Source organism: Populus alba, chromosome 13, assembly GCF_005239225.2.
Source record: "Populus alba chromosome 13, ASM523922v2, whole genome shotgun sequence".
Lineage (NCBI taxonomy): Eukaryota > Viridiplantae > Streptophyta > Magnoliopsida > Malpighiales > Salicaceae > Populus > Populus alba.
In genome coordinates, this window is record NC_133296.1 from 915,792 (window position 1) to 984,094 (window position 68,303).

At 34.8% G+C, this 68,303-nt stretch overlaps 9 protein-coding genes, 1 long non-coding RNA gene and 1 pseudogene across 23 annotated transcripts; 2 read left to right on the forward strand and 9 right to left on the reverse strand.

Moving 5' to 3' along the window:
• Positions 1-607: 607 nt before the first annotated feature.
• Positions 608-2,549, reverse strand: LOC118060989 (dormancy-associated protein homolog 3). Of its 4 annotated transcripts, none has more exons than XM_035074328.2 (3): positions 2,333-2,549; positions 1,954-2,136; positions 608-928 (listed from the first exon to the last, which is right to left on the reverse strand). In XM_035074328.2, the coding sequence occupies exons 1-3, from the start codon at positions 2,445-2,447 to the stop codon at positions 825-827; spliced, it is 402 nt and encodes a 133-aa protein (XP_034930219.1). In that variant the 5' UTR covers positions 2,448-2,549; the 3' UTR covers positions 608-824. The 4 variants fall into 4 exon arrangements, with proteins under 4 accessions (XP_034930219.1, XP_034930217.1, XP_034930218.1 ...); XM_035074326.2 differs by having other exon boundaries at positions 608-931; XM_035074327.2 differs by having other exon boundaries at positions 608-935.
• A 5,667-nt stretch (positions 2,550-8,216) lies between these two features.
• On the forward strand, positions 8,217-12,682 carry LOC118060991 (uncharacterized). Of its 4 annotated transcripts, XM_035074331.2 has the most exons (7): positions 8,217-8,372; positions 8,839-8,983; positions 10,006-10,046; positions 10,613-10,675; positions 10,763-10,819; positions 10,913-11,033; positions 12,336-12,682. In XM_035074331.2, exons 2-6 carry the CDS (start codon positions 8,866-8,868, stop codon positions 10,985-10,987), a joined length of 354 nt encoding a protein of 117 aa, XP_034930222.1. In that variant the 5' UTR covers positions 8,217-8,372; positions 8,839-8,865; the 3' UTR covers positions 10,988-11,033; positions 12,336-12,682. The 4 variants fall into 4 exon arrangements, with proteins under 4 accessions (XP_034930222.1, XP_034930223.1, XP_034930224.1 ...); XM_035074332.2 differs by lacking the exon at positions 12,336-12,682 and having other exon boundaries at positions 10,913-11,382; XM_035074333.2 differs by lacking the exon at positions 12,336-12,682 and having other exon boundaries at positions 8,241-8,372; positions 8,824-8,983; positions 10,913-11,382.
• Positions 12,683-12,918: 236 nt separating this feature from the next.
• On the reverse strand, positions 12,919-14,477 carry LOC118060990 (3-ketoacyl-CoA synthase 7-like; annotated as a pseudogene).
• Positions 14,478-20,720: 6,243 nt separating this feature from the next.
• On the reverse strand, positions 20,721-23,616 carry LOC118060992 (GDSL esterase/lipase At5g03980). Its single transcript, XM_035074335.2, has 5 exons — positions 22,377-23,616; positions 22,047-22,268; positions 21,591-21,739; positions 21,195-21,468; positions 20,721-21,027 (listed from the first exon to the last, which is right to left on the reverse strand). The coding sequence occupies exons 1-5, from the start codon at positions 22,648-22,650 to the stop codon at positions 20,807-20,809; spliced, it is 1,140 nt and encodes a 379-aa protein (XP_034930226.1). The 5' UTR covers positions 22,651-23,616; the 3' UTR covers positions 20,721-20,806.
• Positions 23,617-23,964: 348 nt separating this feature from the next.
• LOC118060993 (large ribosomal subunit protein eL22z) lies at positions 23,965-25,755 on the reverse strand. The gene is made up of 3 exons (XM_035074336.2): positions 25,599-25,755; positions 25,250-25,492; positions 23,965-24,306 (listed from the first exon to the last, which is right to left on the reverse strand). Exons 2-3 carry the CDS (start codon positions 25,477-25,479, stop codon positions 24,162-24,164), a joined length of 375 nt encoding a protein of 124 aa, XP_034930227.1. The 5' UTR covers positions 25,480-25,492; positions 25,599-25,755; the 3' UTR covers positions 23,965-24,161.
• A 1,283-nt stretch (positions 25,756-27,038) lies between these two features.
• LOC118060995 (uncharacterized) lies at positions 27,039-29,021 on the reverse strand. The gene is made up of 3 exons (XM_035074337.2): positions 28,814-29,021; positions 28,404-28,494; positions 27,039-27,257 (listed from the first exon to the last, which is right to left on the reverse strand). Exons 1-3 carry the CDS (start codon positions 28,881-28,883, stop codon positions 27,137-27,139), a joined length of 282 nt encoding a protein of 93 aa, XP_034930228.1. The 5' UTR covers positions 28,884-29,021; the 3' UTR covers positions 27,039-27,136.
• Positions 29,022-31,703: 2,682 nt separating this feature from the next.
• Positions 31,704-36,453, forward strand: LOC118060996 (serine/arginine-rich splicing factor SR30). Of its 7 annotated transcripts, none has more exons than XR_012167693.1 (14): positions 31,704-31,837; positions 32,257-32,349; positions 32,646-32,711; positions 32,886-32,960; positions 33,103-33,211; positions 33,298-33,344; positions 33,474-33,531; positions 34,013-34,062; positions 34,169-34,225; positions 34,298-34,410; positions 34,491-34,583; positions 35,493-35,575; positions 35,671-36,144; positions 36,241-36,453. XR_012167693.1 is itself a non-coding variant. In XM_035074339.2 (14 exons), exons 2-12 carry the CDS (start codon positions 32,266-32,268, stop codon positions 35,572-35,574), a joined length of 834 nt encoding a protein of 277 aa, XP_034930230.1. In that variant the 5' UTR covers positions 31,704-31,837; positions 32,257-32,265; the 3' UTR covers position 35,575; positions 36,111-36,144; positions 36,241-36,300. The 7 variants fall into 7 exon arrangements, 2 of the variants coding, with proteins under 2 accessions (XP_034930230.1, XP_073260102.1); XR_012167694.1 differs by having other exon boundaries at positions 35,687-36,144; XR_004689514.2 differs by having other exon boundaries at positions 35,493-36,014; positions 36,111-36,144; positions 36,241-36,311.
• A 1,089-nt stretch (positions 36,454-37,542) lies between these two features.
• Positions 37,543-44,281, reverse strand: LOC118060997 (E3 ubiquitin-protein ligase RFI2). The gene is made up of 6 exons (XM_035074341.2): positions 43,790-44,281; positions 41,131-41,300; positions 39,143-39,201; positions 38,945-38,970; positions 38,449-38,842; positions 37,543-38,253 (listed from the first exon to the last, which is right to left on the reverse strand). The coding sequence occupies exons 1-6, from the start codon at positions 43,971-43,973 to the stop codon at positions 37,788-37,790; spliced, it is 1,299 nt and encodes a 432-aa protein (XP_034930232.1). The 5' UTR covers positions 43,974-44,281; the 3' UTR covers positions 37,543-37,787.
• On the reverse strand, positions 39,813-41,124 carry LOC140954442 (uncharacterized). Its single transcript, XR_012167685.1, has 2 exons — positions 40,091-41,124; positions 39,813-39,975 (listed from the first exon to the last, which is right to left on the reverse strand). It is a non-coding gene; the product is annotated as an uncharacterized lncRNA (long non-coding RNA).
• Positions 44,282-48,516: 4,235 nt separating the features above from the next.
• On the reverse strand, positions 48,517-56,327 carry LOC118060846 (probable disease resistance protein At4g27220). 2 transcript variants are annotated; one of them, XM_073403863.1, is made up of 6 exons: positions 54,994-56,327; positions 52,100-53,726; positions 51,525-52,001; positions 50,654-51,394; positions 49,035-49,856; positions 48,517-48,870 (listed from the first exon to the last, which is right to left on the reverse strand). In XM_073403863.1, the coding sequence occupies exons 1-5, from the start codon at positions 56,184-56,186 to the stop codon at positions 49,038-49,040; spliced, it is 4,857 nt and encodes a 1,618-aa protein (XP_073259964.1). In that variant the 5' UTR covers positions 56,187-56,327; the 3' UTR covers positions 48,517-48,870; positions 49,035-49,037. The 2 variants fall into 2 exon arrangements, with proteins under 2 accessions (XP_073259964.1, XP_073259963.1); XM_073403862.1 differs by having other exon boundaries at positions 48,517-49,856.
• Positions 56,328-58,292: 1,965 nt separating this feature from the next.
• LOC118060847 (26S proteasome regulatory subunit 6A homolog) lies at positions 58,293-59,612 on the reverse strand. Its single transcript, XM_035074136.2, has 5 exons — positions 59,387-59,612; positions 59,168-59,255; positions 58,874-58,993; positions 58,641-58,781; positions 58,293-58,488 (listed from the first exon to the last, which is right to left on the reverse strand). Exons 1-5 carry the CDS (start codon positions 59,503-59,505, stop codon positions 58,411-58,413), a joined length of 546 nt encoding a protein of 181 aa, XP_034930027.1. The 5' UTR covers positions 59,506-59,612; the 3' UTR covers positions 58,293-58,410.
• Between the last annotated feature and the right edge of the window lie 8,691 nt (positions 59,613-68,303).

Sequence of the window (68,303 nt, forward strand, 5' to 3'; positions counted from 1 at the left end):
TATTCCTTCACATCTCAAAGTTAAGCCATCAAGCTAAAAGCCTGGCAATTACATTTCCATTGATAAAACAAAGAAATTTGCAATATTCATGTGGGATTCTGGTGCTGATAGTATTGATTTTGGTATGATGCCACGTTATTTCTTATACTCGCTTCAGGTATATTTGTACTAATTTTAGTAGATTTTTGAGATGAATCTAAGAGAACGAGCAAATACCTCAGTACCATGACTTAAATGGGGGCCCATTTCTTCCAACCTGATGGCTCTTCAACAACAAATAAAGCCACTAAGAGTGTCGTGGTCCCTCCACTTGATTCAGGGCCAACCCCACTTTATTGTTGACAGCATGATACTTATCATGCCCCTCTTATCAAATTGGAAGAAAAGCAATAATAATAAGTTATCATTTCATCAGAGCCACCAAGCTGAGAGCCCACCATGGCCATCCATCCTTGATGCTCTCTCTCACCATAGCAGCCTCAACTACTAGATTTATTGGCTTTTACTTTATCAAACACGTACCGTCTAGACTTACAACGTAACGCTGCTAGCTCCCACTCACACAGAAAAGGCAAGCAAAGGACGAAAATGAGAAGAGCTATACATATACAGAGAGACAACGAGAAGCTGCATTGTGGAATACCAACTCTACATATATATTACAACTTACGACCGGTTTCACTTGCCATCAACATTTGAAACGAGGCAGTTTTATCAACCACACAAAAACACGCACTTGGATACACTACTTCACTACAAACCCAGACAAACAGGACGTAGAGAGGTGAGAAAATACTTAAGATGCCGGAGAAGATGTAGAAGGCTCATATATCATTCGCCGTAAGGAGAAGTAGGAATTCTGGGTCCAACCTCGGTTGTCTTCTCGTATGCATCCGACGTAGACTTTCTTCGAAACCGAAAGGACTCTCTGCTTCCTTAACAAATACAATCAGTTTAAGTCAGTGACCAGGTTCACTAATCCTCACTTCTCCCACATTATCACTCTGGTAGGTAACAAAAGAACGTGCAAGGTAGGTAACGAAACCATGTGGCTAGCTAGAACTCTATGGAGTACAATTAATGAGACAACAACAGGCTACCAAGCACCATAGAATCAATTAAACTATCCTCAACCTTAAACAACCTTAAACACACACACACACACACACACACATACATATAATCATACAAAACAATAGAATTATGGAAGTAGCAATCATCATAATGTGGCAATATGGGATGCCTAGCACCAACTTTTCATAGAGTAATTAATCTCATTGTGTTCGAACTAAAACCAGTGGCATCCCAAACTTCAGAAACATCACACGTCCTGTGTTCGTTCAGTAGTGACATCCCATTAGTTATCGATAGTTTTCATTTCTTTGTAAGATCATGTTGACTTTGTCAATTAAAAGCTAATAGTTCTTAGCTAAATTAATCGTATTAAAAAAAAAAATATATATATATATATATATATATATATATATATTTCAGGTAATCCAAGTGATGATACCTACATTGACTAGCAAATAGTTTCATTTTAACTTCACCATGACCATATGATATATATTTATCAAAAATGAACTACACTATATATTATTATAGTCCACAAAAAAAATGTCTACCTGCCATTATCCATTACACATAATCTTGATGTGATATGCCAACCAAACCCTAAATAAAATGCGGATGCCAAGTCAAAAATTAGTAACATTAATATCAAAATTATTAATGTAGGGCATAGATCAAAAGCATCCCATGCATAGTTGAACGTTGAAAGGGACATGAATGTCATTATCTAAACCGGCAATCAAACAAACAAACACACAACTTGCATCACCCCACCTAATTAAATAATCACCGTATTACACTTGACCCCATAAATGACAAAACTACCCTTATTCTCCGCTTTTTTAGGAGAGAAGAAAAAACCGAAGGGCATTATTGTCTTACCAGAGAAAGGAGACACCGGAGGAGTAGAACCAGCTGGTGACGCCGGGGGTGTAGAAGAGGAACCATTATTCTGGTATCCCGGTGGTCTTACTATCATGATACTCCTTGTCACTTTCTTCGTCTCCTCCGTCGTCGCTTCACCACCGTACGACCTCATCACGCTACCACCGCTACCATCAGATTCTATTCATAACAAAAAAGATTATTTAAAAAATCAAAATTAGATTGTAATGATGAGATTCGAATCTTCTTTACGGCATGCAAAGAAAAAACATATTATTCCAATTCTCTTATTTACAGGAACCGTCCGACTCAAATCAGTCGATTTCATCATTTTATTATGGTTCATGATCTTCTTGGCAAGAATTGGTTTGCGTACCCTTGCCGGAGTTTGGCCGGAGACCGTAGCTCGGCTTCTTCCGGAGCTTCCCGAGGCCGTTGTCCGGAAGAGGACCAGCAACGGTGTCGTCCCAGAGATGATCAAGAAGACTCATGGCGCGCGTTAGATGAAAAACGGCGTAATTTGGGGGGAAGGGACACCGCTCGTTCACAAATACGGCGTAATTTTAGGCTAGAAGCTGATAGAGGGAGTGATCGTAGGGAGTGGAGATGGGCATTTAAAGAGGAAGTGGGGCGTTAAGGTTCGAGCCAGTCTGGTTATATCTGGACCGTTGATTTGGATCAAGAAGTGATGAAGTGACGTGGCAAATGAATGGATTGGACACGTTTGTGAAGATAAGATCGATGTGAAATGTGGGGCCGGGATGCCGGAGATCTAAAGGGGAGAGGTGAGACGTGGCGTGTCACGTGATCGGAGGTCATTATCTACATTAGAAATACGAAAATTTCCTTAGCCTTGTCATTTATAATTCTTGGGGTTGGTGCTGGATTTTATTACCGTATTGCCACTAAAGATTCTTTAGCCGCCTTTCGATAAGTTGAATTTTTCGGAGTTTTTGACGTGATAAGAAAAGATGCTTTTTTCTTTCTTTCTTTTTTGGGAAAGATTAGAATTTCAAAAGTTTTCACACCAACACTGTTTCTTTTTACATTTTAAAAAAAATAATATTTTTTTTATTTTTTTATTTATTTTAAATTAATATTTTTTTATTTTATTTTGAATTATTTTAATATGTTGATGTCAAAAATAATTTTTAAAAATAAAAAATATTATTTTAATATATTTCTAAATAATAAAAATTTTAAAAAGAAACACCAAGCAAACTTTCAAACAATTACATATAAATGATTATGTCATAAGGTCAAAAAAATTTTGATTGGGTGAAAAAAATAATTTTTGAGATTTTTTTTTTTATTTTTTTTCAATAATTTTATAAATATATTGATTTTAAAAGTTAATTTGATGAATGATGATTTAATTATCTAGTTATATTAACTTTGAATTGAATTTAGCAGCTATATTTTTAAATAAAAATTCAAGGTTGGGAAATATTATAATTATAGGAAAAAAAATATGTTCTTAAAATATTGGATAGGCGATAACTTGATTTGTCTCTCATGTTACTGCTATTTTGGATTTAGATTTAAATGTGAAAGAAATATATTGTAATTACAATAATTAGGATGTGACGTAAAACATGATAATAAAAATTATTTATTTATAATATATACCGATTACCGAGGCTAACATAAATGTTTTATAAAAACAAAAATACTTTGTTAGAATTTAACTAATCAATAATGATTAGTGGAAAGTTATATGTTTCCTAGTTATAAACTTTGGCGTGGCTTGTGAGTTGTTATAGGATTTGCCATTAAATGTATCGAGTTTGTTTGGTATGTGGATCATGATGTTATATGTTTTCTAGTTATATGTTATAAACTTGTGATGTATGATATTTTTGTAAAAATAATTTTTTAATTGAAAAAATATTTTGTTTTGCTTTTTTTTTTTTTTTCTGTCAACAATACATCAAAATCATGAAATTTTTAAAAAACCAAATACTAATTTAACATTTTTTTCGTATAAAAACAATCTAGAAATCACTTTAAAATACCATTGTATAAAAACAATCTATAAATCACTTTAAAATACCATCTCCCCTTATTGTATTCATCTAATTTTCAACTTAAAATTGAAAATGCACGAGAAAGGAAGTTCGTTTCCCACTTAAAGCATACTCTTTACATCCATCTCTTTGTTTTAATGCTTTCATAAAGTTTTTGATATATGTTACTCTTTGTACTAAAAAATATATATATTTTTAACCAAGTTTCATTTTTGTATATTCTTTTTTTTTTTTTTCTATTTAGCCCTTTTTTTTAATCTTGTTCTTTATTTCAATTTTATATTTTCTTGATTTCATTCTCTATTTTTTTTAAAACAATTATTTGGATCATACTTGGATCTCTTCAAACTGGTTGAATCATGTTATAATAATTTCTACATGGTTTGATTTTAAAACTTAATTTGGGAGTAGATATTTTTTCTTTGTTAATTTTATTTTTTCCTTCCAATTTCATTGTCGTATTTTTTTTTATTGATTCAAATTTGCTTTTGAATTGACTAAGTTTACTTGGGACACGCTTAAGGTAACCTCAACTCGGGATTGAACAAAAGTTGGATTAGTATGTTTTTGCTGTTAATTTCATTGTTTGTTTCCCAATCTTATTCTTAAACTTTTAATACAACTCAGGTGAGTTATTTTTGGATCAATCAAGTTGACTAAGCTATACCGGGTTAATTTTCATATGGTTTAATTTTAAACTCAGACTATATAAGAAATTAAATCAATAGACTTCAAGATTTATTTGTTAGGTCAAATTTAATAATAATATTAAATAGTTATTTAAGATATAAATATTTTTGTTAAACAAAAATTATCTTACTTATAATTGGTGCGTGTATATAAAAACAAGTGTAATGCATTTTCAACTAGGATGTTTAAAAAATTGAAAATGCATTCCACTTGATTATAAAGATTGATTTTATGTGAAGCAAACGGAGTTATAACTTTATTTTAATTAAAGTTTAAAAACATTTTGAATTAAAGGGAAATAAAATCATAAATACTAAAAAGAAAAAGCTTGCATGGGTTCATCACAATACTATCTTTGCAAATTACAAAGTGAAAAGACACACATATATATCACGATAAGTTGTATACTTTATACCGGACATGACGGTAAAAAGGTATTTATGAGTTTTTTTAAAAATTGTTTTTTAGTGTTTTTTAAGGATATGTTTGGTATAAGAATATATTAAATTGTTATTTTTTTAGTTCTTTTAATGTTTTTAATATATTAATATTATAAAAAAATTATTTTAAAAAAACATATAAAATCACAAACTACGCAATCACAGTGCCCGAAAATATCCACTACACAGGTATGTCGATTGATCGAGCCCTACCCGCATCATGTCGTGGGTGCTTTGATAGGGAGACTGCTAGACTTTGTCAAACACTAGAAAACTAAGTTTACCCGATAATAAATTGTAGTCTTGTCCTTTCTCCATTACACGAGCGCGAGGCCAAGGATGTTTATTTACTGTTAAAATCATGTATAATTTTTTTTAATCTTTTTTTCCCACTAAATGAACTAGCCAATGAAGCATATGAAGTATGTAGAAAAAATCTAATCATAATCCAATGAATTAATTTTAAAAACACAAAATTTAAAATTTAATCCAAATTGAATTTCTAATTAAAACAAGCAGAACTTTGATACTGTAAAACCTGGTTGATATAATTAAATTTTTAAATATAAAATTTAATTCAAATTTGATTGAGTTAGTATTAAAAAAAAATAAAAAAATTATTCTAGTAAAAATATCTGATGTAAATTAATTCACATGTTTAACCAGTAATTAAATAATTTATACGTTTTCTAGATAAATCCCTTAATTAGGTATGGTGATTACGAGTGAAGAATACGCTACAAATTGAGTTGATTGTAGCATTTGTTCACGAATCTCATAGTAGACTCATGGGTCCCGTAACTTTTGTCTCGTCAAAGCTTACCATTTCGTCCATAAACGGCCATGGATTGTTTAATAGAGTCTATATTTTCGAAATTAAAATCAATGTTTAATATTTGAATTCTCAAAAGAAAAAAAGAATTAGTATTTGAAGATTAAAATCCTAGAATAGAATTGAGGTCTTCGAGATCAATTCCCATTTAACCCTTTTTGGACTTGCCTCCTCCTTTGTTAAAGAAAAAAAAAAAACTTATAACAAGGGGGTAGAATTAGATGTGGAATGAAGGGAATTAAAGAAAAACTATAATAAATTTGAAAATAAAATAAAATCAACTTGCCATCAAATCCTTATTGGTTTTAAACCTTGTTTTATTTTATTTTATTTTATTAGATTGTCATATTTTGCTGTATTTGTAAGATGGTGTGGTATGCTTTTTAATTAAAATATATATTTTTTATTTTTTTATATTAATACATCAAAAATATAAAAAATCTAAAAAAATACAAATTTAATGTTTTTTTAATAATTAAAAAAACACTTTAAAAAACACAGAAACTACCACATGGCCATATAAAACACTATTTTAAATTAATATCATTAATTTTTGTCTAATTCACTCTCAACTTAAATGCTTTATTTTTATTTTTTATCCCCTCTTGAAATACTAGAAAACATGTTGGCGTGTTTTTTATTCTTGGTCTCCATTCTAAGACACATGGGCCAATGGGGGAGATCACTTGCTTTGTAAGGAAAAATGGATTGATTATTCCATAAATTATCTTACTTGATGATGAAAAAAAAAAATAAATGCATTTCATGCTTTATTTTACTTTACACCAAGAAAGCATGATACAACATAGAAAAGAGGAGAGCTTTGTCAAACCGTCTTCAAAGTTTCATGAGTCTCTATCATTTAGGTCTCAACTAGAATCAACAAAACAATGATTGAAGGAATTTCAGGCAAAATTTATTGAGAATTTTTAAGATATTGGTGAAGATTAAAAGAGCAGAAGCATAAATGGATATCAAGTAAATGGATGGATTTACAATTTTTTGAGGGAATAATGTAAACAAACTTCAAGTAATATCTTACTTGTTTTGCATCATACCAAGCAATTTAACGGGTTGAGTTCAAGAGATAAAAAAAATCTTACGAAATAAAATAATGGATTATAGGGGTGAGAAAAAAATAAAAAAATAGATTAAACCGAGAAAACTGGAAAAAAAAAATAACTGAAAAAACCGAACCGTGTAAAATGCCGATTAAAATTTTCAAAAAACCGACCGATTTGGTTTTATAAGTTTGAAATAAAAAAATCAAACCGAACTCAAACAAAAAAACTGAGCCAAACAAGAGAAAAACCAAGTCAAAGCGGGTTAAACTGGTTTTTGTCCTAAGAAAACCGAACGGTATAAACTAGTTCCGGTTTTTTTTTTTTAAATTAGGTATAGTTATATTTTTTTTTATAAAAACCAAACCGAACCGAAAATAATCACCTGTAATAAGTTATTAAGTATAAAAATAGGTCATGGCTAAAAGATAAATTTTCTTTTGTATCAAATTTTATGAAAACACCAAGTATAATATTAAGCACAAAAGAATTTGCATATAATTAGTGTTAAGCTATCTTGCATGTTAATCGAGACTAAATAGTTAAAACTAGCTTATATGGTAATAAAACCAACTCTTTTTTAATTTTTACCCAAACTTGTTTCAAATGCTATAGTAATGTTAAAACCATGGAGATTATAATTTAAATCAAATAAGAAAAAGGAATGAAATGAAAAACGAAAGATCTAAATAGCTACCCATGCAAAATTATTAAATCAAATAATTGCTAAATTGAATAAAAAAAGGAATGAAATGAAAAACTAAAGATCCAAATAGCTACCCGTGCAAAATTATTAAATCAAATAATTGCTAAATTGAAGAAAAAAGGCTATCTAGAAAATAAAATCTCAATTGTTTATTCGATAACTTAATATTAATCTATTTCAAAGGAATATCTAATAATTATTTATTTAAATCTTCAATGTTAATTTTAAAATCTCTAGAATTTTTCGAAGCTACACACTTGTATGATAATACTCAGCAAAAATTCTTCAAGATTAAAAAACTATTAAAAAGTGAATCCACCTTTATTTCTTTAGTTTTTTAATATCAAATGACCTCATTATTTTTTTTTTTAAAAACTTGATTGACATTTCTTTATATATAAAAAAACTTAACTGATACTGGTAACATTGAAACTACAAGACTCAAAGGAGAGCACATGTGAATCTTAAAGGACTAAAATATAGTTTAACAGAAAAATTAGGGAGAGTAAAACCCTCGAGGCAGAGGGTTTTGTGACCTCTCCTTTGTTTCCCCACGCTCGCTTCCTCCTCCTTCCACTTCCTTGAAATCCAGCGCAGAGTGAGGGTCTCCTTCTCCGCTCGCTCCTGCTTTTCCTCTCAGTTCGATTGAGCTCGAAAAAGGTGATTTCTTTTTCTTACACCCAGTTTCTTTCCTTTCCATATGGTGTTTGATGTTTCGTCTGTTACGATGACAGCTTTATGGATTTGTAAGAATTATCTGCCAAGATTTTGGGTTTTTCATTATATATATAACACGTATGCGTTGGCTTTATAGAAAGTTAAACAAGTGTAAAGGTTTTATTAGATTCAGCTTGAAATTGGTTTTTTTTTTGGTAGTAATAGCTTTTTTGATGCCTTAACTTGATATTTGGACTTTAAATTGTCATTATGCTTATGGTTTTTTTGTCTTAACTCTAAATCGTGCTTCTTTATATATTTGAAGATTTGATTTTGGTTTAAACAACGGATGTTATAAAGTGCTTAGCATGCTTTTGGAGCTTCGAATTTGTTTTTGTTTAATGTGTTTTTAGATTGAAAACAAGGGGACTTGATGATATGTGGTAATTTTTAGTTTCTTTGGCTGTAGAAAGCAGCTGATAGAAGGAGCATTGAGATGGCACATGCTCGAGGAGGTGATTTCATGTTCTGTGATTTATGTGGAACGATGATGTTTTTATATTCAAAGGAGCATGTTGAATGTCCTTTGTGCAAATTTAAGAAAAGTGCAAAAGGTATGGCTCATGATCATCTATTTAGTTCAAAGTAGCAACAGCCAACGTGTATGCTTAATGCCTTCATAGATTTTATAGTATCGCTGGTATTTGGATTATATCTTCTCTTTTTCCTTCCCTCTTTTCTTAGTTGTCTTGGAGCGCTGCCTCTTTTCTCACTGTTACACACCAAAAACAAAAATTCAACGCATGGTTGGTTTTTGATGTCTCCCAAATAAGAGAGAGAATATTCCTGGTGAATTTCTATATAAGAATCTATGCTTCACAGATGATAATTCTGAAATTGTTCACCGCAATGCCTCACCAATCAGCACTGTGACCAGACAAACTCTTTATGTTTGTACATCCAGCTAACAAGGTGTTTCTTTCACTGTAATCTGGATTTAGTGAGTTCCGAAAATTTTCAAAAGCTTGGTCAAAGGAAAGTAATATATTGCACATTGATAATGCTTGTCAATCTTTTTCTCTTGCAAGGGCTCAGACCAGCCTATTTTATACAATGCTAATATAAGAACAGAAGTGTTATCTATGCAGGTTCCTCATTTACAAATCTATACACTGTAGTTATTCTGGATAATGTGTTTCTTTTATTTGTTAGTTAATTTTCGTCTCACAAGCTTTATAATTTGCAACAACTAATGTTTGCCTTTTGCCGTGCCCAAAGTTTTCCGTTCCTGTTTATCTGTGTTTGGTGGGTAGGTGGTCTCCATGCACATGTTTTACTTTGTTTGTATATATGTGTTCAATGTCAAACTGAAATGCTACATCTTGAAATTATCTATTACAATTCTCTCTCTGTCTAACTCTGGCTGTTCCTTTTCTGCTGTCATGAGATTAATTTGCAATGCTGAAGTGAATCTTGGGGGTAATCTTGTATAGTTTAAGATCTTGCATGATGGTACTGCCTTGCAAATTGTAAATTGTACGGTGTTGTCTAATTAATATCCATCATGAAATCCCTCTATATTATGTTACCTTTTCTTGATAATCTACCTAACTGAATTTACTGCCACTGTCTTCAGATCTAAGTGAAAGAGAAATAAGTTATCAAGTCAGCTCTGAGGTATGCCTGAACTGACCTGTTGAGTTATGAAGTTTTTCTCTTGAGTTACCATGCAATCTTTTATCTTTTCCCTTTTATTTTCTCTTGCAAATTGCATATGGCAGGATATAAAGTATCAAGTTTAACTGTCACTCTGTAATGCAGGGGGAACATAAGAAGAATGGTTTTATGAATCTGGTTTCTTAGATCTTTTTGTTGAAAATGATCTCTCAATGTTAAAGTAGATCTAGGCACTTGTAAATATTATTAACTTGAAAACGAAGGGTGTCAAATGTCATAGAGTTTTCATTAATGTGCATTTCAGGTCATATATGGAAGCATATGCATCCAAGCTTGTCCATCTCTTTTTTTTCCTTTTGTTTTTTTTCCTTCAACAAGTGATACCAGGTGCAACTTATAGAATTTCGAAGTAGGATGCTCTCTTTGAATTCCTATGGTCACTTTCAATTTAATTATCACTATTCTTTTGTGGATTATACATATCCGAGAAAATGTCTTTGACATTATCATCATGCATGGTAATTCAAGCTGTGAAGTCAGTTGTCCTTGTGTGTCTTTTGGTGCAGGATATGAGGAGGGATCTAGGCATCTCACATTTTGAAGGAAAGATGGAAGTGAAAGACATGGAGGTAAATACTTTGGACAGAAATTGATTTTCAGGCTGCCTTCAGCTTGGATTTGCTGGTAGTCCTAACATGAAGTATTTTTCTTTACAGATAAATAAGAAATGTGAAAAATGCGGCCACACAAAGCTTAAATTTTCAACCAGACAAGTATTCTACCTCACCTAATCACTTTGGCAATATCATCATCAAATTCACAATTTCATTACTAATAGATCACCTTTGTATCCTTTTGTCCTACAGATGAGATCAGCAGATGAGGGCCAAACAACTTTTTTTCATTGTGCTAATTGCTCATATACATTTACTGAGAATTGAGTATCCAGATGCTGGAGCTTTCAAGACTGACCTACATAGAGCTCAGGTTAGATGGAACAATCTGAAGATGAAGTGTCTTGAAGGTTGTTATATTGTTTGATTGACAGCACAGAATGAACAGAAATTGTTGACAGTTGAGAAAATTCTCACTTCTGAACTTTACAATTTGCTTTTCAAAATCGTATTTTTCACCTGGAAAAAATTGGTTAGATATCAAATTAGCTGCAAAACCTTGTTGAAGCTCTCCTGTCAAGTCATTGTAGTTTACTTGTCGATAAACACAGTTCTGTTGTGTGTTCACTTAGTAACTGGGTTTGCATGAATGTTGTCACTGCCATGGCAGTAAACTTAATTACTGAAATTGTGGTTTTAAATGCTCTCCATCCCTTGTTCCAGAGACATTCTTCTTCCTACCCTGCCTCGCAGCAGGGGTGAGCAATATTAAAAAAGAAAAGAAAAACTGAATCACTCAAATTATTCAAATCAATTTGGATTTGGATAACATTTTTTATAAAAAAAACTCAAGAGAACAAATAATCTGGGTAACAGAGAACAAATAATCTGGGTAATTATCTCAAGTTTTTTTGGGGTAGTTCAAGTGATACCAAAAAAAATAAAATAAAATTACTTAAATTATATTCAAGTAAGCCCTCTCTCTCCTAGTACTACTCTCTTTGTTTTCTGTCATTTTGCTTAAAGTTATAAACTTTTGTGCATGTTTTTCATTTATCTTGATGGGTTTTATTTTTCAAGTTGCTTGGTCTTTGCCTTGTAGAATTTGATAGTGTTTATTTGGTTGTTCTTTCCGTCTCTTTAGTTTCATTTCTTGTTTTTATTTGCTGTTACTTTAAGCTGAGATCAATAAAATTGAATGATGCTGTTGAATTGAGATCCTATAGACAGGAGTTGTTTTCTTGGTTAGCTTAATGTCCTCGCATGTAGTGATAATTTGGCCTTCTGGGTTAGTTTATCTCGAGTTTTCAGAAATGGGATGGGTTTCAATTTTAAGTCCTTTTGTTTTTTGGGGATTGTTTTATTTGCTTGCATGGATTTAAGTCCAAGTCTCGAACTCTTTTGTGTTTGCATTGATCGATGCAGAAGTGGAGTGTTGGGTTTCTCTTGCTTAGTACGATGAGAGAGCAATATATGCCTTCCTCAGTCTGCACTCTCTTGCAACCATTCCCATTTTAAATTCAACCACTTATTTGAAAGCTAGGCCAAACACCACCCGAGACAAGCTAACTTGCCATCTTCAATCAATAAATAGAGGTGGCATGATTATAGAAAAATTTAAATATAACACAATGAGTAACAATATTAAATTCTTTTTGTTATTGTTTATGCTCAGCAATCTAGGCAATACATGTGGTGGAATCTACAACGAGGGGCTTGTTGGAAGCATTACCTGTGCTGTTAACTCCTTGGACCTTGGATTTAGAGTTGTCTAAGGCCTCAAGAATGGTTTGGATGAAAGAGTAGTTAACATGGAGGAGGAAATTAAAAAGGTCACAATAGTATATTCATCATTTTTTATGCCTACGTATTCTTGTTGAGTTCAAAGGTTTATTAAGTAAAGGAGACGGGTGAAGAAATGTGTGGCTAAGCATTATCCCTGTTAAGGTAGGGTTCTTTATGCCATCTGTGTCTTGTTTCCCTTTGTCAAATCTTTAAATTTAATTGTCAAATGTTCTTACATGTAGTCATCTTATGCTTCAAGGTTTTGATTTATCTGCCTGGTCTAACATAATAGCTGTCTAATTGTGAAAATTTGGATATTTTCCTAGATGTTATATGGACTTGAATTTGAGTATTTGGCTTGCAATATAAGAACGTACAGAGAAGGACTTCTGAGCTTCTGAAACAACAATGAGAAAGAAATCATGCTGATTTTGTTAGTTCTTCATGGATTACGAGTTGCTATCCATGTGAAATTGTAGTTTCCAGAAATTTATATTTATTTAACAAGCTTCCAGTACAAATTTACAAGTTTATTGATCCTCTTGAGCTCTGTCGATCATGTTAAGCTCACATCAATGATCCATTACCGCTGGCACTTCCACTGGATACTGGTCGATCCTGTCTGACCAAACATTCAAATTATCTGGTTTGATCTTGGAAATGCACTTCCAAACTGCACTATTACATTTAAATCCACTCCCAAATGCCAGTTGCCAAACCCTGTCACCCTGTCTTACCCTACCTTTTGCTTCAAGATAGCTCAGTGAGTACCAAGTTGACGAAGAAGATGTGTTACCAAACCTATATAGTGTCATTTTTTATGCCTCCACATCCCTAACTTTCAACTTAAGGAACTCCTTCATAGCTCCAATCACAGCTCTGCCACCAGCATGAATGCAAAAGTGATCAAAAGCCTTCTTGAAGTCTGGAATATAGGAACCTCTCTTCTTTGCAGGAGGCCAAACTTTCCTCCACATAATTGATAAACCATATTGGATTAGCTCAGAGTAAGGCAGCACAAGTGCAGCTAATGTTGTCATGTTAGTTTTCAGTGCTTCTCCGGCTACTTGCGGGATGGATCTCGACAATGATACTCCGGTGTACCCTTCATCATCTGCTTCTTGAACAACACATTTGTATGAATTGTCCTTAGATCCAAGATGAGTCCTAACCAGATGTTGGAGTTCATATTTAGCAATCTGTCTGTCACTTTTGCGATTTGATTGCAAAATCGCAGCACCTCCCATTCGAAACAAGCAGTTTGCGAGTAGCATAGACTTGACTTGTCCATGGTACATGTTGGAACTCACTGATTCCATGTTGAGGACTAGAGCCGAAGAGTTGGTGTGCACTCTGAGGAGGTCTCGAGCTAGCGATATTGACGAAAGGCCAGCACTGCAGCCCATACCAGAAAGACTGAAGCTCCTTATATTGCTTCTAAATCCAAATTTATTGATCATCATCGTGGCTAGAGATGGAGTGGGGCATACAAGACTGCAATTTGTGATGATAATGTCAACGCTTTTCGGATCAATCCTGTGCTTGGTGAATAGGTCTTGGACTAATTTGAAGAGCACCATTTCCACTTCTTCAATAGTAGAACTCAAGGAAGGATCACATGGAAATTGGTGGACTCCCGTGGGCAAGTAGGTTTCGTTGCCCATACCCGATCTTTCACTGATTTTGGTTTGAAACTCGATTGTTTTGCTGTCAAACTTACCCCATCTTTCTACATGTTCTATCAAGGTGGAGAGGGGAACTCGGAGAGTGTTTGGTGCCTTGTAGCGCATGAAGTCAACAAGATAAACATGCCTGGAATTGAATGAAAGGTACAAAGCAATTGCCACCGAGAGAGTAACCGCTGCTAGCACTTTGAAATCAGCAACCAGGATTAAGATTTCAGCAATCCTGGTTTCCTCTAACATGAAGCTCTGATCTTTTGCCATTTTTCTGTTCCTGGGTGAATCTTGAATCATGCTCTAGTAAGCTATAATGTCTATATATGAGTGAACGGGATTAATTTTTACTCTGAAGGGACGTGTGTCCCTGTTTAAGCATAACAAACGGCTGGTTAAAGACTCATGGAAAGAAAATGAACAACTATAACATCCATGGAGCATGCATTTTCCTCTGCAATAAATCAAGGAAAAAAAACTATTCCAAGTCTCTATTCACTGTAACAAATATTAGGTTGAGAGTGATGACAGAGACAGCTAGATTGAGAATCAAGGTGTCAGCGGGCATCCACAGCAACATACATGGAACATAGCAGACAAGTAATTCAATACAGCAGTGGCACATTAAAATCACTCGTGTTGTCATCTCTCCATCTAGGGTTTGCTCTTGCTGGTCACGTATGTCCCAGATGGAGCAGTCATGATAGACACGGCTGCCTTTAGGAACCCTCATAGCTAGACAATCAATTCTTCGCATAATCCTTTTTTCGCTGAAGACGATGCGAAACAATAAGCTACACATTTGGAGCTTCACACATTAAAACGCCATTCCCTGTGGCAAATGGACCAAATTTAGAAGAAAACAACAGCAGGAAATGGTTAAGGGAAAGATCTACTCCTTAAGCCTTGGTAAAGAACAAAATTGTTAGATAAATGGGTGTTTTTCCATGCGAGCACACAAGCTGTGTATACCTGTAATAATTAAGACAACAGTACATGCTCATGTACATACCCTAGATGGTGACATAATCATTTGATCAGAGCAAGTTTCTGAAGTCTAGAGATTCGTGCATTGCGTGTCCAAAGACCCACGGATATATTCCTAGCTGTTGTTAATGACGACAACCATTGCTTGAATTTTAAGGTTCCTTGATTTGGCACTGCCCTCCTTGTCCCCCATCTTTCCATTTCAATTTCCAACACCCCATATCAGAGTTTCGAAAACCTCTAGCTTTGCTTGCACAAAAGAGAGGAAAGAAACAAACACTCCCCTCTTTCTAGGGTAAAGTGAAATCTCCACTTCCCTCGGATTTCCAGATTTGCTGCCATGGTTACTTCAGTTAATGATTACTTAACTTTTTTATATTATTATGAAAAAAAGTAAATAATAAGATGTGTTTACTTATATAACTCAATTACAAATAAATAAAATGTACTGAAACAATGGTTGCTTTAAATCATGAAAAAAAAATAGAAGAGAGGAATTTGCGTCTCATTCACAGAAAATATATAAGGAGTTAGTTTTTCGATATAATTTACAATAAATTTTTATAGTAAAATTATTATTTTATTTTTGGTTGGGGGTAATTTGATTTTTTCCGTGACTCATTGATCATTAAAAGATTGTCCAGGCATATATTAATCTTTTTCAATTTTTTTACATAGTAAAATTATGTATTTACCCCTATTATCAACATAATCTAGAACTATTGCCCAATGATGATTTTGTCTTTTAATAAATAATAACATTATTTATTTACTCTTGAGGTAAAAAAATTAAAGATGTGACAAAGGTTTTTTTCATCTTAAAATAGAGTAAAAATATATTTTTATCCTTTAAAAAAAACAAAAAAAAAGACATACATCAAAGGGCATTTTTGTCCTTCCACACAAGTTTTTTTTTTATACATGTACTTTCTAGGCTCATGGAAGGCATTTTGATATTTTTAAGTTGAAAAAATAAATTTTTATTCATAAAAACTGTTGGTGCGTGTGCATTACACGCTAGTATGTGAATGGTGTTTGCACTCTTTGGGCTGCGTGTGCAAAACCATCTAGTAACCAAACCTGCTTTTCCATCGTGTCTTTTGAAGCATCACAATGTCCTTTTTCTTCTGGTGTGTTGCTTGGAGGTAGATAATAAATGGTTTGTCACCAGTGGTTTTTTTTTTCTTTCTTTCTTTCTTTTTCAAAGAAAGTACATGTCTATCCTCTTTTATTTTGGCTTTTTAACTCTAAGTCCTTATGTATTTTATTGTTTATTTTTTGTTCTTGACCTTTTTATAAAACTATTTTATATTTTTAATTTATTTTTTAAATTATAATTTGTCATATATTATTTTTTTCAATTTGTTCCTTATTTTTTTTTCTTCACTGACTCTTTTGTTAAAGTTTTATAGGTTCTTAATTTCATCATTCAATTAAAGTTTATGTTATTTTATTTTTTTCAATTTAACCCTCATTTATTTTATTTCTTTTTTCTTTTGTTCAAGTTTTTTTTCTTTTTAATTTAACCCTCTCTTTCTTTTTCATGCCCTCTAATTTATTTTGATTTTCACCTTCATTCTTTAATTATATTTTTTTTGAGTGATTGATTCCTCCCCGATTTCATCTTTTAACATTTGATTTCTTGTAGAATTATGCTTCTTGTTTTTTTTTTTTTTAATTTTATTTTTATGATGCTTCTAATCTAATGATACAAGTCACGAGTTTGAAAAGTTAATGTGGTTCTACATCCTTTTTTTAACTCAATTTTCTCTTATGATTTTATCATTCTATATTATTTTTTTTATATAAAAATTTGATTTTGTGGTTATTTTCAATTTATTTTATATCAATTTATCTTGGTTTCGTAACCTAAATTATGAGTTTTGAAAGCCCTTTTTTTAATAGAGTTTTCTATAAAAATTATTTAGTTTGTATTAAAATTTTGAAGAATTATTTTTATTTTATAAAAAAATAATATTTTTTTATTTAATTAATTTAACTGCATTTTCATTTAAAATATTTTAAAATAACATTTTTAATATATTGAGTCTTATATATTTTATTTTATTTAATCAATTTAACTATGATCTAATTTCAAATAATTTCATGAGTCGTTGATGAACAGATTGATTGATTACTAGAAGCACTTGATGATCTCCGGGTAAAATATTCTTTTTGAGGTTCATCTGTTAACGTTTTTCCAAGATTCTGGCATGCATGACATTAACAGTCCATGTGTCTAGCTAGCTAGGTTTAAACCTTGAGCCACACTGATACAGTGATTCTAATAGTATGTTGGGGTCCTCAGGCACTGTTTTTTCGAAAGCTGCCCTCCTACTCGTCCTCCGTATGCCCCCAAACTCTCTCTTTGAAGCAAACAAACACTTCACCTACAAGAATACTCAACAGTTACATATAGACATAAAGTAATATATATATATATATATGCATGCTGTATGATTTGGTAGGCAAGGTCATAATTAAGTAATGGGAAAAAAAGTAGAAAGATGAAGTCAGCATTTTGGCCTACCATTACCATATCACCAAGCTACATTTGTCTGTGCAAGCTGGATGATGCAAGGAAAAGAGACGAGGAAAGGTGAGGAACCCCTGTTGGAGAAGGGGAGCACGTGCAAGGAAAGCTTGAAGAGAAAGCTTGCACGTGCCCTGCTTCTCCAGCAAGAGCTACACACCCAATTGCAAACCGCGCATATGGCCTTCGTCTTTCTTCATTCACCATGACTCAGGAGAACTGAGAACATTGTTGAGAAGCTAGCAATGGAGCTATAGAGCCTGGCCTGGCCATGCGTTTATATACTACAAGTCCTTAAGAGAGAGAGAGAGAGGGAAAGAGAGAGAGAGAGTTAAAGAGATTGAGTCTTCAAGTGGGCAATCTTTAAAGAGTACCCTACCCCATATGAGAAAGCAATCAAAGCAATTCAAGTTTTGATGTGTAGAAAAAACCATGTCGTTCTTAATGCAAACTTCAAGTGAAAAAAGAGAGAACAAATGCATTCAGAGCAAAATCAATGTGATCTGTGTTGCTCATCACCACTCTCTCTTCACAGGAGTGAACAACACTCCCCAATCATCTTTGGATTACATTGTAGGTCCCATAACCAGTCCACAGCACAAGCAGCAGACGATGTGGGGGGGGAAGAAAACAAGCAAGTGTGTGTATAAATTAATAGATTTGACCTTGAGTTTGACAGTGAGGCAGGCCAGTGAATCTTATTCTTACCGGTTTGATTGGTGGCGATATTTTGTTACGTATGCATGGAGTCAGTTTGTAGGATAATTTCTGCCGCCAAAGAGAGCAGACCCCACCTCTTTTCTTTATCCAAAATTTTGGTCTTCATGACCTCATGAACTGTCTGAAAGTTGAGAATTCTGCTTTCTTCAGAATTTTTTTAACAGTAGTTTTTCTTAAAAAAATGATCAAGTGTTAAGAAAATATTAGGAAAACAACATAATTTGAGTAAATACATGATTATTAATCGTTAGTTTTTCTTTCAAACACCTAATTACCATTAATCGCGTCCCTTTTTTTTTTCTACCATCAGCTTGGTTGTAGAAAAACCAAGATCACCCAAAAAAAACCCAAATACCCGACTGTTTTACGTACCCCAAGATCACCGAAAACAACCCCACCAATCCTTCAACGAAACACCAGGTTTTTTTTATCCACAGGAGAATTCTCTTACTTTGAAGGCAACGTGGTGCTTCGCAGGTTGTTGCATCACAACAAAATCATAATTTTTGATGTTTTTGCTAGTGAAATACAGGTGCAACTTCAGCACACTTCATTGCTAAATGGGCACACGAAGCACGCCAAATAGATTTTTTTTTTCTTTTGAATTCAAGTTTGAATTTTTTTTTCCTGATCTCCGAAAAAATCAAGGGTGGAGATTTACTTGTGCGGACTATTTATATATGGAGCACATAATTAAGTTGTAAGATTTGGTTTTGGTCGACACTTTCTGTAAGAAAGGAGTGGAAAATACTCAAAGTTTAGATTGGCAGCCCAGTGAGTAATTAATTTTCCCTGCTAACACATCAAATAGTAAAGACTTTTGACCTAGAATTGATGGCAGGTGAAAGACTGAAAGGCAAGTGGCGAGGGAAAGAGAGACTCTTGTGTGGGTTTTTCGGCACAGGAGGATTGGATGATAGTGGCAGTAAAAGCAGGAAATAAAGTGCAAGAAAATGCAGGTAGGGGTTGCGTGTGGCGAGCAAGTTCTTGATTAAACATGAGAAAATGAGAGAGATTTTTGGGGGATGGATGGGAAGAAGTTTATGTTGGTTTTGGGGACAGCAGGGAGAGTCCCTAGGTGTTCATGATTCCTTTATCTCTTGTACGAAAACAATTCACTCTCCACTTCCACCCCCCTTGGTTTATGGTGGGTTTTTTCATTTTTCTGACCAGTGTCACAGCTCGCTGTCTTGGCCATGACATGAGGAAGAATACACTGGGAAAAGGGTAAAAGAAGTGAATACTTGAATAGGAAGTCTTTAACTTGTTAAAGGGTAATAAAAATAATAAATGTGATGTTTAATGAATGGGATGAACTCCATAAATAAATATAGAAGTGTTGTGAAGGTTAAAAAATAAGGGTTTTAAATTTTTGCTTAAAATTCATAACGTTAATGAAATCAATAACGAGTTTCAATGCATAGAAGAATTCATGGAATATAAAATAAATGTTTTGTAAGAATGAGAAATAGTTCTAAGGAATTATATTGAACATGAAGTATGAAAGTCAAGAAAGAATTGCATGTGAAAGTGTTGATATAAACCCAGATAAAAATTGATAACGTTGCCGCAAACTAGTAAGAAGTTTGTAAATGCAATAATTAGTAAAAAAAAAAAAAAATATATACCTGGGATAAGAAAATGGTCCAGAGGATTTATTAATGTAAATGATACAATTTATGCAAGGATTGGATAAGAAATTTCATATTCCCGATGAAAAATTATAAATTATCTAGTTTTATACTACCATGCATAACTTTTAATCTAACAATTGGATCAAGATAAAGTCTTAGGAGTAGCTTCTTGACATGTTTTTTCTATCTTGCGTTAAAATTTTAGATAAATCAGAGTCCGGAGAGAACTCTTGATTTAGGACAAAAACCAAGTAGTTTAGCGCGAAAAATATAAAAAATGAAAGGACAAAATTGTAAATTTCAATGAATAGCAAATTCCAAATAAAACTTTTTTTGAAAACGCTTTTCATCAGTAAATCGATCGATGATTTAAATTGCCAATGAAATTATATTTACTCTTGATAAAATGTTTCGTTAAGGTTTAAAATTTTTTGGTGGTAATTGTAAAGCTCTAATCTTTTAATAAATTCATCAAAGAAGGGTATTTAGAAACTTCATAGAAGCTAGCTACCTGACTCTAAACTGGTTAGAGCTTGATAAAAAAAATCACACCTAACAGGATCGAGCACGATCATGATATTACAACATTCAGAGGTTAAGTGAACAAGGTGGATCAAGGCCCAAATTAATATATTTATAATCTTCATTTCATATTTGTGCAAAGGCAAAAACATGGACAAATTAATAAAATCCTATGATATTTATTTCATAATTTTCAAAAGCATCATTGATCATGATTAAGAATCACGAAGATAACATAACAAATAAAAGTTAACAACAAATGTTATTTGCTTAACAAAATTGAAGTTTGTCAAACTTTTTTGCAGTGAAACTTTGGGAAGATGTCTCTAATCAGCCACTTTGCCAGATGCTTATTTGCATTTTGAGTCCAATGACCGGAGTCCCAGTAGACATACTGCTTAGGTTTTTCGCAAACTGGTATGTTTGGAGCTCCACACATTTTATAAAAGTTATCGATGAAATTGTACTCACTTTTAGGCCCACAACATGCTTTTGTTACTGACTTGAACCCTGGAAACAACGAAGTAATCATATTAAAATCACATCATGTTCATACTTAACCTCTGATGTCTCATAATCGAAGTGTTTTTGAAAGAACTAGATTAGTTTATGTGGTTCATGTCTGAAGAAATATTGTTGCTCTTCCTTGAGTTAAGAAGGGGGGAAAAAGCACTCACCAAGTTGTCGAGAATTGTCCATAATCCATTGCATTGCTTTGTAAAGATCACCGTACACTATATCTACATGAGGGTATTCCTTCTTTAATTCTTCAATGGCTTCTTTGAGACGATCGTTGTGATAATTGTACAGGTCATTGTAGCTCTTTAGACAACCAAATGCATCATAAGCAGCTGAGTTGTTTGAAGAGAATTTTGTAAGAAATAGTGGTGCACAACCAGACGGGGGAAGTCCATGGACAAGGACTCTACGAGCACCATGATGGATGAATTTCTATAACCAATTAACAAGATATCAGAATTAATCATAACATCAGGTGAAAATTGTCACAATAGCCAAGAAATTCTGCAAAGAAAAAGTTGATTCAGACGTTAAATCAAGACATGTTAACTTACCTTGACAACATGTTTCAAGGTTTCCACACATTCAGGCACCAGGATATTCTTCACCTCTTCAAGAGTTTTATTTTGGGAGAATGCAGTGCCATAGTCATTGCCTCCAGCAAAAGTTGTGAACAGAGATGATGCAAGCTTCTCCTGACAATCTATCAAATATAACAAAGTGATCAGGAACCAATTGAACTTTGAACTTGAACTAATATCCTATAATAATACTGTCCTTCCTACTTTACAGAAGATCAATGTATTAGACTAAGGCACTGTTTGACAACATGTTGTGCACCGCAGCAAAAGCATCATTTTTAGTGCATGTTTTTTCTGGCGAAACGCGGGTTGCAAAGTGCACTGCGATGGCAAACGGTCACTAAATACCCTTTAGCAAGAACATATAGAAATTACATTGCCAGGATCTGATTCTGTAACTTAAATGAGAGGTATGGATATGATAGTAACCTTTGGCATCGTGACAATATCCTTGTAAATATTTGTCCAGCCATTCAAGTTGTACATGAAGAGGGCTTTTAACATGATCGTTAGAGATATTCTTTTCTGCAAGAAATTTCGTTGACAAGACGGTAGAACCACCAACAGCAAAGTTCACTCCATGAGATAAGTTACTTGTTGCATTTTGATATTTCAAATAGGGTTCCAGGAGGGGAAGACCTGCTGATTTTGCTGCAAAAGTTGCAAACAAAACTAAATACATTCGGTATATATACCAACTAGCTACATATTTGCTTACCAAATCAAAGAAGAAAAATTAAGAAGAACATGTTTGCTTACCAATGTAATCAATTATCAGCAACCCATCAGAGGATCTGCCAGTTACTTTATGAATTGCTTGGCCATAGGGAAGTTTGGTAGACCAAACCTGAGGAATCTCTATAATTTGATTGCCTGTGTCTGATAACGAAGCCCCAAAATTATATATTGCATTGAACCTGCATTGCTTGAGTTTGGCTCCATCATCATATGCCTCACATGAACACCGAGGGAAAACAAGAAGAAAAATTGAGCTTATAAGAACTTGAAAGAAAGCCATGCTCTTGCTAGCCATGGCTCAAGAGGGAATTGATCAATAGTTATTATCACTTTCCTTTTGTTTTAATGGTATTGAAGCATAAATTATATATATATATATATAGGGGGGAGAGGGAGATTGAAAGGATGAGAACAGAAGAAATAACAAGCTGTCAAAAGTAATTAACAGAAAATTAAATAGGCTGCCATACAACCTAGCAAGACAGTAAAAGATTTGTCTTGGGAGAATTCCATCTATAAAAACTGATTAAAACAAGTAATAATTAAAATGATAACTGATTCTTTTATATTAATAGACATAAAGCTGAGGCTTGTTTCTACTGAATGCGTCTGTAAAAACTGATCAAGATCATAAATGATTCTTTGATTATTAAAAATAAATTACTTTTATATGAAACAAATGGGGTTATAACTTTAATTTAGATCGATTCAAGTTTCGAATTAAGGGCAGGAAAAAAAAGGAGCATAAATATTAAAAAAGAAAAGCTTGCGTGAGTTCCTCAAGGTGCCGCTGTCTTCGAAAATATCGCAAAGGGAGAAAAGCTAGCCATATATATTTTTGCAGGATAGGATGATGAAACATTGTTTAGTGAATCACATTATCCAGTAAACATCTCTAATCTCACACCAAATTAGCGATTCAAACTGCTAATTATGTTCCTAATTAATCTAAAAGGATCCAGTTTACAAGCACGTTAATTGATGGTGAACCTACTCGCATTATGCTGTGGTGCTTTGATGGGGAAATTGTTAGAATTTATCAGACATTAGAAAGCTCAGTTTGCCCATTGTAGTCTTCTCTTTTCTCCATCACACAAGCTGAAGGTCGAGGATGCTTTATGTATTGTTAAAATTAGGCATAAATTTTTTGCCTAAATGAATGTGATTCTTTAAAGCTGTAACGACTTTTGGTGGTAGCCAACAAAGCACCATGCATGTGTTACTGTAGCTTTACAGGGTACATCGAACCCTTTCAGTCGACAGGTTTACTCTGTAATCCCATTTGAAATTGAATATTTGAATTTAATTAGTTTTATGAAAACAGTCATTTATATGGCTCGAATGTCTTTGTAAAAAAATAATTTTTTTTATTCCAAATATATTTTTAGCCCGGCATGGCATGCAAAAGAAGAAAAACAATTTACACAACCTAATGATGATGCATGAAAAGTAAACTGATACAAAGCCAGAAACCACCGACTCCTGAATAAATTTGAAAAAATTTCAATGAGTGGTATTTAGATCAAATCACAAGAGCACTCGGATTTCAAAGGCCATAACTAATCAAGCTTGAAGCACATGGTAAAAGACAACTTGAGCAAATTTCAGATATTCTAAATGGCAGGTAGGTTCTCAATTTAGCAAGCTGCAATATTGCAAAAGAACCACCTGGATAATAAAATTATAAAACATCACCTCGGTAAATGTTTTACAAAACATCACTTGATCAAACAAAAAAAATGGAGGAGTGTCGATTGAGGAAACAGATTGAGGAAACAACATGATCGAGGCTATGAGACCTAAATTTCAGTCCTCCTCCTCTCCCTCGTTCTCGGCAATGTTGAAGTATCTCAACTCGTACACATTGCGATCTTTGTTGGATGCAATCACTCGTAGCCAATCCCTGACATTGTGTTTCTTCAAATACTTCTTTGTCAAGTACTTGAGATACCTGTACCCAAATCAAAGTGGGAAATCATTGAGTTAGGGCACACAACAAAATAGCATTGCTGACACAGGCTACAATGACTTGGGTAAAAAGTTAGGATAGAAATTGAATGGTGTTATGGCAATTTCTACAATCAAAGCAAATTGACAGCAAATAGAAACCGAAAAGTCCATGTTCTAGTGAAGCAGACAGGATTCATGCAGAATCAAATGGCAAATGACAAGGGCAAAACAGGAAGAAATAAGTGAGGCAATTAGGGAAATAAGACCGTCTATATAGCCAACCGTAGATTTCTACACCGTGCAAATTGTGAAATAAGTACCCAAGAGGTCATGTTCTAGCTTAAGCATTCATCGATATTCCAAAAACAATCTTTCAATAATGTAATATTTACATGTTAAAAGTGGAAAAGTAAGCTGAAAAAAACAGGATAAGCTAGGTTTCAGAGTGTTTGGTTGTCTGGTTTTCCACTCTACTAAACCAGGCCAGGTCGCATAATATTGATGATCCGCCACTCAACCAAGAGAAATACAAGCAAGCTTCCCAGTGCAAAACGAGCATTAAAAACTTTCATGCAAAAATTGAGTGTAGCAAGACGAAAACCTAATCATCGTGATCTCTGAATGCTACAAAACCATATAAACAAACTAGAACCACCACCAGTCTCCTCCGAAACTCTAGTTTCGCTTCTTGATCACCTAAGACTTCTTCTATAAAACAGATTCCCACCATTTCCAATTGTCTATATGATTAACCTCCAACAGATTACTATCATCTAGACAACAAAGAAACCATTCACCAAAAAACAACTATACCAAACGATTCCATTCGTAACTTTTTAAGAAAGTCAAGAGACCAAGAAACACTAGCAAACTTAAATCATCTCAAGCAACCCCAGAAACCCAAAAATGACACCACATTCAGCAAAGCAAGAAAAGGGTTTTACCTTTTGGAGAAGTTACTATCAGAAGTAACAGTAATCTTGTTCTTCTCACGAGTAACAGTAACAGTATCACCGAGAGCACCAGCTTTGCCTCCAACTTTGATCCTCTCTTGAAGAAATTTTTCCAATGAAGCAATATCCATAATCTTATCCTCCACTGGCTTTGCACAATCTATTGTGAAGGTCGCACCCTTCTTCTTCCCTTTGGGTCCTGGTGCTGTTGCCTTACTCATCTTCGATTACTCCCTGAAATTGCAATCACAAAATAAATAAGAAAACATCAATAATTAAAAGAAACAAAAGCTTTCTTCAATTTAAAAGAGATAAAATGTAGAGAGAGCCAAAGAGTTACCGGTGGAGACTGTGCAGGCGAGAGAGATGGAGCGGCCGTCTACTAGAAAAAGAGAGTGTGAGACTAGGGTTTGGTTTATAAGGGTGGCTTTCCATTTTTTACTCTAAGCTGCGGCTTAGCCCTTATAAATTGTTCAACATTCCATTTCGGTTCTTAGTGTTTTAGATTTCTCTGGATGATAATTCAGCCTCTTGTTTAGATACGTGTCTTAAAAGAATCATAGTTACAGACCCGGTCCAAGGGAAAAGGTCTAAAACTCTAAATCATTAAATTATTAAGTTAATTTGTAGGGTTTTTTATATTAAAATGATCTTATTTTATTTAAGAAAAATATCCGATAAAAACGTTACTTTTATGATCAATTTTCATAAAATATTATATTGTTAATTTCACGTCTTAACTTCTCTGCTAATTAAAAATCAAATGCCTAAGCATTACATTTATCTTATTATTACATATATTGTGTCATGTTTTTCAATTGAAAATATATTAAAAATTCTTAAACAATTTAATTTAATGTTTTTAGAAGAAAGATAATTCAAAAAACAGTGGAACTTAATGTTTTTAGAAGAAAAACAATTTAAAAAATGGCAAGTAAATGCATAGTGCTATAATTAAAGCCATTGATTTTTAATTATGAAAGTATTTTATTTGGACCAAGAGAGAATTTTAGATGGAAATAGGAAGTTGAAATGAGAAATTGTTACAAAATATTGCACAGGGAACCTCGCATTCTTAAAATAATTTTCTGGGATTCAGGGAGACCCTAAGTTTGTTCTATAAAAAGATTTATTAATTTATTATTAAATCATTTTTCTTTTCTAAATTTATAAATTAGTTGGAGATGCGAACTCTCATCTGTATCTATGAAAGCGATGAAAGCTTCGATGAAAAAACAAACATGGCAATCTTTCCCCTCATCTTGGAAAGTAAAAATTGAGTAGAATTAATTTGAATAATTAGATTTCAGATGGCAAATTTCCTTCCCCAGCATCTGCACTTGCTTTTCATAAGAGTACAAAACCAGTTCTATCACAATCAAGATTGGACCAGGAAGCTATAACACGCATCCTTGCTATAATGAATCAATATTCGAAATGCATGTCAACTGCTGCGGGCCACTAACAATTCTTAACATAATTTTCAACATCAAACTTCATTCCGTTTGTTTGGCAGGAAAGTTTTTCTTTTGGAAAGTGAATTAAAATGAATTCCTGGAAAGTGAATTCCGGAAAGTATTTTCCGATGTTTGGTGTGTTATGGAAAATGAACTCCTACTCATTCACCACTTATCCCTCTCTAGAATAATTAAATCTGTCATCCTATTTTCTTAGGAGTAAAAACTCTACAAAAATATCATTTTTCACTTCAAAGGAAAACACTTCTGCTCATAGGATATTTGACTGCTAAATCTGATTCCTGGTATTTAGGTTAAAACTCAATTACAACCAGAAGATAAGAAAGAACAAAACCACTGCTCATTCAAGGAAATATGGTTGTTGTTATCTTTTCATTGGAGGCCCCGTATCTTGAATGTTTCAGTCCTTGGGTGGGACGAACTTTGCATATTGTTCAGCCTTCGCTCCAGATTTGTGGTCGAAGTATTCAACCAAAGCAGCACCGGCTAATGCAGCCAGGGTGAGAGCCTGTGCATGCAACCTGAATTCCAATAGGAAGAGGTCAAGGTTAACAAGGCAAAAGATATTTTTGAACATCACACTAGATATGAACAGGGCAATCAGGAAGAAGGCACACAGAGTATCAAACAGTGATGAAGAAAAACTTCTGCCCGTTGACATTTAAAAGGAAATTTTAGCAAGCAAACATGGCTTTATAGGCAGCAACCGCCAAGCAATGCATTGCATACTTGAACATTTAACAATGGCAGCAACATCAACAGCACAATGAGGGAAAAAACATGCTTCTAGATGACTTTCACTCCCTCTTTATTGAACATGGAAATGAGGGTGCCAGCTGCCATGGGAGAATGCAGCTCTCCATACACTGTTCATAAATATGAATTACCATAAAAAGTCTAGCACGTTCTGAGCTGACAACACAGATTTCAATCCCATGCTTAACTGTGTATTTGATTCTAATGCCACAAAATATGGTGAATCAACGACAGAAAAATTAGGAAGGGCCATTTTCAAATTCAACAGTAGAGGTCAGAACTTGCACCCAGAATAACCACTCCATGTTCGAGAGTATCCCTATCTAGATGTCACTTGTTTATAGAGACAGGATTGAACTGGGGTGGAACTAAAACCTGTTGTCATTTATCCCCTATCATTCTGTAATTTGGTTTTTAATTCAGGAACTAGGTAAGGACACAAAAGTCAAGTAGCCACCAACAATGACAGCATAAATTGAGGCTTGATCGGCCAAAAGCTAAATGCTCAAACATAACATAACACTTGCTGCTCTTAACTGATCACACGACACCAATATACAATGAACTGTTCGCTCAAGCACCTACAAATCCAAAGTAGGTTGCTTTCTGATCATCTCTTAAATTACCAAAGTCACCTAAAAACCTTCTAAAGGTCATCTTTTTCCATAATTAGGTACGCCCAAAATGAACATGCATCGGTCTATTCTATTACCCGGGAAACAGATAATAATGAAACTCAAAACTTCAAATCTATTTCCTTCAAATCTACAGCAATATACAGGAACATACATGTTCACTATATCATAATTTCTTCTTGTTTCATAGGATTACACAAATGCAATAAGGATCACGTCACGGAAGCTAAAAAACAAGAAATCTAATAAAGAAAGCAACCAAGAAAGAAACTTTACCTCGCATGAATTATCTTAACACTGGGTTTCATATTTGGTTTCGACCAATTGTAGGCGAATGAACCGGCAACACCACTAATCCATAGGCACCCTTCGTCACAAAACAATCGAGTCAAAAAACCCACAGCACAAAACCAAGAAAAGAACGGAACTCTGATCCAACATAAAGTAAAGAACTAAAAGAAATTTAGAGAGAAACCCTTTTCGAAAAACACCATCAAATCAAAAAACCATATCACAAAATTTTTAAGCACAGAGGAAACAACTTTGATTCAATAGAAAGTAAGGCACCAAAACAAATTTAAAAAGAAACCCCTTTTTCTCTAAAACAATTAATCAAATAAAAAAACCATATCACAAAAAATGAAAAAAGAAACAATAAGAAGGAAAGGCAAATGGCAATGAATTACCAACAGTTCTAAGCTTGTGGTCAACAACCCATTCCCGGAAAGATTCTACTTTGGTCTTAGCATCAGCCATTTTGCCGAGAGAATCTTGCTGTGTCTGGGAGAGAGAGAGAATAGAGGTTTCCTTTATGTTTTGTTTTTGTTGCGGTGGTTTATAGGACGCGAGAGAGAGAAGACCGGTTTCAGGAGAAACCGCGGGCAGGCAAAACAGGCGAAGAAGTAGCGTGTGGAGTCTTTAAAGCCAGATGTTCTGTTTTCGCTGGCTTTTTTGAAATTATTTTTTATTAAAAATATATTAAAATAATATTTTTTTATTATTTTAAATTTATTTCTAATATTGTGTCAAAATAATTAAAATTTTAAAATTTAAAATTTTATTTTTTAAAAAAACTTTTAAATACATGAACAAATATACTAAAAATATGTTTAAATTAAATTTTAGAATTAGTTTTGTTAAAAAAAAAATTTGGTGTTTGTAATAGGATGGTGGCTTGACCGGTTCACATGTGATCTCGTTGAATTGATAATAGGGACACCTGATGTCAATGTATTCTAACAGTGATTTTCAAGAATTTTAAATATTTTTTTTAAATAAATTAATATTTTTCGTGTTTTTTTATTATTTTGAAGTGTTAATATTAAATGTTAAAAATATATATATATTTTAATATATATATTTAAAAAAAATATTTTAATCCAAACAAACTCTTAGATGAATCTAATTTGAAGCATAGTTAACATGCAACTCGGTACTTGGATTTAAAAAAATACACAATCCTAATTTTGAAACTTTTAAGTTATTTCAATTTTTGAATCAGGTCTCTTTTCTTCCCAATTTTTGAAATTAAAGATTTTAATTTTAATAAAATATACACTCAAAATAATTACTAGTTTCTAATTTTTTTAAAAAGATTGAATTAAAAAAACTCCCAAATGCTCTGTTGAGGTAAAAAACAAAGAATCAAATAACAAATCTCGTATCTTTCTTTTACCCGAAGATTACTATCAGCAATCACCCAGATTAAAATTCATACGAGCCGAGCCCAATGATTAGAAGGCAAATTTAACCTTTAAAACACAAACCCATACACAAAAATCACTGCATGCTAAGCCTCGGTCAGGGACAAGAATGTCACGGACATTTTCTTTGTTGCTTTGCTTTGAGTTTTCTAGGAGATCGATGATATGGCTGAACCCATCCAAGTTAAATGAAAAATAAAAGGAAAAAACTTGTTAGTTTAGATTAAAATCTCGGGTTCATCTGGCTTGATCTAATTAAAAATTAGTTATTAATTTGTTGATTTAAAAAAATTAAATTAACATTATTTTAATTTAAAAAAAACATTAAAAATTAATCCATTTTAACTCGTGACTAAGATTTTATCTCATTTCTAATTTTACAAATTAATTAATTTTTAAATTGAAGAAATTATTTATTTTGTAAATTTAGAAGAAATAATTTGTGATTATATTACCTTTCTCTGCTAAAAATATATGACATATTTGGTAATGGTTTATGGTTCATATCAACTATGAAATTCTTTTTATTTTTTTTTATCTTATCCTTTTTTTTTATCCATTTTTTAAATACTATTCTTATATTTTGTTTTTAACAATCATTATGGTTATCTTTAAATTGATGAAGTCAACTAGATTATTTTAAAATAATTTTTACAATATTTAATTTTAAATCTAAATCAAAAAATGAGTTAGAACAAGAGTTTATTTTAGTCAGTTTCATTATTTTTTTTCTTTGTAAATTTTTATTGTTTGACAGGGTTGCTTTTAGATGATCAAGTTGATTGGATTATATTATAGCAACTTCCCATACAGTTTATGTTATATTTGTTTACGCAGTCCATCTCATTTGAAAGATTTTGATACTTTTACTTAAAAAATTAAATAAATAAATATATATATATATATATTTTAAAAAGTTTTATTATATTGTTGTTAAAAATAAATAATATTTTAAAGCATTTTAAAATAAAAAATATTTTAAAAAATAATTTTAAATATACTCGTAATTTTAAATCTGAACTAAGTAAAAAATCAACCTAAAAAAATTTAGAATTAATTTTTTAAATTAAATTTAATAAAAATATCAAATAATTATGAATAATCTCAACATTTTTCATGTTAAAGTTTTTTATATTCACCCGCATCATAGCACGTACGCGTAAAGTAGTCTAATCACATGGGAAATCAAAATCAGCCTTACAAAACATAAGCATAGAAATTCCAACCACACAAGAGAATATAATTTATGTGGTCTGGAGACTATCTGGACGACTCCAATAGTTTACGTGTCAAACATTACTTCCCGTGAATTTTACAATGGTCCATCAATATACTTTTTAAATTGTTTTAATAAGCTCCTCAACGATTGTTTTTGCTTCATTAAGTCCTTGTATGTTTTACAATACAGACAATATGGTCCTTCCATGCGAGTTGCCCACCAGGCAACAAAATTGGTTTTGATAAATGATTGACGTGTCCTTCCATACTTGAAAATAAAATAATTGACATAATAATTATAAAAATTAAATAGAAAGAGAAAGTTGTTGGGCTAAAAGAAAAACATAGAATTGATATTGCATTCCTTTAAATTTAATGCCTAGGATAAATAATTTTATTTTTTTAAAAAAATATTTTTTATTTTATCCTTTTTTTTTAATTTAAAGTTACTTTTTATTACTATATTTTTAAGCATAAAGTGACGTGTCATCCATCAATATTTTATATGCAAACAGGGACTCAATCAAACACAAAAATAGTAGAGAGACTCAATCAAAATAATACGAAGGGAAAGGGACCAATTATCGGCTAAAATCATTTTCCCGTCAAACTTAAATAATCAAGTGACACGTGACAGTAAAATAAACAAACTACTAGTAATTACACTAACACGCAAGGGTAACATAGGAAAACACCTCCTCAAATTTAAATCTCCTCTCTCTCTCTCGAGAAGAATCTTACGAACTCGAGAAAACTCTCAAAAACTCCCTCTCCAGTCTTAACTAAAAGGTCGGTTTTTCAATTCTTTTTTTTTTTTGCAATGGAATATATTGATAATCAGCTGATTTTGTTCCAGTTTTTTTTTAACAAAATTCGGTTTCTTAATGAATTTTTATGTTCTTAATTCGCTTGTTTTTTTTTTTTAAATTTATTTTTTGGTCATATTAATCAGCTGATTTATTTATTTTTTATTATTTTTTAATCCAAGATTCTCAGTTCATGTCTATTTTTATGTTGTTAATTAAAATTTTTAGATAATTTTTTTTAATAAACTTAGTGTTTTTTTACTCATCAAAACCACTGTTTCAGTGCAAGAACCTCTCTGTGTTTTTTAATGGATTTCTTATATTTTATTGATTTTTATTTTTTAATTAAAATTGAATTATTATAGCTGTCTTCGGGTTTAATCATGATTAGTGTTTTTTCAGAGAAAAAAAATGAGCCGATCAAGTCGAACACTTTACGTCGGGAATCTTCCTGGCGATATTCGTCTGAGGGAAGTTGAAGATTTGTTTTATAAGGTATTGCACTCTATAATTTATTTTTTTATTCGAAAGAGTTTTGTTGCGATCATCGAGCATTGGTGAGTTAATATTAGGAAGTTGATGCGAAGTGTTAAGAATTTGGGTGAAAACATAGTGATTTTTAGTATTCTAGATTTATAATTTGGGAAAGATTTTTTTTTGAAAATACTGGCTAAACTGCGGCACCGCGCTTGATACAATGGATTGATGTATTTTATTAGTCTGGTAATTTCTGATCGTGGGTTATTATTAGCATTGCGTCGATTCTGACTTGTGCTGATTTTTAATTGCAGTATGGGCCCATTGTTGACATTGATTTGAAAATCCCGCCAAGGCCTCCGGGCTATGCTTTTGTTGAGGTGAGATTAATTTTTTTTTTTTTTTTTTTTATATTGGGGAGAATTGTATGGGAAATAACTCTTACATATGTATGTGCACTTTGGATCCATTATTTGCATTGAAGTAGCTTTTTTCTCCCATCCCTTGGATTTATGTCTCGCTAATGTAAATCTTTGACTTCTTTTATGTTACAGTTTGAAGAAGCTCGCGATGCTGAAGATGCAATTCGTGGCCGGGATGGATATAATTTTGATGGGTGTAGATTACGGGTAAGTATTATTCTTTTCCTGTCTATTATCTTTTTGTATATATGACTTTTTTCTGCTAATGATATTGATTTTGGTTTGTTTTGTTGCTTCTATTTTGTACTTTGAATTAATTCCATTTGTTTGGGTGCAATTTGGTCTCTAGGTTGAGCTTGCCCATGGTGGGCGAAGACATTCATCACCAGTGGACCATTATAGCAGTTACAGTGGTAGCAGTGGTAGCCGTGGGCCTTCCAAGCGCTCTGACTATCGTGGTATGTTTCACTTTGATGTCAATCTTGCAGTATAATGATGTATTTTCTATCAAAAAATTTATTTACTGCTTCTTAATGTCATGCAGTGTTAGTGACTGGATTGCCTTCTTCTGCTTCATGGCAAGACCTAAAGGTATGCTCAGGCCTTAATTTTCCTGCTGTGTTCATGCTTCTCCTTGAGTGTTTGTTTTCTAAGCCAAGACATGAGATCAGTTGGCTTTCATTGTTAAATTAATTTTTATCATGTATATTCAATTTTCAGGATCATATGCGTCGAGCTGGTGACGTCTGCTTTTCTCAAGTCTTTCGTGATCGTGGTGGTAAGCGAATTAATTTTACATTTATTTTTTGCTGCACGGTTTCTGAACAGCTGAGTTAAACTGGTTAGCAGAAGTAATATTTATTAAGTAATTGATTTTCACTGGTCCATGTTTCTCACTTTGAAGTTAATTTTGGAGTAGAAGGGCAATTATATGGCTTTGGACCATATATTTAAATATTCTTAATAATTGGTACTTTGGGTTAAACAATGAAAACAATTTCATCTACTTCTGCTCGAACCTGCATTATGTAAAGTTTTTTAATATCTGCTGCGGTACTGCCTGAATTGGCTTTTTGAGAGATGCCGCATTTGAAGCTATTTGTGGTTGCATTGCATACTGGACATAAGAAAGAGAGGCTTATGAACCTTTTTTTCTTTAGGGCTGAATTTGAAATATTTTATTTGGATGTAGAAGCAGCAGTTGACTCTGGATTTGAAATTAAAGGTATTAGTAACTTTTTTTAGCAAATTTTTTGCAGGCATGACAGGAATTGTGGACTACACAAACTATGATGACATGAAATATGCTGTAAGTTGTTACCACTAACGTTAGGTGGCCTTTTTAGGAAATTTTGTTGGTTTATTTATTAATAGGAAGCTCGTTTTGTGATGGTTATGCTGTTTTTCCCTCGTAGATCAAGAAGCTTGACGACTCTGAGTTCCGGAATGCATTTTCAAGGGCATATATTCGGGTATGTCAAGATCTGTATGCTGTGCTAGATCTTGGTCATGTTGGTTTTTACTTAATTGTCTTTTTTCTCTAGGTGAGGGAGTATGATTCTAGACGGAGTTACTCTAGGAGCCCCAGTCGCAATTCATATGTGTCAAGAAGCCGGAGTCGAAGTCGCAGTGGAGGCTATAGTGACAGGAGCTGGAGGTCTGCATTGCCATAATGGATTTAGAATGTGTATGTTTAAACCATAATGATAATTGACTTAACATTGTGTTGTTTTGCAGCAAGTCACCTAGGGCAAAACATTCACGGCGTTCTCGATCTGTATCTGTTTCTTCTCACTCTCGTGCAGGATCATCTCCACGATCTTTTTCGAGGTATACCATTTCTGCTTTTCTTTCTGTTCTTGGTCGTTATTTTAAGATGTTCAATAAGATATTTACCAAAGTTTTTACTTTGTTGTAACTCAAGGTCATTTTTATCACAAATGGTTGATAGGTGTTACAATTTGCATTTGACTTTTATTTATTTATACATCTTGATTTGCATTTTTATCTAAGGGGATGGGTTTCTAAGAGAAGGGAAATTAAAAGGGCTGATTATCCAAGAAATGGGAAGATAATAGGGAATCAGGGAAAAGATAAATCTGTAAACATTCTATTCTCTTCTGCATTGGTTGCCGTTTTATTCTTCCTACTGCCCTCCTTTTTACATCATAAGTCATTCACAATTTTAGGTAGAGTAATGATTGTAGTTCTTCTTTCTTTGCATTTTCAAATTTACTACTACAGAGCATATTCTTCGATCTCATTGTCTGGCTCTTTGAGCTTGCCTGTTATCTTCTGGCTCTTTTAAGTAATTCATCTTCGTTCCCATTTTTTTTGTTGGTCAATCTTTTTTTGTTTGTTTGTATCTGCTAGTATGTCAGTGGATGAATCCCCAAATTTCATAGTATTTTTCTGTAATTTCCTTTCTTCTGATGGTGTCTTTCCTTGATAATTGGAAATTTCAAATGCTGTGGCAATATCAAGTGTCTTGTAACCATGGCATTCCAACATAAACCTTCTAGCTGTGCAACTTCTTGCTAGTCTTAACCTTTCTTCTTCACCAATTTGACAATCTTGCTTAGATGCTAATAAAATCTTAACCGCCTTTTGGAAATGGAAAACTAATCATTGCTTGAAAGAGTGAAAAGTGCTACCAGGAAAGGGTTTCTGAGTTGGCTAGTAGCGTACCTTGTTTGTGAAGTTTTCCTTGTTTGTTTTCCTTGATCTGGCTTTATGCAGCGACCTGACCACCTGGGGATTGGATGTTAAGGACTTGATGGGATGTGGTGGTCATATGCTTGCACCTCTTTGCTTGTTTTGAGGTAATGCTGTTTTTGTTGATGGGCACCTCTGGAAAATCCTCATAATCTCGTAATGCTATTAAGTTGGTTCCTAATAATCTCACAATGCAATTAAGTTGGTGTGTCAATTAGCATTAGAATTGATGAAGCTTGGATGGGATTATGATTTTAAAGCTGGATTACTGTGAAGTAAGCACTATCGGTGCCACCTGTCCATCAGTGGTACAAAGAAACTTGAAACTGCTTCGACATTACCCTTAACCTGTGTTTGGTATTCTCCTTGGATTTGGTGATACCGACAGGGAGGATGTAGCTCTTCTTTCTTCTGGTATGGATGGGGAAGATGCCTTTTCATTTGGAATATTGTAATGGCGCTATACTGTTTTTTTTCGTTTTTTTTTCTCTACGCATTGTTTCAAGTCCTCATTACCTGCTGGCAAAAGAATTAACAAATATTGAGGTAGCATTCATCAGATAGTGAATTTGGTTCCCTTTTTTTTTTTTAGCTGCTTCTAAAGATTAGTGGTACTTTTCTGTTTTATGGAAATTTTTGCAGGTCCCTTTCAAGGTCAAGATCTCCTCTTGCTTCTGTAAGTGAAAGCCTTCATTCCATTATCAACATTCTGTGTGCTGGAATACTGCTACCTATTTGCTTACTGTATTATGTTTTCCTTGGTGATGTGCAGTCTCCTCGCCAAAAACATGGCAACAGAACCCCAAGCATAAGCCCTGGTCGTGGTTCCCGTTCGCCTTCTGTATGACCATTCTCTCAGCTTAGATGATTTCTCCATTATTTCATTCTGTACATTTGCTTTTCAATTTTTTATCTAATCATTCCTGATCATGGTTGCAATTGACAGGTGAGGTCTGATCGAAGCCGTTCGCTGGACTCAGATCGTTGATGAGATCTTGTTCTCTTGGTCGTTGAGGAGGTTTTTTCACTTTCGTAGTGAACTAGACACCTATAAAGCTAGACATGACTCACGTATACAGTTATATTTGGACTTTTGACCATGAGATTATTCTCAACTTATCAATCTTTATATCGAGATTTAAAGGCATTCGCAAGTGCTTTGTATCTTTTGGGCTGCAGGGTGTGCTTGTAGTGGTAAGTTTCCAACTTGTTTGTCGAAGCTACTTTGTCAGTTGTAAGTAAGCCCACATAGAAAAGCAACTGCCTAGCGAATCCAGCAACTGTTTTTTAGCATATTTGTGAATCAAGGCTTTTCTATCAGGTGTTTGGAAAGTGATTAGTTTTAAAGAATGTTTTTTTTGTTTGAAAATATATTAAAATAATATATATATTTTTAAAATTATTTTTAAATTTTTAGCACACAAACACACAGTTATATCTTCTTGTGGAAGCTTATTCACACGGTTTGAGATCACGATGATAGACCTGTTGCTGTTGCAGCAAGGCAGGATGCTAAACGGTAACATCTTTATGTCATGTACAAAATATTAAACTTTAGATACAGAGAATACCTATGAAAATATGATTAGCATTTTTGTAAAATGATAATTGATTTAGCAGAAAAGAACCAAGAAATTGCACCAAAAATAAATTAATTTTATTCAAAATGCTAATTTATTTTTGCAGTGGATCTACTTTTTTTTTTTTTTTTTTTCTTCAAGCTTTAATAAAAAAATTTTTTTGAAGAAAAACATGCTCGTTTCTTGAAAAACCTGGAAAAGCTCTATTGAATAGTGAGAGTTTTTATTATCTTCATATTTTATTTTTTTATATATTTATATTTTGATCATTAGGTAAAAAAAATTAAATATTTATATTTTATCCACTAGATTTTGGATGTTTATTTAAGAATTTATTATTCAATATAAAATAAAAAAAAAAGTACGGCCACCACATGCTGGACCCAAATTGTTATCCATTAACTAATGCATGCTTAGGTCAAAGTTCTTCGCTTCCCGTCGTGTGTGCGCGTGTGGTGGTGGTGGTGAGGGTGGGGGCCTGATGGCCGTTCAACTTTACTATCCAACATTTGATCTTATTTATATCCTCAAAGGCAAAGAAACAAGAGGAGGCAAAAGTCCATCACACAGCCAGATGGCTGCCAAACAGATCGTTTTTCAGGGCCACTCAACAGTATTTTGCGTCTGTCAGGATCGACAGACTCCAAGCATTATATGTCATTTCTCAAGCATACATAATTTGGTTTCAGCCACAGTAGTGGTAGTTTGCTTCAGCCAATAAGGATAATGATGAAAGCTGTCACCGATTTTGCGATGACATTCTCTCGGATCCATGCCTTTGGCGGAATCTGATGCCGGGATCTGAACCACCACCAGCCTGACGGAATGTGCTCCAACCTGAATCTCTGTCAACCTGATTTAATGAGAATGACTGCAAATGATCTCTTTCCCATGAACGGAATCGAGTTGGCGGAGGAGGATTTTCTGCTTCTTGGAAGTTCCGACCTGATGCTCCTGATGGAATGAAATAGAAGCCAGTCTGATCGGATGATGAGGCCACCGCTCCTACTTGGGACATGCCTCTATGACTGCTGGATCTTCGGCTTCCAGAAACAACTGGTGCGCGAATAGGTGGAGAATTGCCGGGCTGTAGTTGTTGATAGTATGCTTGAAGGGCCTGAACTCTATCACGTGCTCGTGCATTACTGCCCTGGTAAGGTGGAATCATTGAGGAAGTAACTGAACTCCCCGGTCTAGCACTAGAACTGTGGACGAAAGAGGTGCATATGAAGCAATTATACAGTACAAAAGAAAACGAAAAAAATGTAAAAAACAAAGGGGACATCTGTTTCAAATGCTAAGCACGAACTGTTTCTTCAACCTAAAAGGTGTCAGCAGGAAGCCTATATAATCTATATTTTTCATGGCAAAGAATTTAAATTTTCTGAAGATATACATACCCATGACCAACAAGGAATGGATGAATGAAAGATCCTGATCTTGGTGGAAGATCCGAAGAAGTTCTAGCCGACCTTTGAGTAACAGGTGGAACAGAAGGCTGATCTACATTACCCATTCGATTGCCTGTCGTAGAGAAGGGAGGAGAGTGGTGCTCCCAACTGTGATAATGGATATCCATGGCAGGAAAAGCATAGGAACTAGGGATCTCACTAGGTACTGATGGACCATTCCAGTGACTGTTAAAACTAGAAACATCCGAAACACTGCCACTGGAGTTTGAAGATGAGGGGTGGATTGGTCCAAAATAAGCAATATATGGGCAAGGATGAGAAGCAGATGATACTGCTGCGGTATGTTCGCCAAATATGGGATGTTGTCCCAATAAATCATGATCTGCATCATAATATCAGTCCTATCAATATAGTTAGCCATCATGCCTCCATTCTAGAACTTGAAAGAACAATCATTACTCAAACAGTATAGAGAATCTCTTACATGCGTTTGATGAAAATTCCCCTTCCCTGCAACATAGAAAAATTAACACCTTAGACAAAGAGCAGTGCCTTACTTGAAAACAGATAGAAAAACCAAGCGGACAGCATATATAGAAAAAGTAAAACTACCGCTCCCTTGGAACCAAACAGGAACAGGAATAACTTTGAGCTCTAAAATGTAATTGATTTTAATGCTTACTCAAAGGATGAAGGAAGTCGTGCTAGGCTCCCAAATGGACACCAATGAACCCCAAGGGACTGTAAAACCATTTAGAACCAAATAAGTAAGAAGTTGCATGTCAGATACAATTGAAGTGCATCCATGTGCCTGCACACACATGCATATGTAAATACTCCCACATGCACAGAATTCATCATAAGCGACAGTTCAGGAACACGAACCATTCCTGAAATGTGTATCATACCCACACATGAACCAAGAATGCTACTGAGAAACTTGCAGAAAACACAAATCTAGGTATCAACAGCACAAAGAAATTTAAAAGTAAATGTCCAGAAGGATGTGTCGTTTCTATGAGTTATCTAAGCATGCATAAAGCCATTAATATAATACAAAAAATAATTTCCTGGTGCCCAAGGCAAGAGGAATTCCTCCTGCCCAGCACAGGGCAATCTCTCAGGGCATCCAGGTGTCGGAGAATATTTATTATTTCACCAATATATATATGATACCCAAATCACTCATCTATAGTAAAAAGGTAAATTTCTTTATAGACAAGATTATATGATAAAAAAAAAATGGAATAAAAAATAAAGAGCAATTAATGCTACCCACATGATAGCTTGAGACAATCATGTGTTGGGCAGGAAAAATTCCTGCTGCCATGTTCGAATAATAAAGAGAAATGTAGATAGAGGAATAAATCTATTACTTTTGAAAAAGATGCATCAACAGCATAGTGCATTCAAAGTACAATGTTAGATTACAATTAGACGGGATAGAAAACCTTTCCATCCACCTCACTTTAGTAAGCTCTTAGTTGCACCTTGGTGGCATCTTCAACTCATCTCCTGAGGAAAATCCAGGGAATCTGGAGTTGGAAATACAAAATGGAAAGTTGTCCTTGTGCCTCAGTTCCAAGGACAAAAACAAATTTTAACCTCGAGATCTAATACAATTACCAACCTATCCAAGTGGCTGTGTCAACGGTCCAAATTTAAGATACCAGTATCTGTTGCAAAGAAGATTGAGAATTCACCTTACTTCCTATGGTCCAAACTAGAGAAAAAGAAAGAGGCCATGATGTTGATTGCATCAAATGGCTAGCATATCAATACTGAAGTTTGTATGGGAACCTGCATTTCTTTCTCAGTCCAATAAACATGAAAGGAAGTGCACAAGCATCCAATCCACCTCGGTCCATTTATCTAAAAAACCTAGATGATATTGGCTAGACTACACTGATTTTCTTTCTTTGATGATGTAGGAAGATAGGAAAAGGATAACAAGCATAGCCATAGGCTGTTAACTGGATCATATGGCCAAACGAGAAAGGGATTTTTCTTCTAAAATTCTCAAAATATCAAGAACATTCTTTATTACAGCAATAGAACTCCTTAAATAGCAAAGCAAACTCTGATTAAAATAAATCCTAGCCTTTAAAATAACTTAATTTTAACAATCAGAAACATTATCATAAATAATGCAAAAAAGCAAACTAGAAGGAAAAAGACCAAACTAAAAGAAACCTGGCACAATACCATTCTACAGTCACCCTTAAAACCTAACATACTGCTTTGAATTTGCTCCTGTATCATTTTATTGTCTCCTAGCTTTACATTTTTGGCTTTTGGCTTTCTAAGCATTTCAAAGGAGTAAACTGCTTAGAGAGAACTTTCAGTTATACAGCTTCTTGCTTTACAAGCAATTAACAACAAAAGAAATTGACATTTTTACATTCTATCCTTGATACAAAGAAACAAAAGACATAATATATTCAGAGGTCCTAGGGGGGCAACTTAGTAAGAAAACAGGTTTTACATAATCCCAAAGTGGATATTTGAACTAATACTAATCCCAAGTAACAAAGGGGCTGCAGAAACTAGGGGGGGTACTTGAAGGTTTCACATAACATCAAAACTCAATATAAATACGAGGTTTCCTCAACTACCATACACTTGAACTGTATAAAAGTAAAGTACTCATTTAGATAAAAATCCATTTACCATTTCAGAGTAGCTTAAGTCATAAAGGTCCTCATCATGAGCCCAGTCATCCATGCTAAATTCTGGCAGTGAACGACAACCATTTGCATAGAGCCATTGGCCCTTCTCAATTTTCCGGCAATTAGGGCATTGCATTGCACCCTTTACATTAAATGCTGAGCCGATGCAGTCTGAAGATCACATGAAAAGATTAATTTCAACCATAGAAGAAAAAAACAAAAAAAATAATTGTCAAATACAAAGTCAGTGATGAAATACAAGTGAGCACATTGATGCACCATTGTGTGGAAGGAATCTTGCTGGTGATCTCCAAAGAGAACAAAACAAACACAAGAACAGAGTGATGCCAAAACCCAAAACATAAAAGAAAAAATGCATCTCCATGCACTCAGTCACACAAATAATCACTGTTGATGCTCCTAATGGAAGACCATTGGGCCTGCGCTAAAACGCTGTAACGAGATTATTGTACATGCAAAATTCATGACACAATTCCATGTTCTCCAACAAATGCTATCATGAATGTTCTCTTTGGTTTCCCTTCATAGACATTTGGTGTGATGTCCTTCACTCGTTTCAATAACACGGTCAATTGATATTTAAATTTGATTTTGAATAGCAAAACAAAAATGGGCCTAGAAGAAATTATTGTTGTGAGATAATAAATTCTAAAGTTAGTATTCCTGGATTGTACTGAGCATTGTTGTCAAAATCATGAGTTGACTTGTAAAATCAATCATATGAGTTAGCATGTATCTAACGTGTAAACTCAGACTAAAAACTCAAAAATCAGTAAAATCAGACTTCAATCGTGTAAAATCGGTAAACTCAACCAAAATCGTGCAAAATCACGATTTTCACCGGATTTTACGAGTTTATAGGAAGTATAAATACTTCCAAATTAACTTCCATTTCTCAACCTTAGCCTATCAGCCGACACTACCACTCTCTGTCTCAAAACACCCTTTTTTTTCACTTTGTCTTATCGTCTCCTTTTCCTTCCTTTCTGTTTTGACATCAATTTTGGGGTCGGTGTAACTTTCAGGTTAGTGTTTCTTAAACTTCTTGTTATACTGTTGTTTTGATTTCCCTTTGCACCCTCCATTCTTTTACTGAAAGGGTCTTGTTTGGTTTTGTTTCGACTTGCTTCTCATGAAAGTACCTTGAATTCTTTTTTCTAAACAAGATTCTGGTTGATTTTGTTTCATTTCACAAGCATGGCTTTCTTTACTTTATTTAATTCCTGTATTTATGATGGTAGGTTAAATCTTTATAAAATTACTGACCAACTAATTTTTTTAATATCCTAGTGGATCTCCCATTGTTTATTTATTATAAGTATTTTTCTATGTTCGTCATAGACATAGACATAGCTTTGATTTGAGTATTTAAAGACTTTGGTAAAGACTAATGATGAAGCTTGTTATCTTTTTGGAGGAAGCTACATAGTATGTATACTAGTTGTTGCTAAGAGGATTCTAGCTTATAGCCAATTAAGGTATGCCTGTCTCCTTCTCCTTCCTTTTTGTTTACATTGTATTTTCCATGTAGTGCAAGGTTGCTAAAACACTTTTTTGACACAACCCTAAAATTGATGTCTAAACAGAGAGGAAGGAGAAGGAGACGATCAAATGAAGTAAAAAAAAAAAAAAATTGTGTTTTGAGAGAGAGTGGCAATGTTGGCTGGTGGACTAGGATTGAGAAAGGGGAGTTAATATGAAAGTATTTATACTTTCTATAAACTCGGGTGCAAAATCGTGATATTGCATGATTTTGACCGAGTTCACTGATTTTGCACGAGTAAAATCTGATTTTAATGTTTTTTGAGTTTTTAGTCCGAGTTTGCACATTAGATGCATGTTGACTTATAAAATCATACGATTTTATGATTCCACTCATAATTTTAACAACAATATTGTCTTATCAGAAAAGCGTTTTTTACAACCTCAACCATGCCACAATATTACAAACCCAAAAAGGGTAGATTAATGAGAAGTTGAGGGTGGTGAGCAGCCTTAGTACACTAAACAAGATTACTTAGCGAAAGGCATTTCTCAATGGAGTAAGATTATGGATTTAGTATTTTCACGCTGTAAAAGTCTAAAAAATAAAATAAAAAATAAATCACATTAAGAGACTGCAGAAATCCTCACAAACTAAGCTATCCTCTGCACGCTCTGTCAAAGCATGACTTCTAATTACTAAGGTAACTTGAAGCGGTAAAATTTTTCATTCATTCTTACCTTTTTTCCTAATTCATAACCACCCCCCATTCTTTTCATGGCCGATGTCTCATGATCTCTGATTGCAAATTGCAAAATCTAAAATTCAACAGGGATACAAATCTAACTTCCAATTTCAAATAAGCATCACATCGGATACCACAAAAATTCAACAACTTGATTTCAAAAGAAAGATCTACCAGGTGCAAATCATAAAATTATGGCCTCAAAACGATCACACATAATTCTATCTGCTACTATCTAACAAGGAGCTGCAACCATTAATCACCATTCAGCCAGTAACTCAAAATCCAATCACACAAGAACCCAGAATTCAAAAAATACCCACGTAAGCATCATTAAAAAAACATTGCTCCCAGATCTCAAAATTCCAAATCAAAACCAGAAAACACCAAAAACAAAACCTTTTAACATACCCAGATGAAACTGATGTCCACATTGAAGCTTGGCCCATGATCGATCTCCATTGTCAGCAACCACTTCAAGACAAATCGAACATGAAACTGACCCTCCAAACGACTTGCCATTCAATCCTCCACCAACACCTCCTCCATCTCCATCGTCCACGATCACGTCATTTTCACTGTTCCCCAGCCCCATCTCACCAAACCCAAAACCTCAAGTCCTTCAATCTTCCTTCTTTCTCTACATAAATTAACACTGTTCGCTTTTCTTTCTTTTCCTAAATTACCCCACCAGAAAACAAAAACACAAAAACAAAACCAAAAGAAAAAAACCAATAAATCAAGGATTCGATTACAGGTGAATTACAAGAGATTATGAGAAAAGGATTGTTTTTTTGGTTGATGGGTTTGAGTTTCCTGTTTCCTGTTTCCTGTTCCAGTTCTTCTCTCTTCTGTTGTTTTTGTTTCTGTGTTCTGTCTGTTGATTTATTTTATCTGATCTTTTGTAGGAAATTATATTGTGACCGTTAGATTTTAGGCGAGGTTGAGGTTGCTGTTAGAGGGTAATAGTAACTGCTGTCTTAATGGAATGATGGACGGTTCAGATTTATTTGGGTTAAGTCTGTGGATTCTGGTTGTTGGATTTGGGTTGGTTCACATTGTTTTATTCTTTTCTTTTCTTTTTTTAACTCGAGTCATCAACTCTCTTGATCTCGAAGGTGAAATTGAACAAGAAACATGTTTTGGTCGGTGTCGCCACCGCCCAAGATTACATTGAAAATTTTTTTGGGTATAGATTATTTCGGTATTGTGAATTAATCAAGTTTTTTTACTAAAATAAAACCGATTTAAATTTTTATTTTGAATAAAATAATATTATTTTAATAAAAATGTTTTAATTCAACATGGTCCGCTGAACCAGGTCGGTTTTTATTATTAGGATAAAAAAATATATATGAAAATATTAGAAAGAAAAAAGTGGTCAACCAATCAGCAATCTTGTTGAGTTAACAAGAGTGATTTTTATATTTGGGTTTGGTTGAGAGTGGGTGGGTCAAGCGTGAAAAATGAGAACAATGGGAAGGGAGTTGTATTCGGATTTTGCTTGTTTGTAGTTTTGGGCTCTCGTTTATAGAATTTTATTTATCTATTTAGTGATTTTTTTTTTCATGAGGGATATATATATATATAATCGTTAGATATTTTTAAAGTTGATGACTAAATTAACTTTTAGATCATGAAAATTTATTATTATTATTATTATTATTATTATTATTATTATTAACGTAGGTGTTAGAACTATCTTATATCTATTTAATTAATTTTATGAGTTCTAAAATTAATAATTGTATAAATTTCTAGTTATAATTATATTAATATTTATATGATTTGAACTTAAAACAATAAATAAAATAAACTTTTTAATCTTAAATTTTTATTACCAAACCATCTATTAAATAACCATAAAGATTTATTGTTAGTGTGGCGTGATCAGGAAGATCTACGAGGCCTTCATTTTCTTTCTTGTTTGTTGGCTGAAAATCTTCAATACCTATGAATTTGACAAAAGTACGAGAAGTTGCATGTGATGCGTTGTGTTTGAGATTATTGTAAAAATTATTTTTTATTTAAAAAATATATTAAAATAATATTTTTTTTATTTTAAAAAATTATTTTTAATATCAACACATATCAAAATAATTTTAAAATACCTTAATTTTTTTTAAAAAAATACAATTAAATAAAAAAAATATTATCTTGGATGGCTAGCATATTAGGGATTAGTGTTGCTCCAGTAAATTTACGATGTGTGTTCTTATTGCAATTAGAAATTTAGATCAGATCGCAAAAATAAAATTACTACAAACTTGTTTTTAGTATACAAATACCTCAAAATAGCATGTTCAATGAACAAACTAAAATATAATTATTTAGATTAGGTAAAAAAATATTTTGAATTATTTTGATGTGTTAATTTTAAAAATAATTTTTTAAAAATAAAAAAAAATATCATTTTAATGTATTTTAATATGAAAAACATTTTTAAAAATAATCATAATTACACTTCCAATCATGCTCTAGTTATTTAGTGGATCCATACAAAGTAAATCTAGGATTTAAGGTCATTAGCAGCTGCATGCCAGCTCATGTGTTAATCATAAACCGGTAATCATTATCATTTTTTTAGTGTTTAATTATTATTTAAAAAAAAATCAATAAAAATAGAGAAAACATGTATTTATATATATCTTCTATTTTGATAAATTTTAATTTAAAAATTGTCACACAAAACAAATTTATTTTATATATTTATTTTTGTATTTCCAATCAAATGTATTTCTATCTTCTTTAATTTCAAATATTAAAGTGAATTTAATTAATGAACTACAAACTATATTAAAAAAGATTTATATGTTTGAAATGTGTAAAGTGTTTTTAAAGAGTATTTTTAATTAAAAATATATTAAAATAATATTTTTTATTTTTAATATCAATACAATAAAATTATTATAAACCATATAAAATAACAATAATTTATTTATTTTTTAATTTAAAAAGAGATTTGAAACATAAAACGTCGCACCTAATTCAACATACTAACAAAAAAAAAATCTAATTCAATGCACCGTCGCATTGTACCTTGTAAGATGCTGATTAGTGAAAGCAACAAGTTATTGGAGAGAGGGGTCAGCATAAATCAACCCATCAATCCCTACTTCCTTTCATATTTTTTCTTTTGTTGATGTTTGATTTGTTTATGGGTTATGTTTGTTTAAAAGTGTAGTTGTGATTATTTTATAAATATTTTTATTTAAAAATATATTAAAATAATATTTTTTATTTTTTAAAAAATAATTTTTAATATCAACACATTAAAATAATTTAAAATCATTAAAAAATATATTAATTTTAAAAACAAATTAAAATTTAATTTTTTTTAAAAATAATTTTAAAACATAAAAATAAATAGGAGTTAGTTATCAATCCTGGAGTCTGAGTAAAATTCATTCCTAAAAATTGAGTTTTTGGGTTTTGAAAATGAATATTAGTTTAAAATAAATAAATAAACTTAATATAAATTAAAAATCCATACTCCATCCATTTCACTTATGGATATAAGTTGTTTTCAATATCATAAAATTTATTTTCCTCTGGTACAGATTATACCCATATTAAAATGGCCTCCACATGGGCGTAGGAGTACACTCGCAAATTGCAGAACAGAGCATGCCTGGAAGATCACATCCAGATGTCCATATGGAATGCATAACTGGTAGTTGGCCCGCAGACATGCCTGCCACCCACACCCAAGCTTCCATTCCTCTTCTACTTCTAATCTCTGTGTCGGCCATGGAATTTGGTTGAACATGACAGGTTGACTTGACCTCTGTCCTCCCCAAGGAAACTTCTTGCGTGGCTCTGTTTTTCTTCTCGTTTCCACCTTGCCGTGCCTGATCTGGGAATTGACCCGGAAAACAAATTGGGTGGCTAGCTTACCAAACCAAGTTAGATTCAACAGTCCTGTCGGATTTTAAACAAATAAACACATGTAGAATATAATACATCAATAATAAATTTGTTTTCTTTGTCATTATTTAGAACTCAAATTCGATACATTAAGAAAAAAACAAATATATTTACCACAGAATAAGATTCAAGAAAACATGGATCGAATATGAGTCAGATTAATGGATGGTGAGAAGGAGAGTATAAGATTCGGAACATCCATTGATTTCTCTGGTTATTAGTTTCAAGCACAAGAACATGGCCTCAGCCCTCGTCCATAATTTGCTTGCAGATTCATGTGTGAACCTTGCGTTGCCAGCTTAGAACATGGCAGCTCTTGGATGCTCTGTCACATAGCTGGCCCAATGAAGAGTTGGACTTTGTATGGATCGAAAAAAGAAGAAGAAAAGCCTTTGACTCGGTGATTCTCTGTGGTGGGACAAGGAAGATGAAAGCAGCAGCAGCACTTTACATTTGCAGAAAAACAAGTTACTGGGCAAAACCATAAATAATATTTTTTAAAATATTTTTTTAACCACAAAAGCAAACACAATAAGAATCTTCAAAGACATACACTGTTAAATTTGAGTCAGTAAAGTATCCTAAGACATCGCTATGAAATGTCGTTATACAGAACATTCAACAGATGAAGTCCAGAAACATCCCAAAAGGCAAACTATGTTGTCTGCGCAGTCTGTCTAGATCTTCACCACTGTTGTAACAATAAAATTAATAAATAAAGAAGTGCCTAGATTTCAAATGAACATGCTCAAAATTAAAAAATAAATAAATAAAATCTTTCTGATTCTCGAAGAACAGGGATAGTCGTGAGACCATGCTGTCTACATTTGTGAACTTTATTCATAGAAAATATCATACTTAAAAAATCTGATTTTTAACTCGACTTTATGTTTTATAAAATTAATAATAATAATAAAAAAAATAATTGCTTGCAAGGCGCATAATCAACTCAATATCAATGTTTTTTTTTTAATAAATTGCAAGCAATCTTTCTTAAATAAAAAATTATTATAATCTTAAAAGTAAATTTAAAATAAAACATTTAAATAAAATCTCAGTATTTTTCACATGATTGAAGAAAAAATATTTATAAATGTTATACAATTATATAAAAAAATTAAAAATCTTGAAAAACATAAATTTTATGTTAAATAAATATTCATGATATTTTTTTCATAGTAGACATATATTAACTGAAAAAAATGTTAAAATTCCCATAAAACCTACAGTGTTATTTGAAAAAGATAACAAAATCGAATAATAATTTCTTATGTTACATTTAAATCTAAATCCAAAAAGATAAAAGCAAAAAAATAGATACAAAGGCCAGCCTGGTCCGTGTGGCCCAACACACTTTCTGATTCTTTGTTTTCTGCTTTTGACCATCGAGCAATTAAAGTATTCCATCAGTCCATTGCCATTGTACCATCTGACAGGAAGTATTCTTTGGAGTCCTGATATGATAATGCACGCAGATAATGAGTCACTATAGCACTCCCTTGAAGCACCAGCTGTATCTTTCAAAAAGCACAAGCAAACCACCATGAAGGACCACAGCATGCAGCCTGCAAATTGAGTGAACCATCCTGAAGCTCCTCAATGCTAAATTCTAACAGGATGATTGTTCAGTGTAGTGTTTCAGAAGTGCTGGCTATCTTATATGAACTAGAATAATGGAATGGGAAAAAAGAAGAGTAAAACTAGATGAACAGATCTGGCAAATGCATACAATTTATACAGAGAGCTGTTGAATGGTGAAGTTGAGGTCGCGTTCCCAATGTCCTTTGTCCTTTTTTTCTGATAGCCATACTTTCTGCAGCCTTGGTGTGCTTGAGATTCCCGGGGAAAAAGTCTTCATCTTTGGACAATTTGTCACAATTACTTCTGTCAAAGAGGGGAATTTGAAGGTGAAATTTATAGAGCAAAAGCTAGTGAGGCTTGCTAAACAATCAAGTTTCAGACTTTTCAATTTCCTGAAAATGATCTCATTTCCTGCTTCATCTCCCTTGCTTGCTACAATTTCTGTCACCATTTGGCATTCCCTTATACTCATTGCAGAGAGTTGCACAAGACTTCTGGCAGTTGAGGTTGTGACCAAGTATTTCAATGCTTTGCAATCCCATACATGCAAAGCTGTTAGATTTCCGAAAGATGATGCAGATGGTGCTAAATTGATCAAACTGTCACAACTCGTTACTTCCAGAGTTTCAAGATTTTGAAGAAGCTGGTCCACTCGGAGATCTTGGTTCCAAATTTTCTCCAAATCTGGAAGACTATAAAGTTTCAAGTATAGTATCCTAGCAAGAGTATGTTCCTCCTCATCAACAAGTCGACATGGGAACAGCTCTTTGAAATAACCATTAGTTACAAGAAGCTTTTCCATATTCTGGAATCTATGCATCATACCAAATGGAAATTCAGCCGATTTATCATGAAAGCATTGCAGCTCAAGAACTCTTATTTTGTGAAAGAGGTCTGCTGGAAACTGGCCTTGACATACCTTTGCCGCATCTTTACTGTTTAGCGATAGTTCTTCCAAGTTGGGGATGATCTGGAAATCGAATGCACAAATGCAAGCTAAATATGAAAAGCCAAAGGTAGTAGATATAGCAGTTTTTACAGCACATTCAATAAACAGGCCAGTCCCTTTCCACTGCCGACAAGTCTTATTGGTGCTTAAAAGTTAAATTTTCTTAGCACTATTATGGTTAATGATGTTCTAACATTTCCTGTTGCTTCACTCTTTTAGAGCGTTGTTGTAGATTCAGGTTCCAGTTGTAGGGGATTGCTAGGTTCATTATCTCAAGAATTTTGATTTGGTCCAGGTAGATGCAATCACGTTAGTACAAGTTTGTGCCTCTGGGTTTTTACTACAATATCCTATCCTATTGCTTCTTGTTGTGGGTTCTAAAGTGAACTAGTAGAATTCAATTTTTGGGAGAAGTGTTGTCTTTATTGAATTTTCTTCATAGATTGCATATCTGATTCAAAACCAAAAAAGATGATGATTGGGTAGAATTAAAGGCCAAAATGCAAGCATTACAAGCAGATTTGCCTTTGCATCTTAGCTAATTCTTGTCTAAAGTTCTTGTAGACATGGCATTATCAAAGGAATAGGTTAGAGTTTAATAATACAAGGAAAAAATGTTCCTATTTTGCACAGCTAGCTAGGTCTAGCTTGAACTATCTTGCCAGGCGGCAAGAGTAACTTTTCGGTTTCTTAATGGTGTCATGTAAGCCTAGGGGACCCGCACAGAGAATGTTCTGTATTTTTTAACATAACTCATTGAAGGCATTAATGTTTAGAACTGTTAGTGAACATCCATAGGATAATGCTCAAGCTCATACCTTTTCAAATGAGAAAAGCGGTTGCTGAACTTGGATCTCAAGTTGGTCCTGTGTACAAGCTCCTTGGGTGCTCTGGAGCTCCGAATCAAATACCAGCACTTCGTGGCAAAGATACACGTCTATTTTCTTTAATACCGGCCACTCTGAAGTGTGTCTTCCTGGGTAGAAACTCCTGAGTTTGGGCAATTTCCAGAGAATGAAGGAGGTTGTTTTAGGAAAAACAAACTTTAGTTCTTCTCCTAGTCTTTCTTCCTCAGCAACAATTTCCTCCACCCCACAACTAGTTAGTTTAAGCTCTTCGAGTTGTGAAAGGCCTAAGGCTACAGAGGTTGGGAAGAGGCTTTTTAGACTTGGACAATTCCAAGCATCCACTAAATGAAGGTTTTGAAAAGAGAGAATTCCATGGGGATTTGTATTCCACACTTTCTTCAATTTTGGCAGGTTATATACATACATATCTCTCAACTTAAACGCTGTTACAGCATGGGATTCTTTTTCATTCATCAGAGATCTGAGATCAAACACCTCTTCCAGTGAAGAACAATCATCTACCTCCAGGTGGACCAAATTATGAAATCTTCTCAGCATATTGGGTGGGAAAATATTCAACAATTTGTTTGCTTGTTTTACCTTCAGCACCTTGAGCTTGCTAAAGGAATCTGAATGGAATTCAGTGTGCCATATCATAGTCAAATTATCCATGCCAAGAATGTGCAGTTTCTCTATGTTAGAGAATGCAACCTAAGAAATCAATTCCATCATGTCAGTAAGCAAATGACAAGAAAATTAAATTTCAGGTGTTCAAAAGCAAATGTTGAACTGAGGTTGGGGACTGTAGGACTAACAGGAAAAGAAGAAGAAAAGGACTCACTTTTTCATCAAAGAGAGTTGAGTTTGTTTCTTCAAACTGATTGTTGGCTACTGCATCTGTGCTTAATGAATTAGAGATGAAGGTCTTCAGTGCAGGGCAATTCTCTATCCGCAGTTCTATCAAGGAGGAGCATTCGATTAAGTGACTAGTGCAGAATCTTGTGAGATTTGGAAGGCCCTTAAGCTTGAGGAATTGTAGCTTTGGAAACATCATTCCTCTCACATTTTCTTCTTCTCCTAATCCGTTCTTAATTATTATTTCTTCCATAGGCGTGCAATCACATAGCTCAAGCCTTTTGAGTTGAGCAAGACTTCCAACCATAGAAGAAGTAAATAAATACTTTAGATTTCCACAGCCCTCGACTGTCAAACTTGTTAACCTCGGAAACCAATAGGACAGTTCTCCTGGTTGGTCTTGCCATATCTTCTCAACTTTGATAGAGGACAGTTTTAGGTCTTCCAAATTGGGGAATTCAACCTGCATGCACAACTTTTGCTTCATCATCAAGTTCTTTTCATTCGTCAAAATGAGAATGATACTCCATTTTATGCCAAAGTCATTAAAATAAAGCAAACCTTTTTGTTAAAAAGTGTCATGGGAGTCCCAAGCTCATTGTCAGATGCAATTTCATTGGACCTGACACCAGTGATTAACGGCTCCGGACTGGTCTGTGATATGGAAGCTGCATTCGATTTGCAGGAAACGCTTGTGAATTGGGGTAGATATTCCAGTGTCAGTGTTCGTAGTTGAGTCAACTTGATTGCTTCATCTTCGTCAGCTCCGCCTCCACTTTCCTCAGCAAGAATCACTTCCATGATTTTGCAATCAATTATGCTGATCTCTTCCAGTTGCAAAAGGCCTCTTTCCACGTGCAACGAAAAAAGATTCTTCAACATTGGACATCTTTCCACCTTCAAAATTCTTAAGTTGCTAAATGACTCTGACACAGGTTGACTATTACAAATCTTCTCCAACTTACTCAAATTGTCAAGAGACAAAGACTCCAGGAGTGGAAAAGCAATAGAAGGACTTAACATCGTCGAGTCGACAATATATCGAATCTCAAGACTATTTTGGATATGGAGATGCTTCAAACGAGGAAATCCTTGCCCATCTAATTCATAGGAAACACTTTTAACACCCTTTAGTCCATCTAAATGTAGATCTTCAGTTCTCTTCAGCAACAGTTGGATCCCCTCCTCCGATTGAATGCTTGCACTGATCTTCAGTTTCATTGTTGTTGAAGTTTCACGCTTGCTGGACCAGTCCCACCCTTCTCCGATCAAAATTTTAAATCTTTCCAATTTTTTGGAGAAGAAGTCTCTGGGAAGAATCATAGGATCTGTAATGTGTAAGTATAAAGTGCTTAGATTTGGCAGATATTTCAGCTCAGCCAGGCTAGCATTGTTTCTTTGACTATCTAGTCCTTCAATCCCCCATTGCAAAAAGCTGTTCTCCATGTTCAAGTCCTCTAGTTGGGTCAAGCATGACAGCACATTTGGCGGAATCATTTCAAGGCTTGGATTGTTACTCAAATCCAGAAGTTGCAGATGAGTCAATTGCCCAATTTCTCTCGGCAGCCGAACAATGTTAGAGCCTATTAAGCTGAGAACTTTTAACATCTTTAGCTCTCCGATCATAGCTATATCTTTCAAACCACAACTATCCAGACACAATGTTTGAAGCTTTTCGAGAAATTGAAGTGAGGAAGGTAGTGTTGGAAGTTGCACATCTGTCATATCCACAAGTTGGAGAGTTTTTGTTCCCTTAAACAGACTGTCTGGGATTTTGAGCGAGGGGTCTCCATTATACAGTATAAACGACTCAGCTTTTGGACAGTTCAATACTTCAGGAAGTCCAGGAATTTTGCTACGCGGCAAAGAGATAGCACTGCACTGTTCAAGCATAGCTGGCCATTCTTTTAATACAGTGCCAGATGCTAATGTGAAGACATGATGATCCCTCGAAGCTACGGAGGCAGCAAAACAATGAACAACATCATGCATTTTGACTTTTCCATCTGCGCCACCTGGTAGCAACAAACAAGAGGCTTTGAGGTCATTGACCAATTTATGTAGTCTATTTCTTGCTTCTGCCAAAGTACTGATACGTTTAAACAATCCCAGACCAACGGTATATTTCAGTAAGTCAAAGATTGCAATGCTGTGAGGTTCAAGTTGTCCACAAAGTAAGAATACTGACCTGATTGTTGACAAGAAGTAATTCTTGGTTTAGAAAATATTACAAATCAGGAAAACTAGAGATTAGGAACAAGTTTAGGAAAGATTTTAATACATTTTTATTTTTAGTTTTCCATCCTTAAAAAGGATTTATTGTACATGTATACATATAAGTTCTATGCAATAATAATAATAATAAAAAAAACACAATGAATTGATATAAACAATTATCTCTAAACTACCTAGATATTATTGACACGATATCAGAGCAGACGATCCGAATCTAAACCTTTTTCAAATCACAAATATCACAAATAACCTAAAACAATGGCAGAACCGAACCCACCAAACCATGATCAGATTACAACTACAAATTCCAGAATCGACACTCAAACGAACTTTACCCAAAACCCAAACTTGCCAATTGTCGTCCTTGGAATCAAACTAGATGGCTAGATTTATGAACTATGGTCACAGATCATGGAGATGTTCATCTTTGGCAAAGATAAACTTGGATTAATCACCGGCAAAATCAGACAACCAATACTTACCGACCCAACATATAATAAATGGAGAACAAAAAATGCAATTGTTAAAGGTTGGATTATCAATCCCTTAACCCCAGAATTAATTGGGAATTTTATCAGGTTTCCTACAGCTAAAGGTGTTTAGGACGCCATTGCCACAACCTACTTCGATGGAGGAGATAATGTCTAGGTATATGACCTAAAATGAAAAGTCAGTCAAACCACACAAGGAAGGGGCTCTCTAAAAGACTATTACACTGGTTTACAATCTTTCTAGCGAGAGATTAACTACAGATGCCCAAATCCCATGACATGCGATAAGAACATACAAAAATACAACAAATTAATTTAAAAAGATCGAACTTATAGACATTTCATCAAGCAGAAACTCGATGAGAAAACTGTGATTTTTTTTTTTGTCAAATCTAAGGATCAATTGGCAAACATACTTATTAAAACAGTATTAAATAAAGTGTTTCATTGCTCTCTCAACAAATTGGACATACAAAATATCTTTGCACTAGCTTGAAGGGGAGTGTTGACAAGGACTAAATAAAGGCTTAAGAAATATTACAAATCAATTCAGGAACAAGTTTAGGAAAGATTTTGATATATTTTTATTCTTAATTTTTCATCTTTAAAAAGGATTTATTGTACATGTATATATATAAGTTGTATGCAATAAAGAAAAAAATACATTGAATTGATACAAACAATTATCTCTCAACTACCCGATACTGTTGACAAAGTAAGAATACCGACCTGATTTCTTCTCCTTTCAAAGAATCGTAGCTCAGCTCTAGAGCTGAGTACACTTGGCTATCCATTTCATCCTTGTCAAACCTTTTCAGCCTTTCCAGAGCATCCTTCCACTCTGACAGATCCCCATCTTTTAATGCCCTCGCAACAGTAACTATTAAAATGGGCAAACCAGCACATCTTTTGGCTACTTCTACGGCAACAAGCTGCAGATCGGGATATTTGACAACATCACCCGCCATCTTCTTAAACAGATTCCATGCTTCATTCTCGGGTAAAACTTGAAGCCAGAAAACGTTTTTTGTAACCATTCCACGGGATAATACATTTCGATCTCTCGATGTCATCAATATTTTGCATCCCCGATGATCACTACCAGAAGGAATCCCCACATCATCTAGTTCAAGCCTCTCCCAAATGTCATCCAAAATCACAAGTACCTTTGTCTCTCTTTTAAGCCGCTCGTACAAGAGATTTGCTCTTCCTCTGTCAGTCTCCGCATCCAATTTGAGACCTAGCCCATCTGCTATTTCCCCCTGAATGTTTCTCAGGTTAGGAGTCTGAGAGACAGCAGCCAGAACCACCACATCAAAAATCCTGTCCGCCTTGACTTGTCCAGCAACCTTTTTCACAAGTGTGGTCTTGCCTACACCAGGCATCCCATACACTCCAACTAGGTCGACATCATCGTCTTTCAAGGCCTCCAAAATTTCATCCAAAAGAGGTCCTCTTGATTCGAAAGCCTCGTAATGTTTGTGAGATCTGTCCTCTATCCCGCGTCGAGAAGGACGGTAGGACACCCTATCAAATTTGCCTCGAAGACTGATCTTAACAGCCTCCTCTGCAATACTCTCTATCTTTGTACTAACCTTGTAGCGCGTCGTCACATTAGGGAACAACCCCATGAAGCACCTCTTAGTTGCCTTGTCTTCATCTCCAAAAACTCTGTTAGCCTCTTCAGTGATAACATTCACACTAGCAAGCCACGTTCGAACATCATCTTCAATGTCTTCACTTCTATTTCTAGCCTCGTCTACAGAATGCAGCACCCTTGTTTTTGCATCTGACAGCTCCTCTATGTGAGTTTTGAGGCCCTTGACATTTCTGCTGTAGTTGAATACACGAGTAACGGAGCGCCTAATGGGAACAATTAACTGTTCCACAACCGTGGATGTCATGGAACTAAGGAACTCCATAGCCAATGTTCTGCCTTTGTTTAGCAGAAAAACCACAAGTAAAGGATGATCACTACTGCGATATTTGAAAAACTATGGAGATGGATGTAGCAGATAAAATGAGTGAAAAATTTGCTTAGAGCAACTGCAGAGAGGAGAGAGGCAGAGAGACTACCTTAGTTTGTGAAGTGAAGTCAAACAATCATATTATATGACCCCAGTGACTTTCCTAGCAACTCTCTCCTTTCTGCTGAGTCTGCTGCTGCCTGGTATCTTCTTGATATGTTTTTTAATTTACCCAATAGCATATTGGCAGCGCTCCATATTAGATTAATAATATTTTTTTAATATAAAAAATAATATATTAAGTGTACTTGGATTTTACCGCACTTCAACTCTATCTTGTTAAGTTCTGCTAGCAATATAAAAATTCCCATTAGCAATATAAAAAGTCCCATTAATATAAGAGAAAATAAATCCAACTAACCCAACTTTAAATAAAAAAAATTTATCATCATTTAATTTTTATATAATATAAAAAAATCTTATCAATTCATTTCTTCTTTATCATATAAAAAATTAATTAAATAAGAAAAAAAATCTAAAAAAATAAAAAAATTTAGCATATCCAAGTCTAATTGAAAACATGATTAAATAGCGTTGAGTTTGACTGTCAAGCTATACCCAACACGTTTTAAAAATAATTTAGGCTTGGTTGTCCAGTTAGGTCCAGTAGCTTTTAGATAGAAAACAGAAAAAATAATGCCCTCAACAATACTTTTTAGTTAACAAACAATAAAGACAATAATTCTATAACATTATAGTGTCGTCTACAATGAAAATACTATGTTGGTAGAGTGGTTTATGGTACAATAAGTCTGTGTCCATAGTAAATACATAATATTATATTTTTCCCGCATAAAATATAATATAATATTTTAAGATATCTTTTTAATGAATAGATTTTTTATTTGTTTTTAATTTTTAACTAATATAAAGCGTAGTTGTAAGTATCTAAGGGGTAACAGGTGGGAAGAATTCAAGTCAAACCTTAATTATTTTATTTTTTTAGGCATTCAAATGTTGTTTTTTCCTAGTTTTTTTTTTTTTAATTTAGATGTCAAGAATCAAGTTTTAATTTAATTAACAAATCAATATATAATTTTAATTCGATTAACCATTTTTTTTCCTATCCGAATCCGAAATTTACAACTAGGTTTAGAGTAGCAGTTTTTATAACTATATTTTATAATTAACATTGAATACAATAATTTCGGTGATTGTTATTATTTTGAATTTTATTCTTGAAAAAAATATTAAAATGGAATAATCTAAATTACTGTTTGCATAGGAAGAACATTCCAAATTAAGTCATTGTTTCTTTTTCTGAACCCTATGACGTAACATGAATAAATTATTTAATATATTATTTATTTTAATATTAATTAGCCGCACATTGAAATAAGATGGTTTCGATCATGTAAAATCCCGATACTGATGAATTAGTAGATTAATCCCGATACTGATGAATTAGTAGATTAATCAGCGAAACTTAGGGACCGTTTGGTAGTGTGTTTGTACCTATGTTTTGTTCAAATTTAATTTTTTTTTTATTTATTTGCTAAAATTGAGTTCAGTTTGTACCTTTTGGATCGTTTTGATGTGCTGATGTCAAAAATAATTTTAAAAAAATAAAAAAACATCATTGGCATGTATTTTAGCACGAAAAGCTATTTTGAAAAACAACTGTTACCACACTACCAAACACGCTCTTAGAGTCCAAACCCGACACCCCAAGAAATTAAAATTAAACATTAACCTAACCAATCCAAACCATCATTGGAAGATGTTTTATATAAAAAATCAAAACCATATTATTTTTTTTATAAAACAAAATAATAATTAACTTAAATTAATCCAACTCTAATCAAGTTAGTTTAAAATTTATATTAAGGTGTGCATAGAAGATTTGTTTAAAAATACAGTGCAATGTTTAATTTATTTATTTTTATATTTTTATTTTAATATGTTAAAAATATATATTTTTTTTAAATATCATGTATTTCAAAATAAAAAAATACTTTAAACCACAAAGACTACCACAATTCCAACCATGCTAAAAAAACCTAAACATAAACAAATTCATCATTTGATTTTTTTTTATAAAAAAGTTGCAATTGTCATTGAAAATATAGTACACATAAACACTTCAAAGCCCCAGACAAGACGTGGCTTTGTTGCTAGTTTATGCATAATAATTAAGACTGGCTTTTTTCTTCGCTTGCACCTGGATGATACCTTCATTAAAATCCTCATGATTCACCTGTTTTCAAATCCATCCCAATACAAGAATTTAGTTAGAGCTTGCTCCGTGAACTACTTTCGAAATAATTGTTGACAGGTCAGGTTCTCGCTTGTAAGAAAAAAAAATGGCGTTGGAAAAGACAACGAAACAGGACATGTGTGAGAGAGTACCTCGGTTGCATCACGGCGAAGAGCTAGCATCCCAGCTTCGACACAAACTGCTTTCAGCTGTGCCCCGTTAAAATCATCTGTGGAGCGAGCAAGCTCTTCAAAGTTCACGTCAGGATGGACGTTCATCTTCCTTGAATGGATCTACAACATCAGCGGGAAAAACCAATGCAATTAAAACTATTGTTTTCACACAAGAGTGAAAAGGGCCATCAAGCAATTGTGATGTGACAAACCTGCAAAATTCGAGCTCTAGCTTCTTCACTTGGATGTGGAAATTCAATTTTGCGGTCCAGTCGACCTGATCGCATGAGGGCTGGGTCCAGGATATCAGCACGATTTGTTGCAGCAATCACCTGAAATTATAACAAGAAATTGTGGCTGCCATTAATCACAAACACAACAGGTATTTTTAGGGGTGGGAAATGACACTGCACTTCATAGTTTACAGAAGCCATCCACCCCAAGAACAAACAGAAAACAATTCATTTATTGAAGAAACATCCAGCGTCACAGAAGCATCAACGAACCTTAATCCTGTCATCACTGCTAAAGCCATCAAGCTGATTGAGCAATTCTAACATGGTCCTCTGCACTTCCCTATCTCCACTAACCTCGCTGCACACAGGGACAGGATATTTTTAAAATCAGCTACAATAAAATTAAGCAGCAAGAACAGAACTCCAACTTTGAAAAGCTAACTATCAAAAGTGAAAGCAAGTTGATTGCTGAAGAAGTAGAAATGCGACCTGTCAAACCGCTTTGTGCCAATAGCATCGATTTCATCTATAAAAATGATGCAGGGAGAATTCTCTTTTGCAAGCTGGAAGGCATCACGGACAAGTTTGGCTCCATCTCCAATGAACATCTAAAAATGATTGAAGTTAAATTACTCCTATACAAGACTACTTTGTTATGAACTTAAAACAAGATTAGAAACATTGCATTTTGTAATTACGCTTTCTTCTCAAATCTAACTAGTCATGGTATTCCCATAAGTGCATCTTTAAGCAATGTTTCTAATCAGAAAGAGGAGCACCCAACTCTCTGTTTTGGAAACAAAAGGAAAAAGCAGAATTCGAAAGAGGGAATATGATGTACTATAAAAATTGCTATACCTATAAATGCATTGACGCCAAAATATGGAGTTAGTGCCAACATTGCTGGAACTTCTATTAAAAACAACCGACTTTATTAACATTCAATTGAACCCCTGAAAGTTGGAAAGTTGGAGAAAAAAATTTCTATTTTCTTTGCATTGGGAATGAGATAACCAAGTGATAAACTCCAAGAGCAAGTCATGAGCTTTCTCATCACATTTTTCTAGCGACAGTAAAACAGAACAATACAACCAATGTCTGAACAATATTCATAGCAAAATCCCAACCATTTGATTTTCAGGAAAAAGGGCTCTTTTAAAATAGAAATTTTGCATTGCAAAGGGAAGACACCAGAACAGCTACTCATGTTTAGTGAAAGCAATAAGTTATTGGAGAGAGGGTCAGCATAATCAACCCATCAATCCCTACTTCCTTTCATAATTTTTTTTTTCCCTTACGTTTGATTGTTAATGGTTTCAGCCTTAAAACCTGTTAAAAAATGTAGTTATAATTATTTTTTAAAATACTTTTTATTTAAAAATTTATTAAAACAATATTTTATTTTTTAAAATACTTAAAACCTGAGTTGGCCCGCAGACATGCCTGCCACCCACACCCAAGTTTCCATTCCTCTTCTACTTCTAAACTCTGTGTCGGCCATGGAATTTGGTTGAGCATGATGTTAGATCATCCGAGACCTTAGGAGAACAACAACAGAATGATATGCAACCGGATATGCAGCAGCAGTATCTTGGAGGATATGCAGTGTTGGGCGCGGAATCCGGGACCGGTGATGAACTGATCTTTGCTCATAGGAGGGATAAGCACACTAAGATACAATATTTTACGTGGTTCGGCAAAACCGCCTACATCCACGGGAGAGAGTCATTTTATTATAGATAGAGAAGGGATACAATAAATACATGGAGGAGGAGGCACATCCACTCAACTCAACTCACTATTCTCGCAGCTGCAATGGCTGCAGGGCTGCTGCCCATGGCAGCAGCTCTTTCTCTCCTCTTTCTCTTCACTTCATTCTCACGTTCTCTCTCTCACAACTCTCACTAATGTATGCCTCTATTTATAGCAGAGGTAGGAGACAATCCTCTCCAACTTTGGTCAATTATGGCAACCACCGTCATCACCAAGCGGCCACTGTCCTTGCCGCCATGCAGCCATGTTTGACACCGCCATGCAACCATGGTTGACGCTGCTATGCAGCCATCATCTTTGACAAGGCAGCCACATAAATTGGCAATATTCCAACAATCACCCTCTTTGCCATTTATATGGGGCAACTGTCCTCTTGCTTCTTCAGCACATGCTTACATCTTGCAGCTCTTCCAAGCTTACCATTCTGAGAGCGTCCGTGGCCAAGTTTACAAGTACTCGCCAAACCTTTCAATCACCAAAGCACACCTTTTCTCACACAAAAGGATCACTACAACAAGATGGTCTGCCACATAACATTTGAAGAGTGTTAACGCTTGTCTCTGGGACACAACATTCCCCTTCGAGCGTATCAACCATGCTCGGTCCGGAATGATTCATCAAGCCTCACACCAAGGCTTACAACACCCCTCAAACGGATATTCCAAGTGTGACAGTCATTATCTGAGTATCTCAATATGATCACGAGCTCACCACTATTCCAAGAGTCTACTCATCCAGGAGTTGCGCTTGCCCTCTGTTCCATCCTAGGAACCACGCCTTACTTCTCCGTGAGTCTCTCGCTCTTAGTCTCAAGAGTCCAGGTAGCTCTCCACCTTTAACCATGGGGACAACCCATTAAGGTTGATCCATATCTGTCTTGATACTGTGAGTATTACAATGCCTTCACCGAGCTCACCACCTTGACAAGAGTCAACTTGTTCCCGGAACCTGCGCATGCCCTCTGCTCCTTCATAGCAGCCGCGTCTTAATGCTCCACAAGTCATCCACTTATTGTCCAAGGCAAATGTCTTCTAGCTCATTGATCTTTTGCATGGGGGCAATATCCATGAAAGTCAATCCTGCATTTGTCTTCATACTCATCATAGCCACTTCATTGGCTATCCATTTGTCCTTTTATATCTAGCCATCATATCGGCTCTGGGGCGTTCTGAACTGGGCTCATATCGTGGCCTCCACACCTTCTCCAAGGTGTCTCCGCTCGTCGTCATGCGACGGTCTGAATCGGGGCTCATATCATGGCCCTCACACCTTCTCTAAGGTGTCTTTGCCCGTTGTCATGGGATGGTCTGAACTGGGCTCCTATCACGGCCCTCACACCTTCTCTAAGGTGTCTTTGCCTTTCATAGGCAGTCGCATCCTCCTTCAGCTGGGATGCTTCAGTGGCTCCAAGATTCTCTACCACCATGTGGACTTGGGAGAGATTACTGCCACTAACGACATAGAAAGAGAAAGTTGCGGTATACTCCTCGCAATCCTCCACCTCGATTTCTATGTTTGGAGCTTCTATGCCTTTCTGCTTGATAGCTCCACCCACACCAACTCTCTTTGGTGTCTTCGCCTTTCATAGGCGGTCGCCTTTTATCACAGGCGTTTGCACCCCCTCAATTAGGTGCCTCTGCAACAGCTCATCTTTCCATCCTTGCATGCATTAGAAAGGTCCTCGCCTGTTGTCTTCATCAAGAGCATAAGAGACTTCATGTTGTACACATTCTCTGCTCTGAGCTTTATCTGGGAACTCTTCTTCTCCTTGCACCTGTTGTCTCATTACAGTACCTCGTTGGATCCTCCGGGTACTCTTGCACAATCTCCATGTGCCCTCGTGCAATTTCTGTTCTCCAGATTTCACCCTATTCCTTGCTTATGTTTGACAGCAGCTCATCCTGTCACAACACCTGTCCAAGTCAAAATAGGGTGCCAATCTTCATCACCTTGCTGTATTTCTCTTCTATTATCAGGGTCTTCATCAATTCTCCCCTCGAGAAATCACAGTCACCGAATCTAACTATGGAGAAATCACCACTCCATCAGATCCTTGATCATACGGAACCCAACTGTTCCCCTTGTGCCGTCTTCCTGCTAGTCTTCAACCGTTTCATTACAAACTGTTACATATACGAAAATAGTACCGTATGGATAATTCTTCCACTAAGCAAGTTCTCAGGAAAGATTGGAGGGGTCACACTGGTCCAGCTTAAAACCCAATCTCCTAGATAGAACTTCTTAGGCCATATCTATCCATCGTACTGTCTCTCCATATATACAACCATTTGCTAGCTTTGTTGTGGCTTTCCTTTACAAGTGATCTGGAATATACAGGTTTAATATACATGATTTCTCAACATCTAGCGAGACTACTAGTGCTTAGATTCGTCAAGATTGGTCTTTGGCAATTTTCACTCTCCACCTCAAATTGTCCACATTTCGGGTGTCCAGAGTGTCCTAATTTTACCTTCCATCAAGGCAATAAATTTTCCCATTTAATAGTTCAACACATGTAATTGGGTAAACATGTGCACCTTCTTCTTCTTCATCTCCATCGACCTCAATCTAGACCTTCAGATGCCTCCTAATCGGGCAATCTCTCTTTAATTATTCACCACCGCCATTTTTGGTCTCAAATCTCAACGATCGAACCATACCATTGCATCCGGAATGATCAAATTAGCTAGAAACATGTCTTGAATCGTCCAAATCGCACTTCAGGCGGCTAAGATTTGATCAAAACAATTCTGGCCTGATCAACGGCTCAGATTCACTCTCAGATCCGGTTGCACGTAGACTCTGCTACACAGAATCCTTTCCCTCAGCTTGCGGCTCAGCTCGGCTCCATTGGCTCGGCTCGGCTCCACCTCAGCTCCATTGGCTCGGCTTGGCTCGCGGCTGATGACATGGCATGTGGGTCCCACCATGCTGACATGGATGTTGACTAGTCAATTGCATGATGACATCATTGATACATCAGGCTGACATCATCATCTGAATGGTACTGTTCATCATATCGCTGTTCAGCATGGTACTGTTCATTGCGGGTCGGGTCAACCTATTCGGGTGAAGAAGACGCGTGGCATGCGTGGGGCGCGTCTTCGCGCGTGGGCAGACGCCTTGCCGGAGAGTGATGGAGAGTGCGGCCATGTCCGACGTCCGATTTTGACGCGGTTTTCACCAGTGGCTTCGTCTCTGCCTCCTCTACACAGTAGGATGGTCAAAACACCATTTTGACAACTTTCATTTTTGAGCAAAAAATCAAACACCACTTCAAACCAGGCTCTGATACCAATTGTTGGGCGTGGAATCCGGGACCGGTGATGAACTGATCTTTGCTCATATGAGGGATAAGCACACTAAGATACAATATTTTACGTGGTTCGGCAAAACCGCCTACATCCACGGGAGAGAGTCATTTTATTATAGATAGAGAAGGGATACAATAAATACATGGAGGAGGAGGCACATCCACTCAACTCAACTCACTATTCTCGCAGCTGCAATGGCTGCAGGGGGCAGCAGCTCTTTCTCTCCTCTTTCTCTTCACTTCATTCTCACGTTCTCTCTCTCACAACTCTCTCTAATGTATGCCTCTATTTATAGCAGAGGTAGGAGACAATCCTCTCCAACTTTGGTCAATTATGGCAACCACCGTCATCACCAAGCGGCCACCGTCCTTGCCGCCATGCAGCCATGTTTGACACCGCCATGCAGCCATGGTTGATGCCGCCATGCAGCCATCATCTTTGACAAGGCAGCCACATAAATTGGCAATATTCCAACATGCAGTGCAGTGATAACATATATATCTAATGTCCATTCTGTTAACAGCTTGACCACATCTCCTACGATTGTGCCTTCTCTTTAGAATAAGTTTGTTTTGTATTTTATCAACTTACAGTGACAATGCATCCCTATAAATATAATACATTGACGTATGGCTAAAGTAACAGAGCCAAAGCTTCATTCAAATATTTCCCCTGTTCATACTTTTATATTTACATGGTATCAGCCTAAAACACATAAAGCTCACGCTTTCTTCATTGATCCCCTAGCTTCCGCAATTTATTTTTTTTCCAATGGCCACTCACACCACTTCTACTCCTCCAACACTTGCCATCCCCCTCACAACCACCATTTCAATCAAACTTGATGGTTCTAACAATTATCTGGCGTGGAAAATGCAGTTCCTTAATCTGCTCCGTGGTCATGATATGACAGGCTTCATTGATGGTAGTGAAGTTTGCCCTCCTAGAAATCTCTCCACTGGTTCATTGAACCCTGCCTATGATGTTTGGCAGAAAAAGGATGTATGTCTCCTTGGTTGGATACTTGCCTCGATTTCTGAAAGGCTGGTTTCCACCATTTATGGATTGAATACATCCAAGCAAGCCTGGACAACACTCCAGAATTGTTTTTCATCACAATCAAGATCTCGCATTTCTCATCTTAAACGTCAGCTGCAAATGCTGACTCAAGGAGGGAAAACTTGTTCTGCATATCTTGACTCTGCCAAAACTCTTGTTGATCAATTAGCAGCAGCTGGCAAACCTGTTGATGATCAAGACCTCATCAATTTTCTTCTGATTGGTCTTCACAGCTCTTATACTCCCTTTTTTACCTCATTTAACTTTGCATCCCGTGACACTAAGTTCACATTTGAAGATTTTCAAACTGAACTTCTAGGATTTGAAAACCTTCTAGAAATCACTCAATCAGTTGCTTCTTCGGATACTAGTCACTTTGCCTTTGCTTCTCGTAAACCAAGATTGCCAGCCCCTATCAAAAAGACAAAACCCTTCAATCCCCGTCCTCCACAAAATAATAGATCTCCTACTTCTCCAATTCAGAACACACGTACTATTTGTCAAATTTGTGATAAATCTGGCCATCTTGCTATTGATTGTTTTCATCGTTTTGACTATTCCTTCCAAGGCAGGTTTCCTCCTCAGGATCTAGCAGCTATGGTAAAAAATACTAATGTCAAATATGCCAATCCCGTGTGGTACATGGACAGTGGTGCCAATGCTCATATCACCTCTGATGCATCTAAACTCGCCGACCAACAGCCTTTTCGTGATTCTGATTTTGTCACTGTTGGCAATGGTTTAGGTTTGCAAATTCAGAACATTGGCTCTTCATCCTTTCATATCGGTCCCTCCAATTTTCATCTCAATAAAATTCTTCATTGTCCTCAAGCATCTTCCAATCTTATTTCTGTTAATCAATTTTGCTTGGATAATAATTGCTACTTTATACTAACTGCTAGTAATTTTATCGTAAAGGAGAACTTGACAGGCAGGATTCTGCTGCAAGGTGTGGTTGAAAATGGCCTCTATCCACTAGCTGGGTTTAAGTCTTCTCAGAAAAACCTCACATGTCTATCTACCAACATCGGGGTTACTGCTACACCTGCAACTTGGCACTCCAGGCTAGGCCATCCTTCTACTACTGTCTTAGATATCTTGTGTCGTTCCCATAAACTTTCTATCATGCCTCATTCCAATAAATTAGATTTCTGTTCAGCTTGTCCACTTGGCAAAGCTAAGCAACTCCCTTTCTCTTTTTCTCACCATCAGTCCTTGGTTCCTCTAGCATTAATCCATTCTGATGTATGGGTTTCTCCTGTTAAATCCATTGGTGGCTGTAAGTACTGTGTTTTGTTTGTTGATGATTTTTCCCGCTATTCATGGCTATATCCCTTACAACAAAAGTCTGATGTGTTTCCCACATTTGTTAAATTTAAAACAATTGCAGAAAATTTGTTTTCTGCCACTATTAAACAGCTACAAACAGACAATGGTGGTGAATTCACCTCTAATCAGTTTAAAACATTTCTGATGACCCATGGAATCCATCATAGGCTAACATGTCCTCACACATCTCAGCAAAATGGAATTGCAGAACGAAAACATTGACATATTCAGGAAATGGGACTCACATTACTTGCACAATCTGCATTACCACCTCAGTATTGGGTAGATTCTTTTCTTACTTATGTATTCTTGATCAACAGACTACCAACACCAGTTTTAAAGAACTGAACACCATATTTCTTACTTCATAACACTGAACCAAATTATATGGACTTACGTATCTTTGGTTGTGCATGTTATCCGCTTCTAAAACCATACAATGACCATAAACTAGAATTTTGCAGTAAGCAGTGTCTCTTTCTTGGCTATTCCAACTGTCAAAAAGGGTATAGGTGTCTTGACTTGGCCACCAAACGTGTCTACATCTCCCGACATGTGGTGTTTGATGAGCATTGTTTCCCAGCTCAAGAATTGGACGTATTCAACTCACCTGCACATCAGAATTCTCCTGCAAGTAAGTCTTTGATAATTCCTACTTCAGTTATGTCAAGTTCTTTATTATCTCTGCCAAGTTTTACAGATATCCAATCTCCACCTCCTATATCTGCTTCTGCAAGCTCTCATCCACCTTCTAATCCTGAAACTTCACTTTCATATATTGCATCAATTCCTCCTGAAACTTCACCTTCATATATTGCACCAATTCCTGTCACTCACACTGACCAACCTGTTGTCCCTACTATCAAAACACGTTCCAAAAGAGGCCATTCACGACCAAAACAATACTCAGATTACCAATTATTTTACTCAACCCGACACCCTTTACGAGCCTTCTCTGCTTTCCATGCAATTGTTGAGCCAACATGTTATACAAAAGCCACCTTGGATTCACAGTAGCGTGCTGCTATGGGCAGAGAATTTGATGCATTAATGGAAAATGGCACCTGGTCTTTATGCCCATGTCCACTGAATAAGCATGTTGTGCGAAATAAATGGGTCTACAAGGTGAAACGAAAACCTGATGGTAGTGTTGAACGCTTCAAGGCTCAATTGGTCGCCAAAGGTTATGATCAAAGGGGTGGAATTGATTTCCATGAAACTTTCTCTCCTGTGATAAAACCGACAACCATTCGATTGGTTTTGGCCCTAGCTGTTCATTTTCATTGGCCTATTAAGCAGTTGGATGTGTCCAATGCCTTCTTGCATGGCTTTCTTGAGGAGGAAGTATTTATGGAACAACCACAGGGCTTTATTGATGAAACCAAGCCTGATTTTGTCTGCAGATTACATAAATCTTTGTATGGCCTCAAACAAGCTCCAAGAGCATGGTTTCAACATTTATCACAGCAACTCATTGAACTTGGGTTCCAAGCATCCATCAATGACTACTCTTTGTTCACTCTACATACTGACAACACCAAAATTGTTGTCTTAATTTATGTAAATGACATTTTGGTCACTGGTTCCAGCTCCACTCAAATTGCTACTCTAATCCAAAACCTGCAGAGCATTTTTCAAGTCAAAGATCTTGGTTCCTTATCTTATTTTTTAGGTGTGGAAGCTGATAGAACTTCACAAGGTCTTCATTTATGTCAAACAAAATATATTTGTGATCTATTACATCGCACCAAAATGGCTGGAGCCAAGCCTCTTGCCTCTCCTACTGTTACAGGTACAAAGTTATCTGGCTTTGATGGTGAAGTGCTCTCTGATCCCACCGATTATCGACATATTATCGAGGCTTTGCAGTATTGCACAATCACCAGACCTGATATTGCATATGTTGTCAACCAACTTTGTCAATACATGCA

Excerpts from the sequence above, each read along its gene's own strand:
- LOC118060846 (XM_073403863.1), bottom strand. The coding sequence starts at position 56,186 with ATGGAGTTCCTTAGTTCCATGACATCCACGGTTGTGGAACAGTTAATT. Across the intron at positions 53,727-54,993 it reads TTGAAAGGAGAAGAAATCAG|GTCAGTATTCTTACTTTGTG; the intron begins GTCGGTATTCTT and ends GTCAACAATCAG. Across the intron at positions 49,857-50,653 it reads CGCTTTTCTCATTTGAAAAG|ATCATCCCCAACTTGGAAGA; the intron begins GTATGAGCTTGA and ends TTCGATTTCCAG.
- LOC118060991 (XM_035074331.2), top strand. The coding sequence starts at position 8,866 with ATGGCACATGCTCGAGGAGGTGATTTCATGTTCTGTGATTTATGTGGA. Across the intron at positions 10,047-10,612 it reads GTTATCAAGTCAGCTCTGAG|GATATGAGGAGGGATCTAGG; the intron begins GTATGCCTGAAC and ends CTTTTGGTGCAG. Across the intron at positions 10,676-10,762 it reads TGGAAGTGAAAGACATGGAG|ATAAATAAGAAATGTGAAAA; the intron begins GTAAATACTTTG and ends TTTTCTTTACAG.
- LOC118060993 (XM_035074336.2), bottom strand. The coding sequence starts at position 25,479 with ATGAGTAAGGCAACAGCACCAGGACCCAAAGGGAAGAAGAAGGGTGCG. Across the intron at positions 24,307-25,249 it reads GATAGTAACTTCTCCAAAAG|GTATCTCAAGTACTTGACAA; the intron begins GTAAAACCCTTT and ends ATTTGGGTACAG.
- LOC118060997 (XM_035074341.2), bottom strand. The coding sequence starts at position 43,973 with ATGGGGCTGGGGAACAGTGAAAATGACGTGATCGTGGACGATGGAGAT. Across the intron at positions 41,301-43,789 it reads TGGACATCAGTTTCATCTGG|ACTGCATCGGCTCAGCATTT; the intron begins GTATGTTAAAAG and ends TGTGATCTTCAG. Across the intron at positions 38,971-39,142 it reads CGACTTCCTTCATCCTTTGA|GGAAGGGGAATTTTCATCAA; the intron begins GTAAGCATTAAA and ends TCTATGTTGCAG.
- LOC118060992 (XM_035074335.2), bottom strand. The coding sequence starts at position 22,650 with ATGGCTAGCAAGAGCATGGCTTTCTTTCAAGTTCTTATAAGCTCAATT. Across the intron at positions 22,269-22,376 it reads GCTGATAATTGATTACATTG|CAAAATCAGCAGGTCTTCCC; the intron begins GTAAGCAAACAT and ends CAACTTTTGCAG. Across the intron at positions 21,028-21,194 it reads GGACAATTCTCGACAACTTG|GGTTCAAGTCAGTAACAAAA; the intron begins GTGAGTGCTTTT and ends CGTTGTTTCCAG.
- LOC118060996 (XM_073404001.1), top strand. The coding sequence starts at position 32,266 with ATGAGCCGATCAAGTCGAACACTTTACGTCGGGAATCTTCCTGGCGAT. Across the intron at positions 32,350-32,645 it reads TTGAAGATTTGTTTTATAAG|TATGGGCCCATTGTTGACAT; the intron begins GTATTGCACTCT and ends TTTTAATTGCAG. Across the intron at positions 34,411-34,490 it reads TATAGTGACAGGAGCTGGAG|CAAGTCACCTAGGGCAAAAC; the intron begins GTCTGCATTGCC and ends GTTGTTTTGCAG.
- LOC118060847 (XM_035074136.2), bottom strand. The coding sequence starts at position 59,505 with ATGTTCATTGGAGATGGAGCCAAACTTGTCCGTGATGCCTTCCAGCTT. Across the intron at positions 59,256-59,386 it reads GGCACAAAGCGGTTTGACAG|CGAGGTTAGTGGAGATAGGG; the intron begins GTCGCATTTCTA and ends CCCTGTGTGCAG. Across the intron at positions 58,782-58,873 it reads CTAGAGCTCGAATTTTGCAG|ATCCATTCAAGGAAGATGAA; the intron begins GTTTGTCACATC and ends CTGATGTTGTAG.
- LOC118060995 (XM_035074337.2), bottom strand. The coding sequence starts at position 28,883 with ATGGCTGATGCTAAGACCAAAGTAGAATCTTTCCGGGAATGGGTTGTT. Across the intron at positions 28,495-28,813 it reads CCACAAGCTTAGAACTGTTG|GGTGCCTATGGATTAGTGGT; the intron begins GTAATTCATTGC and ends TTTGTGACGAAG. Across the intron at positions 27,258-28,403 it reads GTTAAGATAATTCATGCGAG|GTTGCATGCACAGGCTCTCA; the intron begins GTAAAGTTTCTT and ends ATTGGAATTCAG.
- LOC118060989 (XM_035074326.2), bottom strand. The coding sequence starts at position 2,447 with ATGAGTCTTCTTGATCATCTCTGGGACGACACCGTTGCTGGTCCTCTT. Across the intron at positions 2,137-2,332 it reads CCGGCCAAACTCCGGCAAGG|AATCTGATGGTAGCGGTGGT; the intron begins GTACGCAAACCA and ends TGTTATGAATAG. Across the intron at positions 932-1,953 it reads TCCGGTGTCTCCTTTCTCTG|CAGAGAGTCCTTTCGGTTTC; the intron begins GTAAGACAATAA and ends TTGTTAAGGAAG.